This window comes from Polyergus mexicanus, unplaced genomic scaffold (assembly GCF_030449975.1).
Source record: "Polyergus mexicanus isolate NDT 795.1 unplaced genomic scaffold, iyPolMexi1.0 SCAF_8, whole genome shotgun sequence".
NCBI classification, from domain to species: Eukaryota; Metazoa; Arthropoda; class Insecta; order Hymenoptera; family Formicidae; genus Polyergus; species Polyergus mexicanus.
The window spans coordinates 5,161,348-5,233,436 of record NW_027223328.1 but is presented as its reverse complement, the minus strand read 5'-3'; the positions used below and the strand labels follow the sequence as shown (position 1 = coordinate 5,233,436).

The following is a 72,089-nucleotide window of genomic DNA, read 5'->3' as shown; positions in this document are numbered from 1 at the left end:
AAAACACTTTCGATTCATTTGAAATTGGTTATTAACTTGTATATTTCAAAACATATGCCGCGAACTACAATCATTTTGATCTCATTTGAAAGATAAATCAATACCGAACAAAATGACATATACGTAGGTCCACAAATGCTTTCTTAAAAAATTAGGGCACAATAACCTTCGAAATCACTATTAATTTTTTCATTTTTACAAATATCGGGGAAAGTATGCGTGTTTTAACATAAAATACCGAAACAACGATTGTAGAGAATTAAATTCTCTTTCAAATGAGATCAAAGTTATAACAGTTCCTTCCACAGGTTTTGGAACAACCGCCAAAAGCCGAAAATACACTTTCGATTCATTTGAAATTAGTTATTAACTTGTATATTTCAAAACATATGGCGCGAACTACAATCATCTTGATCTCATTTGAAAGATAAGTCAATACCGAACAAAATGTCTTATGTACATAGTTCCACAAATGCTTCCTTAACAGGTTAGCACCCAAAAACCTATGAAATCACGATTATTTATTACATTTTTACAAATATCAGGGAAAGTATGCATGTTTTCACATAAAATACCGAAACAACGATTGTCGAGAATTAAATTCTCTTTTAAATAACAGTTTCTTCTACAGGTTTTGGAAAAACCGCCAAAAGCCGAAAAAACACTTTCGATTCATTTGAAATTAGTTATAAACTTGTATATCACAAAACATATGGCGCGAACTACAATCATTTTGATCTCATATGAAAGATAATTTGATGCCGAACAAAATGACATATACATGGGTCCACAAATGCTTCCTTAAAAAATTAGGGCACAATAACCTTTGAAATCACTATTAATTTTTACATTTTTACAAATATCAGGGAAAGTATGCTTGTTTTAACATAAAATACCGAAACAACGATTGTAGAGAATTAAATTCTCTTTTAAATGAGATCAAAGATATAATAGTTTCTTCCACAGGTTTTGGAATAACCGCCAAAAGCCGAAAAAACACTTCCGATGCATTTGAAATTGGTTAATAATTGGTGTATTTCAAAACCTACGGGGCAAACTACAATCATTTTGATCTCATTTGAAAGATAATTTGATAACGAGCAATTCGTTCTATGTACATGGGTCCAGAAACGCTTCCTTAAAAAGTTAGCGTCTCAAAACCTCTGAAATCACGATTATTTATTACATTTTTACAAATATCAGGGAAAGTATGCATGTTTTAACATATAATACCGAAACAACGATTGTAGAGAATTAAATTCTCCTTTAAATAACAGTTCCTTCGACAGGTTTTGGAATAATCGCCAAAAGCCGAAAATACACATTCGATGCATTTGAAATTGGTTACTAAGTTGTATTTTTCAAAACCAACGGGGCGAACTACAATCATTTTGATCTCATTTAAAGGATAATTTGATGCCGAACAATATGACATATACATGGGTCCACAAATGCTTCCTTAATAAATTAGGGCACAATAACCTTTGAAATCACTATTAATTTTTACATTTTTACAAATATCAGGGAAAGTATGCATGTTTTCACATAAAATACCGAAACAACGATTGTAGAGAATTAAATTCTCTTTCAAATGAGATCAAAGTTATAACAGTTCCTTCCACAGGTTTTGGAACAACCGCCAAAAGCCGAAAATACACTTTCGATTCATTTGAAATTAGTTATTAACTTGTATATTTCAAAACATATGGCGCGAACTACAATCATCTTGATCTCATTTGAAAGATAAGTCAATACCGAACAAAATGTCTTATGTACATAGTTCCACAAATGCTTCCTTAACAGGTTAGCGCCCAAAAACCTATGAAATCACGATTATTTATTACATTTTTACAAATATCAGGGAAAGTATGCATGTTTTCACATAAAATACCGAAACAACGATTGTAGAGAATTAAATTCTCTTTTAAATAACAGTTTCTTCTACAGGTTTTGGAAAAACCGCCAAAAGCCGAAAAAACACTTTCGATTCATTTGAAATTAGTTATAAACTTGTATATCACAAAACATATGGCGCGAACTACAATCATTTTGATCTCATATGAAAGATAATTTGATGCCGAACAAAATGACATATACATGGGTCCACAAATGCTTCCTTAAAAAATTAGGGCACAATAACCTTTGAAATCACTATTAATTTTTACATTTTTACAAATATCAGGGAAAGTATGCTTGTTTTAACATAAAATACCGAAACAACGATTGTAGAGAATTAAATTCTCTTTTAAATGAGATCAAAGATATAATAGTTTCTTCCACAGGTTTTGGAATAACCGCCAAAAGCCGAAAAAACACTTCCGATGCATTTGAAATTGGTTAATAATTGGTGTATTTCAAAACCTACGGGGCAAACTACAATCATTTTGATCTCATTTGAAAGATAATTTGATAACGAGCAATTCGTTCTATGTACATGGGTCCAGAAACGCTTCCTTAAAAAGTTAGCGTCTCAAAACCTCTGAAATCACGATTATTTATTACATTTTTACAAATATCAGGGAAAGTATGCATGTTTTAACATATAATACCGAAACAACGATTGTAGAGAATTAAATTCTCCTTTAAATAACAGTTCCTTCGACAGGTTTTGGAATAATCGCCAAAAGCCGAAAATACACATTCGATGCATTTGAAATTGGTTACTAAGTTGTATTTTTCAAAACCAACGGGGCGAACTACAATCATTTTGATCTCATTTAAAGGATAATTTGATGCCGAACAATATGACATATACATGGGTCCACAAATGCTTCCTTAATAAATTAGGGCACAATAACCTTTGAAATCACTATTAATTTTTACATTTTTACAAATATCAGGGAAAGTATGCATGTTTTCACATAAAATACCGAAACAACGATTGTAGAGAATTAAATTCTCTTTCAAATGAGATCAAAGTTATAACAGTTCCTTCCACAGGTTTTGGAACAACCGCCAAAAGCCGAAAATACACTTTCGATTCATTTGAAATTAGTTATTAACTTGTATATTTCAAAACATATGGCGCGAACTACAATCATTTTGATCTCATTTGAAAGATAAGTCAATACCGAACAAAATGTCTTATGTACATAGTTCCACAAATGCTTCCTTAACAAGTTAGCGCCCAAAAACCTCTGAAATCACGATTATTTATTACATTTTTACAAATATCAGGGAAAGTATGCATGTTTTAACATAAAATACCCAAACAACGATTGTAGAGAATTAAATTCTCTTTTAAATGAGATCAAAGATATAATAGTTCTTTCGACAGGTTTTGAAAAAACCGCCGAAAGCCGAAAAAACACTTTCGATGCATTTGAAATTGGTTAATAATTGGTGTATTTCAAAACCTACGGGGCAAACTACAATCATTTTGATCTCATTTGAAAGATAATTTGATAACGAACAATTCGTTCTATGTACATGGGTCCAGAAACGCTTCCTTAAAAAGTTAGCGTCTCAAAACCTCTGAAATCACGATTATTTATTACATTTTTACAAATATCAGTGAAGGTATGCGTCTTTCAACCAAAAGTACTGAAATAAAAGTTGTAGAGAATTAAATTCTCTTTCAAATGAGATCAGAGTTATAACAGTTCCTTCTACAGGTTTTGGAATAATCGCCAAAAGCCGAAAAACACTTTCGATTCATTTGAAATTGGTTATTAACTTGTATATTTCAAAACATATGCCGCGAACTACAATTATTTTGATCTCATTTGAAAGATAAATCAATACCGAACAAAATGACATATACGTGGGTCCACAAATGCTTTCTTAAAAAATTAGGGCACAATAACCTTCGAAATCACTATTAATTTTTTCATTTTTACAAATATCGGGGAAAGTATGCGTGTTTTAACATAAAATACCGAAACAACGATTGTAGAGAATTAAATTCTCTTTCAAATGAGATCAAAGTTATAACAGTTCCTTCCACAGGTTTTGGAACAACCGCCAAAAGCCGAAAATACACTTTCGATTCATTTGAAATTAGTTATTAACTTGTATATTTCAAAACATATGGCGCGAACTACAATCATTTTGATCTCATTTGAAAGATAAGTCAATACCGAACAAAATGTCTTATGTACATAGTTCCACAAATGCTTCCTTAACAAGTTAGCGCCCAAAAACCTCTGAAATCACGATTATTTATTACATTTTTACAAATATCAGGGAAAGTATGCATGTTTTAACATAAAATACCCAAACAACGATTGTAGAGAATTAAATTCTCTTTTAAATGAGATCAAAGATATAATAGTTCTTTCGACAGGTTTTGAAAAAACCGCCGAAAGCCGAAAAAACACTTTCGATGCATTTGAAATTGGTTAATAATTGGTGTATTTCAAAACCTACGGGGCAAACTACAATCATTTTGATCTCATTTGAAAGATAATTTGATAACGAACAATTCGTTCTATGTACATGGGTCCAGAAACGCTTCCTTAAAAAGTTAGCGTCTCAAAACCTCTGAAATCACGATTATTTATTACATTTTTACAAATATCAGTGAAGGTATGCGTCTTTCAACCAAAAGTACTGAAATAAAAGTTGTAGAGAATTAAATTCTCTTTCAAATGAGATCAGAGTTATAACAGTTCCTTCTACAGGTTTTGGAATAATCGCCAAAAGCCGAAAAACACTTTCGATTCATTTGAAATTGGTTATTAACTTGTATATTTCAAAACATATGCCGCGAACTACAATTATTTTGATCTCATTTGAAAGATAAATCAATACCGAACAAAATGACATATACGTGGGTCCACAAATGCTTTCTTAAAAAATTAGGGCACAATAACCTTCGAAATCACTATTAATTTTTTCATTTTTACAAATATCGGGGAAAGTATGCGTGTTTTAACATAAAATACCGAAACAACGATTGTAGAGAATTAAATTCTCTTTCAAATGAGATCAAAGTTATAACAGTTCCTTCCACAGGTTTTGGAACAACCGTCAAAAGCCGAAAATACACTTTCGATTCATTTGAAATTAGTTATTAACTTGTATATTTCAAAACATATGGCGCGAACTACAATCATTTTGATCTCATTTGAAAGATAAGTCAATACCGAACAAAATGTCTTATGTACATAGTTCCACAAATGCTTCCTTAACAAGTTAGCGCCCAAAAACCTCTGAAATCACGATTATTTATTACATTTTTACAAATATCAGGGAAAGTATGCATGTTTTAACATAAAATACCCAAACAACGATTGTAGAGAATTAAATTCTCTTTTAAATGAGATCAAAGATATAATAGTTCTTTCGACAGGTTTTGAAAAAACCGCCGAAAGCCGAAAAAACACTTTCGATGCATTTGAAATTGGTTAATAATTGGTGTATTTCAAAACCTACGGGGCAAACTACAATCATTTTGATCTCATTTGAAAGATAAGTCAATACCGAACAAAATGTCTTATGTACATAGTTCCACAAATGCTTCCTTAACAAGTTAGCGCCCAAAAACCTCTGAAATCACGATTATTTATTACATTTTTACAAATATCAGGGAAAGTATGCATGTTTTAACATAAAATACCCAAACAACGATTGTAGAGAATTAAATTCTCTTTTAAATGAGATCAAAGATATAATAGTTCTTTCGACAGGTTTTGAAAAAACCGCCGAAAGCCGAAAAAACACTTTCGATGCATTTGAAATTGGTTAATAATTGGTGTATTTCAAAACCTACGGGGCAAACTACAATCATTTTGATCTCATTTGAAAGATAATTTGATAACGAACAATTCGTTCTATGTACATGGGTCCAGAAACGCTTACTTAAAAAGTTAGCGTCTCAAAACCTCTGAAATCACGATTATTTATTACATTTTTACAAATATCATTGAAGGTATGCGTCTTTCAACCAAAAGTACTGAAATAAAAGTTGTAGAGAATTAAATTCTCTTTCAAATGAGATCAGAGTTATAACAGTTCCTTCTACAGGTTTTGGAATAATCGCCAAAAGCCGAAAAACACTTTCGATTCATTTGAAATTGGTTATTAACTTGTATATTTCAAAACATATGCCGCGAACTACAATTATTTTGATCTCATTTGAAAGATAAATCAATACCGAACAAAATGACATATACGTGGGTCCACAAATGCTTTCTTAAAAAATTAGGGCACAATAACCTTCGAAATCACTATTAATTTTTTCATTTTTACAAATATCGGGGAAAGTATGCGTGTTTTAACATAAAATACCGAAACAACGATTGTAGAGAATTAAATTCTCTTTCAAATGAGATCAAAGTTATAACAGTTCCTTCCACAGGTTTTGGAACAACCGCCAAAAGCCGAAAATACACATTCGATTCATTTGAAATTAGTTATTAACTTGTATATTTCAAAACATATGGCGCGAACTACAATCATTTTGATCTCATTTGAAAGATAAGTCAATACCGAACAAAATGTCTTATGTACATAGTTCCACAAATGCTTCCTTAACAAATTAGCGCCCAAAAACCTCTGAAATCACGATTATTTATTACATTTTTACAAATATCAGGGAACGTATGCATGTTTCAACATAAAATACCGAAACAACGATTGTAGAGAATTAAATTCTCTTTTAAATAACAGTTCCTTCGACAGGTTTTGGAAAAACCGCCAAAAGCCGAAAAAACACTTTCGATGCAATTAAAATTGGTTAATAATTGGTGTATTTCAAAACCTACGGGACAAACTACAATCATTTTGATCTCATTTGAAAGATAATTTGATAACGAACAATTCGTTCTATGTACATGGGTCCAGAAACGCTTCCTTAAAAAGTTAGCGTCTCAAAACCTCTGAAATCACGATTATTTATTACATTTTTACAAATATCAGTGAAGGTATGCGTCTTTCAACCAAAAGTACTGAAATAAAAGTTGTAGAGAATTAAATTCTCTTTCAAATGAGATCAGAGTTATAACAGTTCCTTCTACTGGTTTTGGAATAATCGCCAAAAGCCGAAAAACACTTTCGATTCATTTGAAATTGGTTATTAACTTGTATATTTCAAAACATATGGCGCGAACTACAATCATTTTTAACTCATTTGAAAGATAAGTCAATACCGAACAAAATGTCTTATGTACATAGTTCCACAAATGTTTCCCTAACAAGTTAGCGCCCAAAAACCTCTGAAATCACGATTATTTATTATATTTTTACAAATATCAGGAAAAGTATGCGTCTTTCGATAAAAAGTACTAAACAAAAGTAGTAGAGATTTAAATTCTCTTTCAAATGAGATCAAAGTTATAACAGTTCCATCTACAGGTTTTGGAATAATCGCCAAAAGCCGAAAAAACACTTTCGATTCATTTGAAATTGGTTATTAACTTGTATATTTCAAAACATATGCCGCGAACTACAATCATTTTGATCTCATTTGAAAGATAAATCAATACCGAACAAAATGACATATACGTGGGTCCACAAATGCTTTCTTAAAAAATTAGGGCACAATAACCTTCGAAATCACTATTAATTTTTTCATTTTTACAAATATCGGGGAAAATATGCGTGTTTTAACATAAAATACCGAAACAACGATTGTAGAGAATTAAATTCTCTTTCAAATGAGATCAAAGTTATAACAGTTCCTTCCACAGGTTTTGGAACAACCGCCAAAAGCCGAAAATACACTTTCGATTCATTTGAAATTAGTTATTAACTTGTATATTTCAAAACATATGGCGCGAACTACAATCATCTTGATCTCATTTGAAAGATAAGTCAATACCGAACAAAATGTCTTATGTACATAGTTCCACAAATGCTTCCTTAACAAGTTAGCGCTCAAAAACCTCTGAAATCACGATTATTTATTACATTTTTACAAATATCAGGGAAAGTATGCATGTTTTAACATAAAATACCCAAACAACGATTGTAGAGAATTAAATTCTCTTTTAAATGAGATCAAAGATATAATAGTTCTTTCGACAGGTTTTGAAAAAACCGCCGAAAGCCGAAAAAACACTTTCGATGCATTTGAAATTGGTTAATAATTGGTGTATTTCAAAACCTACGGGGCAAACTACAATCATTTTGATCTCATTTGAAAGATAAGTCAATACCGAACAAAATGTCTTATGTACATAGTTCCACAAATGCTTCCTTAACAAGTTAGCGCCCAAAAACCTCTGAAATCACGATTATTTATTACATTTTTACAAATATCAGGGAAAGTATGCATGTTTTAACATAAAATACCCAAACAACGATTGTAGAGAATTAAATTCTCTTTTAAATGAGATCAAAGATATAATAGTTCTTTCGACAGGTTTTGAAAAAACCGCCGAAAGCCGAAAAAACACTTTCGATGCATTTGAAATTGGTTAATAATTGGTGTATTTCAAAACCTACGGGGCAAACTACAATCATTTTGATCTCATTTGAAAGATAATTTGATAACGAACAATTCGTTCTATGTACATGGGTCCAGAAACGCTTACTTAAAAAGTTAGCGTCTCAAAACGTCTGAAATCACGATTATTTATTACATTTTTACAAATATCATTGAAGGTATGCGTCTTTCAACCAAAAGTACTGAAATAAAAGTTGTAGAGAATTAAATTCTCTTTCAAATGAGATCAGAGTTATAACAGTTCCTTCTACAGGTTTTGGAATAATCGCCAAAAGCCGAAAAACACTTTCGATTCATTTGAAATTGGTTATTAACTTGTATATTTCAAAACATATGCCGCGAACTACAATTATTTTGATCTCATTTGAAAGATAAATCAATACCGAACAAAATGACATATACGTGGGTCCACAAATGCTTTCTTAAAAAATTAGGGCACAATAACCTTCGAAATCACTATTAATTTTTTCATTTTTACAAATATCGGGGAAAGTATGCGTGTTTTAACATAAAATACCGAAACAACGATTGTAGAGAATTAAATTCTCTTTCAAATGAGATCAAAGTTATAACAGTTCCTTCCACAGGTTTTGGAACAACCGCCAAAAGCCGAAAATACACTTTCGATTCATTTGAAATTAGTTATTAACTTGTATATTTCAAAACATATGGCGCGAACTACAATCATTTTGATCTCATTTGAAAGATAAGTCAATACCGAACAAAATGTCTTATGTACATAGTTCCACAAATGCTTCCTTAACAAATTAGCGCCCAAAAACCTCTGAAATCACGATTATTTATTACATTTTTACAAATATCAGGGAACGTATGCATGTTTCAACATAAAATACCGAAACAACGATTGTAGAGAATTAAATTCTCTTTTAAATAACAGTTCCTTCGACAGGTTTTGGAAAAACCGCCAAAAGCCGAAAAAACACTTTCGATGCAATTAAAATTGGTTAATAATTGGTGTATTTCAAAACCTACGGGACAAACTACAATCATTTTGATCTCATTTGAAAGATAATTTGATAACGAACAATTCGTTCTATGTACATGGGTCCAGAAACGCTTCCTTAAAAAGTTAGCGTCTCAAAACCTCTGAAATCACGATTATTTATTACATTTTTACAAATATCAGTGAAGGTATGCGTCTTTCAACCAAAAGTACTGAAATAAAAGTTGTAGAGAATTAAATTCTCTTTCAAATGAGATCAGAGTTATAACAGTTCCTTCTACTGGTTTTGGAATAATCGCCAAAAGCCGAAAAACACTTTCGATTCATTTGAAATTGGTTATTAACTTGTATATTTCAAAACATATGGCGCGAACTACAATCATTTTTAACTCATTTGAAAGATAAGTCAATACCGAACAAAATGTCTTATGTACATAGTTCCACAAATGTTTCCCTAACAAGTTAGCGCCCAAAAACCTCTGAAATCACGATTATTTATTATATTTTTACAAATATCAGGAAAAGTATGCGTCTTTCGATAAAAAGTACTAAACAAAAGTAGTAGAGATTTAAATTCTCTTTCAAATGAGATCAAAGTTATAACAGTTCCATCTACAGGTTTTGGAATAATCGCCAAAAGCCGAAAAAACACTTTCGATTCATTTGAAATTGGTTATTAACTTGTATATTTCAAAACATATGCCGCGAACTACAATCATTTTGATCTCATTTGAAAGATAAATCAATACCGAACAAAATGACATATACGTGGGTCCACAAATGCTTTCTTAAAAAATTAGGGCACAATAACCTTCGAAATCACTATTAATTTTTTCATTTTTACAAATATCGGGGAAAATATGCGTGTTTTAACATAAAATACCGAAACAACGATTGTAGAGAATTAAATTCTCTTTCAAATGAGATCAAAGTTATAACAGTTCCTTCCACAGGTTTTGGAACAACCGCCAAAAGCCGAAAATACACTTTCGATTCATTTGAAATTAGTTATTAACTTGTATATTTCAAAACATATGGCGCGAACTACAATCATCTTGATCTCATTTGAAAGATAAGTCAATACCGAACAAAATGTCTTATGTACATAGTTCCACAAATGCTTCCTTAACAAGTTAGCGCTCAAAAACCTCTGAAATCACGATTATTTATTACATTTTTACAAATATCAGGGAAAGTATGCATGTTTTAACATAAAATACCCAAACAACGATTGTAGAGAATTAAATTCTCTTTTAAATGAGATCAAAGATATAATAGTTCTTTCGACAGGTTTTGAAAAAACCGCCGAAAGCCGAAAAAACACTTTCGATGCATTTGAAATTGGTTAATAATTGGTGTATTTCAAAACCTACGGGGCAAACTACAATCATTTTGATCTCATTTGAAAGATAATTTGATAACGAACAATTCGTTCTATGTACATGGGTCCAGAAACGCTTCCTTAAAAAGTTAGCGTCTCAAAACCTCTGAAATCACGATTATTTATTACATTTTTACAAATATCAGTGAAGGTATGCGTCTTTCAACCAAAAGTACTGAAATAAAAGTTGTAGAGAATTAAATTCTCTTTCAAATGAGATCAGAGTTATAACAGTTCCTTCTACAGGTTTTGGAATAATCGCCAAAAGCCGAAAAACACTTTCGATTCATTTGAAATTGGTTATTAACTTGTATATTTCAAAACATATGCCGCGAACTACAATCATTTTGATCTCATTTGAAAGATAAATCAATACCGAACAAAATGACATATACGTGGGTCCACAAATGCTTTCTTAAAAAATTAGGGCACAATAACCTTCGAAATCACTATTAATTTTTTCATTTTTACAAATATCGGGGAAAATATGCGTGTTTTAACATAAAATACCGAAACAACGATTGTAGAGAATTAAATTCTCTTTCAAATGAGATCAAAGTTATAACAGTTCCTTCCACAGGTTTTGGAACAACCGCCAAAAGCCGAAAATACACTTTCGATTCATTTGAAATTAGTTATTAACTTGTATATTTCAAAACATATGGCGCGAACTACAATCATCTTGATCTCATTTGAAAGATAAGTCAATACCGAACAAAATGTCTTATGTACATAGTTCCACAAATGCTTCCTTAACAAGTTAGCGCTCAAAAACCTTTGAAATCACGATTATTTATTACATTTTTACAAATATCAGGGAAAGTATGCATGTTTTAACATAAAATACCCAAACAACGATTGTAGAGAATTAAATTCTCTTTTAAATGAGATCAAAGATATAATAGTTCTTTCGACAGGTTTTGAAAAAACCGCCGAAAGCCGAAAAAACACTTTCGATGCATTTGAAATTGGTTAATAATTGGTGTATTTCAAAACCTACGGGGCAAACTACAATCATTTTGATCTCATTTGAAAGATAATTTGATAACGAACAATTCGTTCTATGTACATGGGTCCAGAAACGCTTCCTTAAAAAGTTAGCGTCTCAAAACCTCTGAAATCACGATTATTTATTACATTTTTACAAATATCAGTGAAGGTATGCGTCTTTCAACCAAAAGTACTGAAATAAAAGTTGTAGAGAATTAAATTCTCTTTCAAATGAGATCAGAGTTATAACAGTTCCTTCTACAGGTTTTGGAATAATCGCCAAAAGCCGAAAAACACTTTCGATTCATTTGAAATTGGTTATTAACTTGTATATTTCAAAACATATGCCGCGAACTACAATCATTTTGATCTCATTTGAAAGATAAATCAATACCGAACAAAATGACATATACGTGGGTCCACAAATGCTTTCTTAAAAAATTAGGGCACAATAACCTTCGAAATCACTATTAATTTTTTCATTTTTACAAATATCGGGGAAAATATGCGTGTTTTAACATAAAATACCGAAACAACGATTGTAGAGAATTAAATTCTCTTTCAAATGAGATCAAAGTTATAACAGTTCCTTCCACAGGTTTTGGAACAACCGCCAAAAGCCGAAAATACACTTTCGATTCATTTGAAATTAGTTATTAACTTGTATATTTCAAAACATATGGCGCGAACTACAATCATCTTGATCTCATTTGAAAGATAAGTCAATACCGAACAAAATGTCTTATGTACATAGTTCCACAAATGCTTCCTTAACAAGTTAGCGCTCAAAAACCTCTGAAATCACGATTATTTATTACATTTTTACAAATATCAGGGAAAGTATGCATGTTTTAACATAAAATACCCAAACAACGATTGTAGAGAATTAAATTCTCTTTTAAATGAGATCAAAGATATAATAGTTCTTTCGACAGGTTTTGAAAAAACCGCCGAAAGCCGAAAAAACACTTTCGATGCATTTGAAATTGGTTAATAATTGGTGTATTTCAAAACCTACGGGGCAAACTGCAATCATTTTGATCTCATTTGAAAGATAATTTGATAACGAACAATTCGTTCTATGTACATGGGTCCAGAAACGCTTCCTTAAAAAGTTAGCGTCTCAAAACCTCTGAAATCACGATTATTTATTACATTTTTACAAATATCAGTGAAGGTATGCGTCTTTCAACCAAAAGTACTGAAATAAAAGTTGTAGAGAATTAAATTCTCTTTCAAATGAGATCAGAGTTATAACAGTTCCTTCTACAGGTTTTGGAATAATCGCCAAAAGCCGAAAAACACTTTCGATTCATTTGAAATTGGTTATTAACTTGTATATTTCAAAACATATGCCGCGAACTACAATCATTTTGATCTCATTTGAAAGATAAATCAATACCGAACAAAATGACATATACGTGGGTCCACAAATGCTTTCTTAAAAAATTAGGGCACAATAACCTTCGAAATCACTATTAATTTTTTCATTTTTACAAATATCGGGGAAAGTATGCGTGTTTTAACATAAAATACCGAAACAACGATTGTAGAGAATTAAATTCTCTTTCAAATGAGATCAAAGTTATAACAGTTCCTTCCACAGGTTTTGGAACAACCGCCAAAAGCCGAAAATACACTTTCGATTCATTTGAAATTAGTTATTAACTTGTATATTTCAAAACATATGGCGCGAACTACAATCATTTTGATCTCATTTGAAAGATAAGTCAATACCGAACAAAATGTCTTATGTACATAGTTCCACAAATGCTTCCTTAACAAGTTAGCGCCCAAAAACCTCTGAAATCACGATTATTTATTACATTTTTACAAATATCAGGGAAAGTATGCATGTTTTAACATAAAATACCCAAACAACGATTGTAGAGAATTAAATTCTCTTTTAAATGAGATCAAAGATATAATAGTTCTTTCGACAGGTTTTGAAAAAACCGCCGAAAGCCGAAAAAACACTTTCGATGCATTTGAAATTGGTTAATAATTGGTGTATTTCAAAACCTACGGGGCAAACTACAATCATTTTGATCTCATTTGAAAGATAATTTGATAACGAACAATTCGTTCTATGTACATGGGTCCAGAAACGCTTACTTAAAAAGTTAGCGTCTCAAAACCTCTGAAATCACGATTATTTATTACATTTTTACAAATATCATTGAAGGTATGCGTCTTTCAACCAAAAGTACTGAAATAAAAATTGTAGAGAATTAAATTCTCTTTCAAATGAGATCAGAGTTATAACAGTTCCTTCTACAGATTTTGGAATAATCGCCAAAAGCCGAAAAACACTTTCGATTCATTTGAAATTGGTTATTAACTTGTATATTTCAAAACATATGCCGCGAACTACAATTATTTTGATCTCATTTGAAAGATAAATCAATACCGAACAAAATGACATATACGTGGGTCCACAAATGCTTTCTTAAAAAATTAGGGCACAATAACCTTCGAAATCACTATTAATTTTTTCATTTTTACAAATATCGGGGAAAGTATGCGTGTTTTAACATAAAATACCGAAACAACGATTGTAGAGAATTAAATTCTCTTTCAAATGAGATCAAAGTTATAACAGTTCCTTCCACAGGTTTTGGAACAACCGCCAAAAGCCGAAAATACACTTTCGATTCATTTGAAATTAGTTATTAACTTGTATATTTCAAAACATATGGCGCGAACTACAATCATTTTGATCTCATTTGAAAGATAAGTCAATACCGAACAAAATGTCTTATGTACATAGTTCCACAAATACTTCCTTAACAGGTTAGCGCCCAAAAACCTATGAAATCACGATTATTTATTACATTTTTACAAATATCAGGGAAAGTATGCATGTTTTCACATAAAATACCGAAACAACGATTGTAGAGAATTAAATTCTCTTTTAAATAACAGTTTCTTCTACAGGTTTTGGAAAAACCGCCAAAAGCCGAAAAAACACTTTCGATTCATTTGAAATTAGTTATAAACTTGTATATCACAAAACATATGGCGCGAACTACAATCATTTTGATCTCATATGAAAGATAATTTGATGCCGAACAAAATGACATATACATGGGTCCACAAATGCTTCCTTAAAAAATTAGGGCACAATAACCTTTAAAATCACTATTAATTTTTACATTTTTACAAATATCAGGGAAAGTATGCTTGTTTTAACATAAAATACCGAAACAACGATTGTAGAGAATTAAATTCTCTTTTAAATGAGATCAAAGATATAATAGTTTCTTCCACAGGTTTTGGAATAACCGCCAAAAGCCGAAAAAACACTTTCGATTCATTTGAAATTGGTTATTAACTTGTATATTTCAAAACATATGGCACGAACTACAATCATTTTGATCTCATTTGAAAGATAAGCCAATACCGAACAAAATGTCTTATGTACATAGTTCCACAAATGCTTCCTTAACAGGTTAGCGCCCAAAAACCTCTGAAATCACGATTATTTATTACATTTTTACAAATATCAGGGAAAGTATGCATGTTTTAACATAAAATACCCAAACAACGATTGTAGAGAATTAAATTCTCTTTTAAATGAGATCAAAGATATAATAGTTCTTTCGACAGGTTTTGAAAAAACCGCCGAAAGCCGAAAAAACACTTTCGATACATTTGAAATTGGTTAATAATTGGTGTATTTCAAAACCTACGGGGCAAACTACAATCATTTTGATCTCATTTGAAAGATAATTTGATAACGAACAATTCGTTCTATGTACATGGGTCCAGAAACGCTTCCTTAAAAAGTTAGCGTCTCAAAACCTCTGAAATCACGATTATTTATTACATTTTTACAAATATCAGTGAAGGTATGCGTCTTTCAACCAAAAGTACTGAAATAAAAGTTGTAGAGAATTAAATTCTCTTTCAAATGAGATCAGAGTTATAACAGTTCCTTCTACAGGTTTTGGAATAATCGCCAAAAGCCGAAAAACACTTTCGATTCATTTGAAATTGGTTATTAACTTGTATATTTCAAAACATATGCCGCGAACTACAATTATTTTGATCTCATTTGAAAGATAAATCAATACCGAACAAAATGACATATACGTGGGTCCACAAATGCTTTCTTAAAAAATTAGGGCACAATAACCTTCGAAATCACTATTAATTTTTTCATTTTTACAAATATCGGGGAAAGTATGCGTGTTTTAACATAAAATACCGAAACAACGATTGTAGAGAATTAAATTCTCTTTCAAATGAGATCAAAGTTATAACAGTTCCTCCCACAGGTTTTGGAACAACCGCCAAAAGCCGAAAATACACTTTCGATTCATTTGAAATTAGTTATTAACTTGTATATTTCAAAACATATGGCGCGAACTACAATCATTTTGATCTCATTTGAAAGATAAGTCAATACCGAACAAAATGTCTTATGTACATAGTTCCACAAATGCTTCCTTAACAAGTTAGCGCCCAAAAACCTCTGAAATCACGATTATTTATTACATTTTTACAAATATCAGGGAAAGTATGCATGTTTTAACATAAAATACCCAAACAACGATTGTAGAGAATTAAATTCTCTTTTAAATGAGATCAAAGATATAATAGTTCTTTCGACAGGTTTTGAAAAAACCGCCGAAAGCCGAAAAAACACTTTCGATGCATTTGAAATTGGTTAATAATTGGTGTATTTCAAAACCTACGGGGCAAACTACAATCATTTTGATCTCATTTGAAAGATAATTTGATAACGAACAATTCGTTCTATGTACATGGGTCCAGAAACGCTTCCTTAAAAAGTTAGCGTCTCAAAACCTCTGAAATCACGATTATTTATTACATTTTTACAAATATCAGTGAAGGTATGCGTCTTTCAACCAAAAGTACTGAAATAAAAGTTGTAGAGAATTAAATTCTCTTTCAAATGAGATCAGAGTTATAACAGTTCCTTCTACAGGTTTTGGAATAATCGCCAAAAGCCGAAAACCACTTTCGATTCATTTGAAATTGGTTATTAACTTGTATATTTCAAAACATATGCCGCGAACTACAATTATTTTGATCTCATTTGAAAGATAAATCAATACCGAACAAAATGACATATACGTGGGTCCACAAATGCTTTCTTAAAAAATTAGGGCACAATAACCTTCGAAATCACTATTAATTTTTTCATTTTTACAAATATCGGGGAAAGTATGCGTGTTTTAACATAAAATACCGAAACAACGATTGTAGAGAATTAAATTCTCTTTCAAATGAGATCAAAGTTATAACAGTTCCTTCCACAGGTTTTGGAATAATGGCCAAAAACCAAAAAAACACTTTCGATGCATTTGAAATAGGTTATTAATTTGTATATTTCAAAACCAACGAGGCGAATTACAATCATTTTGTTCTCATTTAATGGATAATTTGATGCCGAACAAAATGACATGTACATGGGTCCACAAATGCTTCCTTAAAAAATTAGGGCACAATAACCTTTGAAATCATTATTAATTTTTACATTTTTACAAATATCAGAGAAAGTATGCGTCTTTTAAATAAAAGTGCCGAAGCAAAAGTTGTAGAAAATTAAATTATCTTTCAAATGAGGTCAATGTTCATGTAGTTCCTTCTACATGTTCTGGTGTTATCGTCAAAAGCCGAAAAAAACCTTTTGTTACATTTGAAATTGGTATTAACTGGTTTATTTCAAATCCTATGGGGCGAACTACAATCATTCTGATCTCATTTGAAAATTAATTTACTACCTAACAAAAAGTTTTCTATAATCATAAGTCGAAAAATGCTTCCTTAAAAAGATAGCGCCCGAGAACGTCTGAAATCACATATTATTTACATTTTTACAAATATCAGGGAAAATATGCGTCTTTCAACAGAAAGTATCGAAAGAAAAGTTGAAGAGAATTAAATTATCTTTCAAATGAGGTCAAAGTTCATCCCATTGTTTTTGTTCATTCGCGTATTGTTTTAAATATTTGCCTAATGCGTGATGTGATCTTTCTAATGAGCCGTTTAATTGAGAACGGAAGGCTGTTGTGCAAAATTTGCAAATTTTAAATAATTTCGCAATTTTCTTTATTAGATCGCTAAGGAAATTTCTGCCTTGATCCGTTAATATTGCTTTTGGTGCTCCAAGTACGCAAATAAATCGATCTACGTAAGCTTCTGCGATAGTTTCGGAAGTTTGATTCGGTAATGGTATTCCCATGCAAAATTTAGTTAATTGATCTTGTAATGTTTGAATATATTTGTTTCCTCTTTCGGTTTTAAGTGAAGGGCCTACGATATACATAGCTCCTTTAGCAAAAAAATATCCTGATGTATTTGTAGTTATCATGGATTATTTGGTTTTTACTCGAACAAGTTTTTTAATTGACATTGCAAATGTTACTGTATATACCGTTGAACATCTGCTTTTAAGTTTTCCCTGTAATAATTATACTTTATACGGTTATAAGTTTTTGTGACTCCTCGGTGTCCTCCCGTAAGCAATGCATTTCACTGATTATAACTGAACGTAAGTCTTGCGGTAGATATTTAATTAATCCGTGATAAATAATAACTTTAGTAGGAGCGTCGGTAAATATTGATTGTAAAAATGATTTGATGTTAGTCCATGAAACATTATTAATAAACTCGGTTTTTGCGATAGTAGTATAGGGGCAACTATAGCGAGACACAACAAACCCCCACTCCTCGGCCACTGGCGCCGACCCCCTGCTGTGTGGCTGTCTGGGGCCCTCCCCCCTAAGGGTGTCTGTGGAAAAAAAAGAGTGGAGGAGACTCGTGGACGTCTACGAGGCAATTTTCCTTTTAAATTTTTTTATTTTTTTATATTTTTATATTTTTTTTTATTTTTTTATCGGTCGCGTGAACATGCTCGGGCTCGAACCTGGGTCCTAGTATGCTGGGCTAGCTGAAATCTTATTAGAATAAGGATTAGATGTAGTATTTGTAGAGAGTAGCCCTCCGGCATAGGGGGCCCTACGCTCTGATTGGCTTCCTTATAGTTGCCGGCAGTTTGATTGGATGAAGAGCATGTTTCTGAGTGAGAGGGATAAACGCGGCAAAATAACACGTGTGTAAGAATCGGCAAGATGGCGGCCACCGAGAATGGAGACGTCACGAGAATAGAAGAGGTCATAAAAAGCAAGTCTGTGCAGGTAGCGATTACGATGGTTTTAGAGCTTTATGACGTCACTTAGACGAGGAGAGAAAGGATAGGAAAATAGTAAATGTTTTTATATAAGCGATTTAAAATAAAAATTTTTTATTAAATATTATACTTATGTTTAAATGTAAATAATAATTTCGCAATGTACAAAATTTCTTATGTGACGGAAAATATGCAAATTCGCTGCTATATACATCGATAAAAACGAGAGCCGAGAAAAATTAACGTTCTATTATATATCCGTATGGTAACGAACAATGACTATCAATAAACCTACGTTTTAGTAATACAGGCTCACATACTTTAGTTTCGTCCCGTGTTACGATCTCATGAAACGCGGTGCGACAAATTGCTCTAAAACGTAGATTTATCGAAGTTCCAGGCAATTCTTTTTCGTTCTCTTCATTTTCTCGTACTCTCTCTTTATTTAGCAATAAATTCCTAATACTATTAAAATTGACTAACCGCGAATTTTCGTAATTTAGGGTTATGCCTTTAACTTTACATGACTCGTGCGTTCGACCGTCTGGTGTGCGTACAACATATGCATAAAATTTCGGACCACCGGACACGAACGCCTCGATATAGCTGCCGCTCCCGTAGCTCTCGAGTTCATCGGTCATATCGCCTAGAAAATTTCCCGTACGCGGTTTATACTCGTTCGGGTCACCGCTGCTCACATAAATACATGAATCCGTATCATAATACAAAACGCGACGATCTAATCGCTCTAAATAAGAATATAACGTTAAACGAGCTTGTGCCGTCATATACGCTGCTATCACGACATTAGTCAGCGGGGAGGAAACAACAGCTTCTTGTCGCAATCGCCATGAAGCATATATTACCTCATCGTTTACGGGTAATATGTCGGTTATTTCATGCTCGGCACTTGTCAGCAAGGCTATAAAACGTTGCGGCGTTCTCACGACCTCGGTATTAGGTAAATTGGAGCGCTGACCAAATTTGCCCCAAAAAGAATTTAAGCACAGTTTCGCGACAGAACGTGAACCGGGATTCCGCGCGACGTTACGTTTATCAAGAACGATACCTTCGGTTTTGTCATACTCCCGCAGATATCTTTCTTTAGCATCGTCGTCGTTTTCCCCGCATTCGCTCGGCCACCCGCTGGCTTCTTGTTTAAGTTGCAAAAATGTATTTATATCGGCGAACAATCCACCTTGACGGGCCGTATGATCGAATTGACTAACTTTATATTGCCAAATCTCACTTACAGCCGTCACGTGATAGCCCTTTTCGACGGCCTTGCGTAATTCGCAGGTCACCCACGTACCCTCGAATTCGCGTTCCTTAGCATTGTTGTGCGTACAGGCCGATTGTGACAATGTTTCACAGCAACTGCGACATAATGTAAAAAGCAATTTTCCCTGCGCGCGATATGGGAGTATAGGATGAAATAAATCACGCGGTGGAAGTACTTTGCACCGTATGAGACCTTCGATCGTATTAAAATTATAATTCGGTGCCCTCCCGATTAATGCGGAACATTCCTCACCGACATAAATATCAGGATGACCGATCGGGAAAGCACCTGTTTTCAAAACATATGGGTATAAGAAGCATACGTCCACGTATCGTATTTTTTCCATACCTGTAACCTCATAGCGCGTCACAATATTCCCCGTGCGTCCACCGAAAAATGCATCGCGCGGATCGAGCGGAGGCGTTTCCACCATCGGATGGTTCTCGAGATATTCACGCATTTCGCGACTATCTCGCATATCGCGATCGAAAGAGCACTCCCACTTTTCTATCACAAAGTATTTCCGTTGTCGAAGTCTCCACGAGATTGCGAGAGTTCGCTCGTAATGTGAGTCAATCGTATCCTTGCAATCCGATGTAGAAAGTGGTCTATCGCGATTCATAGGAAAGCAAGACGGGCATCCGTGCCAAAAACATCCGTGAAATTGTAGTACATGACGTTGAGGCGTCTCTGTATCAGGCGTTTCGTAATATCCATCGACGAGCGTGCCGTCGGTTGTACGATATTCGCGCGAGCGCCCTGCGTGGTTTATAGAATGTGCGAGCTCGCGTTCCTTCCATATCAACCACTGCAGAGCTTTACGGAAATGATTGGTTGCTTTTCTGTATCCGCCAGTTGGAATGACGCCTATCGTATTTTGTTGCAAAAAGTTTTTCCGAAAAACAGTCATGCACGTCGAAGCAATTGTCGTGCATTCCTCGAACGGACATACATTTCCACGATCAATAAAAATTTTTCTGAACGCCATACATGCTTGTCGAAGAATATCAACGTCGGTACGACAATAGCGAATGATCTCACGTTGGAAATCGAACACGTTGTTTTTTTGTCGCATATCAGCATGCCATACAAGAAAGCGTTGGCGCTCTTCCGATTTCATTGTCTCAGGAGAATAATAATGCGCGTCAGGCAAGGGGCCGACATATGACTGATTTTCGACAGTGTTAAACAAATGCGGGAAAATGCCTTTATCCGACGTATCCTGTAATCTGAAAGCCTTCGGTAACTCGGATAAGCGCATCGGCATATAATTAACACTGTCGATGAATTTCGTATGTCCTACCATTAACACCACGATTTTTGTACCGTTTAATATTAATTTAGGTTCTAAGTTATTACGATTTTCAACAATATACTTTAAAATAAATTGCGCGTCGAACGCTTTCGCATTATGTGCTATGCAAATGATCTGCTTGAAGTATTTTGTCGTACGCGTTGCAAAATCGACGAATTGTTTCACAGGATCATGACGAAATACGAACTCTCGCACCCCGCACCATCGGCACCTCGCGGACAAATTATTTTCTTTCGCGCACGCTTCGCAAATTTGTTGCGCCACGCAAAGAGTGGGAACGTGTTTCTTTACGTTCGACGTATCTTCGAGTGACTCGTCTTGTCGCGTTTCAAAATCGTAAAATACGAATGCTACACGCTCTTTTTTGCTCGTATATGCACAATCGTTTGCCACTTGACCGTCAAATTCTGTGCTCTCTTCTGTGCTTCGCATAACTGTCATCGCTGGAGCCATTGCCGATGATGAAGACGACGGTGCGGTAGAGGAACCATTATCACGTAGAAGAGGTTGCATGTAGCACAAATGATTCTCAGGCTTTGGTGAACGGCATAATTTGCAGTACGAAACACCGCATTCGTGTCTCGCCCCAAATTTAACGATGCGACCGCATCCGTCGCAAAATCGCACGACATTGCAGATACTTTCAGATGATTTACCGTCGTACGATTTTACGCTGCGATGACGCTCGAAACACTTCTTACCGAAAAATGCCCGATTACACGCGTTGCATTTTATACTTTCGGACTGCTTACACGGCGGCACAGTGAAACATCGCGGGCATTTATTTGGACAGCGATGGCCCGTTTTATCGTTCCGATAACCTATATTACACGGCTCGCAATAATTCCTACAACCCGCGGCGGCATTTAAATTTACAATAGGGTTATAATGACGTAAACGCTCATAATACATTATATTTAAGCGTAACGAGGGTTCACGGTCGAGAGTAGCAAGTAGCGCGATTCCGTCGTACATCGGTTTCTTACTGCGCCCGAAAGTACTGAAATTATAAACTACAATTGTGATATTATCAACTGCGAGATATCGTTGAAAGCGTTCGATTTCCGGAATTCCACATCTCTCTTCAGTTATCGTAACACCAGCGTTCTTAGTTAATTGTAATGCGAACTCACGTTGAAGCGGGGAATGCATGTGCCTTATATTAGTCCATTTTTCATGTAACTCACCCGTACGTAAGTTACCGCGTTCGCAGTAAATTCGCGCTACTACGAGAGCGCGCGGAAAACATAAATTGTCGGAAATATTTATTGTTACTATTTAGCGCTTCACAATGTCTTCGTTTGTTAATTTAACATGTCCGCGACCCGAAGGAACCGTGACATTAAAAACACGAATGTTAAAGTGTTCCGCGATATCGAGCCCCCCAGCACTCTGCGCTACTGAACTCACGAGTTTCCAGATATCCTCATACGATATGTCTCTAGCCGGACGAAAGGATAATCCAGCAGGGCCCTGAGATAAATTCGCCGAATGGAAAGACATTCCCACATAATCTCCCGGTTCGCATAAATTTAACGCATACGCGTGAATTTCACGAAACGCATTTTCTAATGCGTGATAAATATTCGAACCTTCGCGTATCGATCGTATCGCGAAACTCACTTCTCTCCCGATTATGCCGAACCTCCTAAATTGCTGCATATTTTCCGTCAATAAATCTACGTAATTAAAATTAATATTGCCGACCCCATAACGTTGTTGCTCCTCTTCCACCCCCGGCTCCTCTTCACCATCTTCTGTCTCCGACGAGGGATTACAGTTCTTCGCCGACGACTTCCTCTTCATTCTCATCCTCATCAGTTACTTTCTCGTTATTACAGAGTTGCGTTACTCGTTTTTCAGGAGTCACTTCTTCATTTTGGCCACCACCGCCTCTCTGCACTGTCGAAACAAAAGAAAAATTTAATTATAAATAAAATAAAAATTACATCTACGCTATTTTTATTCTTTTCAAAATTTTGTATCTCACCTGGTGATGCCATGATATCAGCTTCGCTGTCGTTTTCATCGGAACGTGCTTTTCCTAAAATTTAATATTTTATCAATATTGAATATAAAATTTGTATAAAGATTAATATTTTTATTTTATTTTTATGCGAAACTTACTCGAAGGCTCTGTTTCGAGCTCTTCTTCAGCCGGACGTTTTCAAAGCTGAGAGGGAGTCTGTCGCTCATCAGTCGCAGTCGTGTTTCGATCTACAAATTATGATTTTGAAAATTTTGATTAAACACTGTCTATCGTATTCGATTACATTACATTTCTACAATATAAATATAAACATTTTGCTTACCGTTTAAGCGGTTTCCTCGATGGTTTGATAGCAGGAAGGCTATAAGACCGTCTGCATCCTCCTCCTCGTGGTCAAATGCCTCGCGCATTTCTATTATCTCACCCACGATATATAACAACTCGGCATAATTGCCAAAATAACCTAGCCTATATAGCACAGCGAGTATAGTATTCGAACTAGCACACGCAAATGCCCGAAAAACTAAGTAATTTATTTCCGATGATTCATCCGATAACGCTGATAAATAGCGTTCACTATTTGACGTAGGCGACAAATTTGAGCCTATAATTATGCACTTTCCTAATATCTTTTTAAGTCCAGCCATTTTTGTCACTTACTCACGAAATACACGATATCGCTATTTTCCGCGGAACGACTCGCGTTACTTCGGATGATGTCGAACTCGAAATTACCTTTTTTACTTCGACGCGGAGAATTTATTTAAATGCATATCCCCACTTTTTTCCAAAAAGGAACGTCGTTGAAAGATTTAAAATTTTTCCTTTCTAGGTAGTTAGATTAGTTTAAAGAAAACAAAAGAACGCCGACCACAAAAAGATCCCCGGTTTTTTATTTCTTTTAAGAAAAAAGTAGACAAAAAAATATTTTATTTTTTATTACGTTATTACATTATTTACTTAGTTTTATTGCTTAGGTGTTTTTATTATAGAGGTGTCAAAGTAAAGACTTTGAATTAGAAATTCGTCCTTTATAACATTTTTCTCTTTACAATATAAGCTATAAAAATTTATTATACGGCTGCTAAGCTTTTATTTACGCTTTGTAACATATTGTAATTGTATTTAGAGAAAAAGTTTAGAGAAAAATTTTTCCTTGTAACGAATCTAATTTCTAGATGCTTCTAGGTGTTTTCACGTAATTTTTAGCGTGATGAACAAGTTTGAACGTGAAAAATCATGATTTTTCCTGTTATTTGACTGTCTGCGCAAACTTTTCCCCCACTTTTCTTTATATTTCGATATATAAACAGCACGAGAAGATGCGAATTCTTATTCATTTGAGTTTGCTCGTACGAAAATCTTCCTTTCGGCTTCGATACAAGAATTTGTTGTTGTTGTGTCTAGTATTCACCCAGTTTTACTCGAAAGTGATAACAATGGCTGCCACGAAAGAAGTTTCCAGTGATCAGAAGAATCTAACCGATTTTATTAAATCTACACACGTTTGCGATATTAGCAAATCGGACAACAAGATCGATATTGATAGAAGAAACGAACAGCGTTATTAATTACTATCGACAACGTATGGTCTTAATTCATAGTGTACTAAGAAGCTACATGTGGGATTGCAAGCAACAAACGAAGGTTATTTCGCACCAATTGTTAAATTAATGGGCAATTATGCGGATGGAATTTGTCTCGATACCGACACCTGGCAGCAATTTCAACTCAACATGGAACAGATGGGCCTGTACTTGAGTGAGAATCAAAAAACCAAACCAAGTCCGATTATCATCAATAATATTTCCATCGGCTTCACCACCGCTTACGGGACAAGGGCTGTGATAGTGGCTTACAAGGAAAATGAGGAACAATCCGCGCGTAATGGAGAGACGGAGGAGCAAGCGCAGCCGCCCTTGAAGAAACGAAAAACACACAGTGTCGCTATCGTGATGCAGAAAGCAACTTTTCTCGGCATGGAAAATATTACAAGATGTGTGGATGCTCGATTGTTACAGCTAGTTTCCATCACCGACGCCGTCAACACCTGCGCTAATTACTTAATGAACGAGATAGAATTAAAACTCCCATCGGCTTACATAAATCGTGAAATTATAAAACTCATAGTTAGTGCTAGTTTTCAAGAAATTGAACGCAATGTACAAACACAAATAAGAGATTTAACCTTTTTAGATGTATATTTCAATATTGTATTTGAAGAATTACTTTCGCTCGGCTTTAATGAAATTGTACGTATAATTTTAAATCGTAATTGTTAATTTTATAAAAATAAAAAATAAAAAATAAGAAATAAAAAATAAAAAATAAAAAATAAAAATAAAAAATTATTATCAATAAATATGAAATTTTTCCCACCTTAAAAATCACAGACTATATTTTTCCTTTACCCCTCTCTAATATTTCCTTTACTTCTTTACTTTGCGAACATTCTATCAAAAATAATATCAAATGTTAGTTGAACGCTAAACGAGCAACTTATTTCTAACATAAGCGTCCACAGAGCACCGCTTATAAGCTCGCAAGCAACGGTGCTCAAAAAACGCTGACGCGAGCGCGTCCCCGCGAATACGCTTATTAGCATCGTTCCCGCGGCTACTTATCAGCTAATCGCCCGCGGTGCTTTCCGCTTGTACGCTCTCGGGAAAACGCTAGCGCGAGCATGTGGTGGGCCTTCCGGAGCGCGGATAAGCTTATTACTCTCAATATATATCTACATATTAAACATATTCGATACACGTATTTTTGTTATTGTTATTAAATATTCCTGATTACTTTTTTATTTATGAGAGCGCGCGTAAACGCCAAATCGTTCATTTCGCAAAATGGATGTACGGTGGAAACATCCTTGGACGTCGATCGTCTGCGGGCCTACGGGATGTGGAAAAACAATTTTCGTGAAAACGTTTCTTCGTCATTTATCCATGTCGGATGTTCGATTCGAGAGAATTTTATTTTATTACGCTGAGTGGCAAGATGTGTATCAACGTTTACAATGCGACGCGAAAAAGAAGAAGAAGAAGAGAAAAGAACACAAAAAACCGGTTACGATAATAATGCTATGATAAAATCGAAGAAAAATATCATCGAATTTCGCGAGGGGTTACTGCGTCCGGAAGATTATTCCAACGATGCGCTTTCGCCAAAATTAATAATAATCGACGATCTTATGAGGGAATCTTCGTCGTGCGACGCTATCGTAGATCTGTTTACCAAAGGAAGTCATCATAAAAATCTCAGTGTTATACTCATCTCGCAAAACCTCTTTCATCAAGGTCGCGGACAGCGTGACATATCTCTCAACGCGAATTACATAGTAGTTTTCAAAAATCCACGCGCTCAAATACGTCATCTAGCGCGCCAGGTATATCCCGATGATCCAAAATTTATGGAAGAAGCCTACTATGATGCTACATCGAGACCTCACGGGTATTTATTGCTCGACTTGAAACAATCGACTACAGACGAATATCGTTTTCGTACGTGTATCTTTCCCAACGATACGCTGCATTACGCTTACATTCCGCGCAGATCGAACAATAGAAGTGGGGGCGTATAAAGGGTAAAATTCCTGTTCGCAACTTGTCAGTCGTGTAATTACAGCGTAATGGTGAAAAAAGAAGATCCCGATAAAAAGCTGACGTCATCGAATAGTGCAATAAAGCATGCTAGACGGTCTATCGGAGAGAGAAACATATGTCTTTTAAAAACTTTGTGTCATTTGAAAAAAAAATCAAAGAACAGCATTCTTACGCGCCGCCGACAATAAACTCATAAAGTGCATTCAAGAGTGCATTTTCAATACGTTAAAAGGTAACGTACCGCTTCGTTGTAGCGATAAAAAGCGATTAGCCAAACATAAAACGGCCCTACGGCGTGTTGCGGCAAAACAAGGTAATTGGAAGACTAAAAGAAAATTGTTAGTACAACGAGGTGGATTTTTACCCTATCTTATCGGACCTATACTAGGGGCTATATTATCTCGGATTATCAGTGAATGAAAAAGAAAAATACAATCCTATACAGCCCATACATTCTAGGAAAGATAATAAAAAAGGAAAGTGTTATCAGCTGTATTTTGAACAATGGAGAGAGCTAAGAAAATGGTTTTGATATCTACCGAAAATCTTGAGAGAATGCAGCGAATGCAACAGCAACCGGAAATGACATCTATTGCGATGACTGATAACTCGTCGAAGAAAAATACTGGAATATCAAATGCGGAAAATGTAAATAATAATAATAATTCAGTACGAACACCGGGAACAGCTTTATCGCGACTCGATGCGGAGATGTGGCGTATTCTCAACCTCACGACTCCTGTCGACGAGGACAAAAGATGGAAATTGTATAAGGAAGTACTCCAACGCTATCTTCACTTTGCTCGGGAAGCTAAAAAACGCTTACGCGAGGATGAGCAGGATAACGACGAGGACATTAATGACGAGCAGAACGAAGACACGAATTTGGATGTCGACGATAACGAATTTATGGAAACGTCAGCTTTAATTAGCAACGACCGCGGTGACGGGAGCGCTAGTAATAGTAGTAGTAGTTTCGGGAAAAGACGCGCGCAATCGGCTGAAATGATCAAAAAAATACTCAGTAGTGTACCGAAATCTTATCGTGACAAAGCGCGTGCAATATTAAAATACTTGATTGATATTCCGACATCTAAGATTAGCTGGGATAGACGAGGACTCGTAACTATAGACGGCGCCGTCATAACCGGTTCGAATATTGCGGAACTTATAAACGACGCGATACGCGAGAGAAAAACATTTAAAGCAACCGGAAGAATTCAGTTTGCTCGATTACTGCACGACATAGGCACTCCTTCCAATCTCATAGGAAATAATGATTTATTATATACGTTCGCCCGATCTCATCGTATTAAAAACGCGGTTCCGCGCGGAAGTTCCACTCCGAAAACTTCGGCCGAGCGTTCAAAGTCGTATAGCCGTAAGGTAGACGAAACGAGCGAAACCGAAGGAGATACGCTATTTGTATCCGCCGACGAGGACGAAGGCGACAAAACATTAACGAGCTACGCAGATTCTCCGACAAAGAAAAGAAAAGGATTGCTCGACTGGAGCAAACTCGAATGGAACTCGAAAAATTGTATTACAGTCCCTCGCACTATGCCGGCTATTCGGCGACGGCCAATTTATCGCGAGCCGCTAAACCGAATTTCACACGTAACGAGGTCATCGATTGGCTTAAATCGCAAGACGCATACACGTTACATCGTCCGGTACGTCGAAAATTTCCACGCTTACATTATAACGTGACAAATATCGATGACTTATGGGAGGCTGATTTGATCGATATTCGTAATCTCAAGAATTATAATGACGGTTATTCATATCTATTAACGGTTATCGATGTGCTTAGTAAATTCGCTTGGGTAGAGCCTTTACGCGACAAAACAGCTGCCTGCGTGGTAAAAGCCTTTCAACGCATATTCTCGAGAAACAAAGAACGCCTACCCGTATACCTGGCAAAGGTAAAGAATTTATTGCTCAGCAAGTACAAAATTTCTTAAACGAAAAAGATATTCGATTTCGTGTAGCACGTAATCCTGATATTAAAGCAGCTATAGTGGAACGCTTTAATAGAACGCTCAAGGAACGGATGTGGCGATATTTTACGCACAAAAATACGCGACGCTCTTCGAGTTTAAAATCTTTGAATCAAAAATGAGGGAGGAAGGATTTTATATGATTCTCCCTAGTAATAGCAGTATGCGTTTTTTTCCGGAGAATAAAACCACATGTTTCACTACTGAATTGCCTCAACGTATAGACTTGCAAGGACGTTGGGAAGTAGCGCTCACGGAGATTCAATTTCCAACTAGCTTTCTTCATATACGCCCTGGAGAAGGAATCATAAGATTTATAAATATTCAAGAATGCACGATAGGTTCCCAAAAAAAGAAAATCAACGCTAGGAAATCTGAAATACCTTCGGGCATTTACTTGAATATACCCGATCTTATAGAAGCTGTGAATTATTCAGCAAAATCCGTGGGTTCGCATATCCTTTGGCAATTTAGCGCTATTATCGGACGCAAAATTATTATGAAACTTTCCTGCGATATTGCGAAATGCGATATGATTCATTATGTAAACTTTTCCGAAAAATTTTGTCGAATACTCGGCTTCGATACGCACAATAAGTTCAATGTTAATGCTGTGGATTGTTTATCGTTATGGCTTTTTAGTGAAACCGACTTCAATATACAGAATGACGACGAGAAGCATGGTAAAATTGAAAATAATACCGGTACACCAGGCGTTTTACCTTCCTGGATTTATGATGTTGAAATTTATACATCACCATTTTACGTATTTCCGGGCGAACGCGTAATAATAGCCGCCGAACCAGCTAGTTTGTTGCGCGGTATCCCTGACAAGCTCTTTGTCTATTGCGATATTTGCGAACCCTATATTACTGGTGATGTACAATCTCCTCTTTTGCGAATAGTCGCACTCGATGTTGGAAATGATTACGCATTCGCGTCTACTCAAATAAAGCATTTCTCGCACACTCAATACATTGCCCTGCGTCAAACGTCTTTTCGCACAATCGAGATAGATATAAGAGATCAACTAGGACAGAATATACCATTCGAATTTGGAACGCTGACAGTGACATTGCACTTTAGACGTATCGAGTAGATAACATAATAATAATAATAATAATAATAATAATAATAATAATAATAATAATAATAATAATAATAATAATAATAATAATAATTAGAGAGCGCGATAAAAAATTAATCATTAATGGATTATTATTCGACGTATTGCGACGAGTTACAAAACGGCGGCAGTCGCGGTGGTGGAATTCCGCAAGTTTTCGTGAGATCTCTCTATCAACGAGGTCACGGTATTGGCAGTTTTCTCGGAGGACTGTTCAGACATGTATTATCTTATTTAACCAGAGGGGTACGGGCTGTGGGGAAAGAAGCTTTACGGGCCGGTGTTAATATAATCGAAGATGTTGAAAACAATATGCCGTTTAAAGTAGCGGCTAAGCACCAATTCGAAGAATTGCGCGACAATCTTAAGAGAAAAGCTAAAGAAAAAATAAGTCGGATGCAAAAATACATGTAGCTCAGTTTCCTTTCGGCGGGCTCAACACGTGCATCGTTAAATCTGCGACATTACGTAGACGCCGTCAGAATCGTAAGAAAAATTCGTCAAAGTGCAAGACGCGAGGGAAAAAAAGAACAAATACAAAAACAGCGAACAATAAGAGAAAAAAAAATCGCACAACGGTGAAAAGACTTAAGACATCCGCGAAACGGCGTAAAACCGGTAAAAAGCGCACCGTATCCGACATATTTTCTTAAACGGTATATATTCTAAACACGTCTACCAGCTAGAATTACAGCGGCGATAGAAAAATTGTGGCAAATAAGCATGTCCTTTCTTCACACACATTCGAGTGAGTGTTTAAAAAGCGAACTCGATCTCTTTTCTTTACCTCCCACGCAAACAAGTATCGAGAGTTCGCAATGGATTCATTACAAACCCGTGACTTTTCTCTCGGACGATTCCCCGATAGAATTCGTCATCCCGGGTCACGGAGAAGAATATTTAGATCTCACGCACACCATGTTAAGTCTTCGCGTACGCGTAGAAATGTCGGGACATACTGCAGGCACATCCGCCACGCCCACTATAGGCCCCGTAAATCATTTACTTCATTCCATGTTCAATCAGATCGACGTGTATTTCAACCAAAAGCTCGTGTCGCCTCCAAACAACGCTTACGCGTACCGCGCGTACATCGAGGCGTTATTAAATTATTCTTCACTTGCAAAAACTTCCCATCTAACCTCCTGTCTATGGGACGCGGATACACCCGGTCAAATGGACGAACCGGTGGAATCAAAATCGCCAAATTCCGCTCTCGTGAGGCGCGCTCGTTACATTCACGGCGAACGGACGCTAGATCTTATAGATTATAGGACATCTCCATTGCGACGTTTTCAATCAAGACAAATTTTTAATTAACGGCGTAGAAGTACGCTTGAGACTCGTTCGTTCGAAAGATTCGTTCTGTTTTATGGACAGTAACGGTTCAACGTCGAAAATTCATATACAGGATGCGAGTTTACTCGTGAGAAGGGCGAAAATAAGCGCAGGATTGTTACTAGCGCACGCTAGAATGTTGAGTACAGCCAAATATCCGCTCATGAGAATCGAAGTTAAAACATTTACGATTCATAGTGGTGTTGTGGGTGAATCGTTAGATAACGTAATACTCGGTTAACTTCCGAAAAGGATAATAGTCGGATTTGTTAATAATAAAGCGTTTAATGGGGATAGAAAATTAAATCCGTTTAATTTCAAAAATTATGGAATAAATTTCTTCTCGCTATACGTCGACGGTATGCAAATTCCTAGTAGACCGTTACAACCGGGTTTCTCGCCGGAGGAACCGCTTTACGTCGAAGCTTATCAAACTCTCTTCGCGGGAACGGGCATCCATTTTTTGAACGAGGGAAATTCTATAAGTAGAGACGATTATTCCAAAGGATATATGTTATTCGCTTTTGATCTCACACCCGATCTGTCTGCTAATTACGCAGGGCATTGGAATCTCGTGAGGCATGGCAGTTTATGATTAGAAGTGCGCTTCGAGAAGGCTCTCACTGAGACTGTTAATTGTATTATTTACGCCGAATTCAATAATGTAATTGAAATCGATTCGTCTCGTCAAGTCATCGTCGATTTTGCCGGTTAGATATTTATCGCGCTCAAGTGTTTGACCGTTACAACGTAATACTCGGAAAATTTCCCCTCCTTTTTCTCCCCTCCACATTTGATCAAAATGCCAGCAGCATAAAATATCAAAAATTGTGTAATGTAACAAAAAAAGGATCCAGTTTCATTCGAGACACGAGCGTCGACGCTTCGCGAGCAGTTTAATCCTCGCTATCGTGAGCGCTCCAGTCTTCGCAAAATGGATATCGTCATCGACATACAGGGTTTCCGCGATGCCAATGAGAAATTTATCCCTAAGGAAGTTGCTGTTATCGCGCTTGACACTCCATTCATCGGACATTGGATTATAATGCCTCCGCAATCATTTTGCGATTTACCAGGAAAAGTAAGACATGAAAACAATTGGCTCACGAGAAATTATCATGGTATCGAATGGTTCGACGGCGAAGCTAATCCGAAATATTTTACAACGCAACTACGTGAAATAACAAGACAAGCACGTTACATTTACGTCAGAGGTATCGAAAAAGTAAACTACTTGGAAAATCTACTCTCCAGAAATGTATATAATTTGGAAGGTATTTCCCCCGCATTCAAAAATCTGTCAGAGGGGGAAGTGCGTGGACGATATTGTGGTTATCACAGATTTCGAAAATTCGGTATATTTCATTGCGTATTACGCAACGCATAGAAATTAAAATATTGGTTGATCGAGCAAAATAATATCGCCAACGACAACGACGACGACAACGACGACGACGACGAGGACAACGAAAGCGAGGAAATCAGTAGAGCGGATGAGATTTCCCGTGAAAGAAATGAAATAAAGAAAAAAAATCTGCAAAAATTTGAGCGATCAATAGAAAAAGAAGAAGAAGAAGAAGAAGAGAAATTTGAAAAATCTGAATTATCGGCGTTGATGGCTAGTGACGAGTTTAAAGCAACTACTAATTCCGTACAAGCTGACAATAAAATCTCAACGTTACAGACCAACACGGCCAAAAACACAATACCGAAAGAGGTAAAAACCGAAGTTATTGAATATATAATACCGCTCGTTCGTTCGCCTCCTTGTCAAAATAATGAACTCTCGCGAAATTCTACAAGCATTACGTCACATCAATGCCAGGCATGCGGGAGTTTATCCAGCCGACAGAGTCCCGAGGGTGTGGACGAGGTCGACAGCCATCGTCGCTAATACGGATGACCACAATCGACCTGGAGAACATTGGGTCGCCTTCTTCCTCGACGAGCATGGTACTGGCACATACTTCGACAGCTACGGAATACCACCCTTGTACCCCGGATTTCTCCTCCGACTTCGTCGAAACTCCGTCATTCATCGTTGGAATATTCAACAATTACAAGGAATTTTTTCTCAAACATGTGGACAATATAGTTGCGTATTTTTATATTATATGTGCAACGGTTATGATCTTAATCGGTTTCTTAGTCTTTTTACCGAAGATTGTGAACATAACGATCGCTTAATCGTACACTTATTTCGTAAAATTTTTCTTCGCGAAAAAAGAAACAAGTGAAACATTGTACGCTATGCGTTGCCGTGTTTAATCATGTAATTCGAATTGTAATACGTTATAGACGATGTACTCCTCTGTAATATCTTAATTATATATAATAATAAGAATATTGATTTATGTAAAATTAATATCAATAAACGTAGGATGTTTTTTTACTTAAATTTTTTTCATCTCCCCTCTTTCCTTTTACAGTATAATGCTCCAAACGCTTGAACTTTTTAGCGCCTGTTTTTTATTATTCTTTCATTAGTTGAGATAACGTAATTTCTTTCGGTGCAGCAAATGCGAAACCCTATAGAAACTAAGGGAATTAGTCAGCCATGAAATGAAAATAACTAAAAATGGGCAGTGCTAGAATAAGGAAACTTTTTCCCCCACTTTATTGTCCTTTTGGAAAACACTAGGGGGATTATGTATAAATTCTGATTTCCCATGAAAAATCCAACATTAGTTTTTCACCTCTTGAAATTTTTTGTGCGTTAAGTTAAGTGAAGTCCTAGTGTGCGAAAATGTGTGTCGCTGATATTTTAAGAAAAATCGCATTATTGTGTGCTGTTGCTCTACCGCGATTTGATATCAAAAAATATCTCGACCGCATATCGGAGGAAGACAGCGAATACAATTATCGCTTATTTAAAAAGGCCGCCAACAGCTGTTCGAGTGATGCATTGGCGATAGTGTTTTGTTTGGGACATTTTGGCTGTGATGTTCGCCTATTAAATATAGCAGGTGGAATTATAACATACCGACTAGCTACGGGAAAAAAGGAGGATAAAGATATCGGCGGCTATATAACCCATCCTCTAATGCATTACCATCGACAACGTGCGTTAGGTAAATATATTTCACTTATAATAATAACAATTACAAAAAATGTAGTAAATTTTTAATTTTTATTTTAATAAAATTTTTATTTTTGTTAAAAATAGATATGCTCGCCATTTCGAATATAGGAGCCGAATCAATGCGAAGAAAACGTCCTGCAGAAGAGCTTGTAGCAGGACCTTCGCGAAGACACCTTGGGCACTCCGTCGAAGTCATTAAGTTATCGGGTAAACATTACTTTTTTGGCGACACGCGAAAATTTTATACATACATACATATATATATACATATATATATATATATATATATATATATATATATATATATATATATATATTGCTATATATATAATTTTATTTTTTCTTTATAGACTCGGGCGATGAAGACGACTCATTTGAACCCAGCTACTCTCCTGTATATTCTCCTGAGCGTCCTTCTCCCGATCTACCGTTTTCCCACCCCCGTTCGCTTTCTCCACAGTCTTCCGAGGATGATAATTTCGAGAAGGCTATCCAGGATTTCAGCGATGAACTCCCAGACCTGGAAGCCGACTCTTCCTACCAAAATTAATCACATACTATTTTCTCATTAATTTTTTAATTTTCTCTCTTTTATCGTTGTATTATGTAATATAATTTCGTGAACTTTCCGTAGCGGTAAAATAATCTTTCTGTAAATAAATATTAAGCACTATGTAAATATTTTTCCCTGTATATTATACCATATTCCCTTGCTACATAAATAAAGATATTTTTTATGTTAAAGAACCAGGCGAAAATATTTTTCTTCCCTTCGTTTCTTCCCTGCGTCTCCGTGACGTCATAGACTCTGTCCTAAGACACCGTATCAAACAGTCTCAGCTACCCGGTCACGAAATTAAAGTATGTGAGCCTGTATTACTAAAACGTAGGTTTATTGATAGTCATTGTTCGTTACCATACGGATATATAATAGAACGTTAATTTTTCTCGGCTCTCGTTTTTATCGATGTATATAGCAGCGAATTTGCATATTTTCCGTCACATAAGAAATTTTGTACATTGCGAAATTATTATTTACATTTAAACATAAGTATAATATTTAATAAAAATTTTTTATTTTAAATCGCTTATATAAAAACATTTACTATTTTCCTATCCTTTCTCTCCTCGTCTAAGTGACGTCATAAAGCTCTAAAACCATCGTAATCGCTACCTGCACAGACTTGCTTTTTACGACCCCTTCTATTCTCGTGACGTCTCCATTCTCGGTGGCCGCCATCTTGCCGATTCTTACACACGTGTTATTTTGCCGCGTTTTTCCCTCTCACTCAGAAACATGCTCCTCATCCAATCAAACTGCCGGCAACTATAGGGAAGCCAATCAGAGTGTAGGGCCTCCTATGCCGGAGGACTACTCTCTACAAATACTACATCTAATCCTTATTTTAATAAGATTTCAGCTATATAGAGATTTCCAGCTAGGATCCTGTCTGGAAATGTGAAGGACCCAGGTTCGAGCCCGAGCATGTTCACGCGACCGAAAAAATAAAAAATAAAAAAATTTTAAGGGAAAATTGCCTCGTAGACGTCCACGAGTCCCCTCCACTCTTTTTTTTCCACAGACACCCTTAGGGGGGAGGGCCCCAGACAGGCACACAGCAGGGGGTCGGCGCCAGTGGCCGAGGAATGGGGGTTTGTTGTGTCTCGCTATAGTTGCCCCTATACTACTTGCGATACTAAATGTTTCTAATTTTAAATCTTTGGTTATATTTCGTAAGTCTGTTAAGATTTTAAAACTTGATTAAGAGTAGTCGTAGGGTCTCCTCGTTGTTCTTTGCTGATCGGTAAAGCCATATAATAATGGTTTTTGTTTTATGGCCTTGACTTTTCCTAGAACAAGAGATCCTAGGTTTGGAAGCTCCTTTCGTTCGAAAAGTTTTTGTGAGCCTGAATCTAAAGGTCTTCCCTGGGTCGACGAAATATACTATGTTATCTTTTCGTAAAAATAATAATTTTCGAGAGTCTATGACGTTACCGCGAATTATTCTATTTTCAATAAATGCGGGTTTCGTTTTTTTCGATTTTAAATTTTTATTAATAATGTTTTGTTCATTTTCTTCGTCGTCTTCTTTTTCACTGTCAGAATTTTAATCAGGCGGATCATTTTTTTCTTCAATCTCTTCAATTTCTTCAATTTCTCCTCCGTTGCTATGCAATTCGTCGGTTATTTTATTTTACTCGATATTTTGTTTTGGTGTTTGGCTTCTTGTTTATATTTTATTTTGTTTAGGAGGATCACGTATTAAAGTTTTTTCGGTAATTGATAAATTATCTGGTTTATTTAATTCCGTAGGTGTAAATGAGAGAGTATCGTTATTGTTATTCAATAAATCGCTTTCAGGTATTCTTTCTTCGTTTTCTTCGGTATCTGAAAGATATAAATGGAAATCGTCATCTTCTTCTTCTTCTTCTTCGCTATTGGATTTTTCTAATAATTCGGTAATTAATTGTGTATTTTTAGAGTTATCTGGGTTTAAAAGTTTCTTGTTTTTTATGATTTTATAATTTAATTCTTCAATATTTACCATACAGGATTTCTTGATAATGCGTCTGCGTTTACGTTTGTTTTTCCTGTTTTATATACAACATCGTAATCCACATATTCTGACAATTTTAATCTCCAATGGAGTATTCACATATTTGCGTCTTGTGCGTTTTTAAACTACATCAAAGGTATATAGTCGGTTACTAAAGTGAATTTTCTTCCGTATGAATATGATCGAAAATGTTTAACGCAATATACAGTAACCAGTGCTTCTTTTTCATATGTATCGTATTTTAATTCGTTATCTGTTAAGGTTCGAGAGGCATATGTTATCGGTTGGTCTTTATTTATCTCTCCTTGTGATTATATTCCTCCAACTGCTATTCCAGATGCATCGGTCGTTAAAATAAATGATTTCGAAAAATCTGGGTATTGTAATACTGATTCTTCGCACAATTTTTGTTTTAAAATTTCAAAAGATTTTTCCTGCACGGAGGTCACTCGAAGCGGGTTCTTTTTTTATTAAATTCGTTAATGGCTTTGCAAATTTGGAAAAATTTGGTATAAAGCGTCTGTAATATCCTGCAAGTCCTAAAAATTGTTTAATGTTTTTATGTGTTCTAGGTCTTGGAAATCGTTGTATTGTTTCTAATTTTTTTGGATCTGGTTTTACTCCGTCTGTGTCCCAAATAAGTTACTTTCATTTTTAAAAATTCGCATTTGTCTGGCTGTAAGTTTAAATTATCTTCGTGAAAAAGCATTCCATCAAAGCATTGTATTTCCTTTCGTATTTTTCTAAAGACGTTGCATAGATAACGATATCGTCCATATAAACGAATAATTCTTTGCCTTGTAACCCAGTTAATACTAAGGCGCTCCATTAGGCGCTGGAAAGTAGCCGGAGCGTTTTTTAGACCGAACGGCATTCGATCAAATTCGTAATATCCAAAAGAAGTAGTGAAAGCTGTTTTATGACTATCTTCATGGTTCATTTTTATTTGATGAAATCCAGATGCTAAATCGCATACTGAAAAGTATCGAGCTCCTCCTAATTGGTCTAATATATCGACGATATTCGGTAAAGGATATGCATCTTCGATAGTTTTATCATTTAAAGCGCGAAAATCTAATATGATTCTCCATCGTTTGTTTCCTTTGGAGTCTTCTTTCTTAGGCACGATCCATATAGGCGTGTTATATGGCGATTGTGAGTGTTTTACGATTCCTCCTTCTAACAGTTCTTCTACCTGCTTGTTTATTTCTTCTTTATGAATTTGTGGAAATCGATATTGACGAGTGTTTATTGGTTGGTCATCTGTAATAGATATTCGATGTTGTAATAGTAATAATGAGTTGCGGTTAATTTTTTTCCAGGAATATGAAATCTATCTTGACTGTTCGTTATTAATTTTATAATGCTTTTTCTTTCTGCTTCATTTAAATGTTCTAATCGCAATGATTCTATGATTTTGACGAGTCGATTCTTTCCCTCTTCTTCTTAGACAACTATGCAAATTATAATTTTCAACTTCTTGTTTTGTATTACATCTTGTGTTGCGTTTTCGCATGAATTTCTCTAAAATTTCTTGAGATTTATTTAACAAGAATGTAAGGACTTTTGAAGACGGTTTATTTTTATTTTTAATATTTCGTTGATTCGATTGTTTAATATTTAAATTATATTTTTGAGACCCTTCAATGAGATCTTGTATAGTAACATGAGAGGTTTTTAATTTGTTATCATTTTCTTCTTTAAATAATCCAAGCTTAGGAAATTTGATATCCAGAGAGGATAAAGAACTTCTCTCCTTTTTGGAATAAGGTTGTGTCGAAATACGTAGTGAGGTTTGGTAATTTTCCTTCTCGCAATCGACGGAACTAGGATTTTCTGACAAGGTTTGGAAATTTTCCTCCGAAATTCTAGAATTATTCCCTTCTTGAGAGAAACGAGGATAATTTCTCTCTTCGAGGGTTTTTAAATTAATTAAATTTTTAGGAGAAATTTCCCCCTCCAGGAATGGTTGGATTTATTGAATTTTCAGGAGAGGTTTGGTAATTTCCCTCTCCAAGAATTTTTGAATTGTTTAATTTTTTATTTTTGCTTTCAATTTTATTTTTTATTTTGTTTTCATTTTTCATTTTATTCTTATTCTTATTTTCTTCTTGATTTAAGATTCTTCCGTCTTCATAGTTGATTTTCTTGATAATAATATTTTTTTCATCTTTATTTTCACTTTCATTTTCAATATTCATATAATTTTCATAATCGTATTCATTATGTATAAATGTTCCGTAAGTGGTTTCTTCTTTCTCCTTATTCATTGATTTTTCTGGACTGTTTAGAGCCTCGATTTTTGAATCATGGCCATCTACTAATTTGCACAATGGTTTTAGGCGCAAAGTCGGAACATATACTTCCGCCTCTTTATCTAAAGTACTTATAATATTTAAATATACTTTTCCAATTTAAATAATTTCCATATGCTATTTTTAATCTTGGTATATATCCTATTTGTATTTCTGGATTTTCTATTCTCACGTAAAATAATGATTCGGATCGCGGAGCTACTATAATGGCTTCAGGTGATAAGAAAGATATATTGATTCCGGAGTGTCTTTGTGGGTAATCTACAATATTTTCGATGAGGTTTATTTAAAAAAATCGTTTTCTAAGATGCCGGATTGTGATATCGGAAAATCGTTAGATACAATATGAAATATTACCGGTATTTCAAAAAGAGTTAACATAATCTCACCTAAAGTGTAGACAGGATAATTATTTATACTGTTTAATTTGAGAATATTAGTGTAATTAATGTTTATTTCTTCGGGATAAAGATTTTCTTTGATTATATTTCGCCCAGATTCCGTATCTAACATGAAAGTTATACTAGTAAATATGTTATCAATACCGACTTGAATGGTAGGCACACGACTCTATTTGTCGAGATTTACAGTCACGAGCCTTATGTTTGTTTTGGGCTTATCTATTTGGTTGCTTGAGATTTGGACGGATGCGACTCCCGTTCGGATCCCTGTTGTGCACGGGATCGTCCCGAATGCGCACATTATCGATCGGACACGACAATATTTCCCGATCGAATACAGACCCGATCGGACACATGTCCGATCAGACACAGTCCCGATCGTACACGGGCTCGATCGGACACAGACCCAATCGGACACAATTCCGATCGGACACATATGGTTGCAATCGGACACAGGCCCGATCGTCAATTCTTGAGAAGATCACTTTGCTCCTTACAATAACGACAGAATAAAAAAATTTTTGATCCAGAAAACCATCCCCAAAATTACCTCTCGCAAACATTCTGAAATTGCAAATTACTCAGATATTTTGGTTGATTATGTTTTTTTGATTTAGTTGCTTGCGATTTGCAATAAATCCGATTTTGTCGCTCCACTCTTAATCTTTGAAAACCACCCTTGACTACCTACATTAGCACAACACTGTAAATTAATCAGATATTCCGGTTGATTACGTTTCCTTAACTTTGTTGCGATTTTTGCTCGCGATTTGCAATGAATCCGATTTTGTTGTGCCAACCTTAATCTTTGAAAACCACCCCTGGCTATATCCTACATTAGCACAACACTTTAAAACTGTAAATTAATCGGATAATTCAATTAATTACATCTCTTTGGTTTTAAAATTTGTATTTTTATCACATATTTTAGTTTATAACAATTTTTTAATTTTGTTGTATAATTAATATTATTGTTCTTTGTAATTTAAGTATAGAATGCGTTTTATATTTAAAAAAATATTTATGTACTTTTTAAAAATTTATCATTTGTAATATACTTTCTTAATTAATTTTTTTTACATATAATAAGAGATAGGACAAAAATAATATAAATTATTTAAATGTTTCGATTTTTTACAGATACGTTCAATTGTTTAGGAACAATAAGTGAAACTTTTTGTTTTGTAATGTATAATTTATTTGATTTTTAATCACATACATGAGAAAAAAAAATGGGTGGATATACCTGTTTTGTTCTTTTAATATTTTTTGCTGCTGATACGAGATCATTGTATTCGGTCTAGTTTTCAGATTCCTGAGTAATTGTCGTCCAATGCTATGTACAATACTATTTCCGTATAGGATTCTCGTGGCATTGAAGGTTTTTTGTAATCTACAATTTCTAGTAATTGTAAATCATTTTCTTTATTTAGTGGATTTTCGATTACTTTTGGTATATCTTGTAATTTTATAGATTGGCTTTTACTTTAAAAATTACAAATGTCAAATAATACTATAAGACCTGAAAAAGATTTGAAATGAAAATATATGTGTGTGTGTGTGTGTGTGTGTGCATGCGTGCGCGCGCGCGCGCGTGTGTGTGTGCTGTTGAACGATTTGTGATATATAGATTATAAATATAGATTTGTGGTATAAATGGTATAATTATGAAAATATTGTAGGAAATATTGTAAAGAGAGAGAAAATTACTATAAGCGTTAAATTGAAATGTGTTATTATAGAATCTTTTAAATCGAGAATTGTTTTTTTTATATCACTTCTATTCTTTATTTACTTGAGATTTAATCTTCAATATGTATTTTAGTGACAAGTAATAATTATCACAAATTTATTGGAATAGTGTTTGATCCAAAAAATAAATTAAATAAAATTAAAATCTTGGTAAAGAGTATCCAAACTTTTTAAAAACATAACATAGTTTTATTTACCTATTTTACAGAGTGTCATTGTTTCAAAACCTGGGCAATTCGTTTGATAACACTTTTTCCGGTTAATATAATGTTATCACTTATAATATTGTAGAAATTATTTTCCAATATTATGTTTGAATCGATTTTTGCAATAGGGAATTTCTTTTTTCGTGTTGGACATCCCATATTGCAAACTGATTTTTCTTCAAAACTTGGTGTATATTTAGAAAGCATATTGGCCAAATATCCAACATTGGTTTGGCAATCCATTTGCAAACAAGTTTCAGATTTTGGATCTTTGATAATAAAAATAGGCTTTAATATTTGTGCATGGAGCTTGTATATGTGTGCTTTAATGCCTTTATCTAAAACGTCAATGGCTATTTAAAATATTGGATTGCTCTCTGTTGCACGTATCTACATAATAAAATAGAGATCAAATTAATATCAATATATATATATATATATATATTTTATTTAAAATTGATTAGTTGTATCTCAATAATATTATAATTGAAAATAAATCTTAAGTACTACAATATAAGATTGCCAACGTTCAGAATAGACATTGTTATAAAAAATTAAAATGTAAACAATTCAAATTTTTCAGTCATAAACTTTAATATCTTTATTCTAATTTTATAATTATTGTGTAATAATTATTTAAATTTAATCTCAGGAAAAAACAATTACTTAAAATAATGTACCTTGTTTGCAAAATGTTTGTAATCTGACAAAACTACAAGCACAATTTGTAGAAGGCTGTCAAATACGCAAGTATTCGTTAAAGAATAATTTATACCATCTATGCTAACTGCTTGTAACTCTATGGTGCTACCATTTTTAATAATAGGTAGCTTGGTGCTTTTGCTCCATGCTAGAGAGTCTTTTATACCGTGCTGGTTGTCTCCTAAATATTTTGTTGTACGTTGTTTTTTGTTATTATTATTCAATCCTCGCTAAATTTCTATTTCTTTTATGGCAAGAATTTCTTCCGAACTTTTTAATGTAGAGCATGATAAGCAAATACGCTTTTATCCATATCCCTCTTCATCACAGGCTATTGAGCATTCTTATAATGCATGAACAGGTATTTGAGAAATTTCACAAACGTGTGCACTAGTTGGTTTGTCCTTATTCATACAAACTGGACATTCTGAAGCTTGTTGTGCAGATTCGACACTTTGAATTTCTTCTTTTTTGTTCATGCACTTACCATATACTAATTTCATCCTTTGAGAACGTATCATTCTCTTCTATGTCCACAATCTTCAATTTGCCGTGCAAAAAATCTAAATAAACTTTTATAAATTCGTCCACTCTCTTATCGGCAAATTATAATTTTTTAATCTATTATTTTTTAATTTATTAAATTCTCTTTCGATTGCTGCGCTGGACGCTGGTACTCCATAACCAAAGTCATCGCGACAAACGCATGACCATAAGAGAAACATATTTACATCTTTTAATAGACGTTCCGCTAAAAGTGGAAAATAATAAGCGTTGTCACAATCAACAATTTCGTTTACGTTTTTTTCCACTTCTTTATTAATTTCAGCACCTCATTGTGACCATTCATTATCTAGGTCTACAATTACGTTCTCATCAGCATTTGGACATTTTTCTTCCAAATCTTCATTATTTTTATAATCTCATATATCTGTAACATATTAACAAACTAATAAACACATGTAATTTTAAAGTTTATGTTAAAATATGCTTTTTTTATAATTTTATATATTTTTTTTAATTTTTATGAAAAATTTAGAGAAATTAAGTGTAAATTGCAATTAAATATAAAATATTTGCATATTATATATTCAGTGTGTTAATGCATTTTACATATTGAGAGATAATATAATATGCATATATTTATTCTAAATTGAAATCTTATAAAAAAATTCTTTTTCTTTACTTTTATCATTTTGGTAAATATTATAAATAATTTTTTTTACGTACTAACACAGTTACAAACTCACACATCTACACAAACAATTTTCGCTAATATAAATGTTATCCGAAAAGCACACAACCAACAATATTCACTTCTGGTTACTAGAATGATGCAGAATGGGTGCTCCTTTTCCGCGTGAAATTGTTGTGGATTTTTCTAAAGTATTATTAAATGCTGCTATACAATGTTTTACATCTTACATAACAATAAAAGATTATGCAAATGCTTACAAAAATAAAGTCATACCAGAGTGCTACATACGCATAGATGTTGCGCACTTTATTAAAATGTACGCAATTTTTTTTAAGAACGTCACAAAAAATAAAAAAAATTTTATATGGCTGCTATCGGTCAACCAATTAGGTGTCGAAACATAAACAAAGCTGCTATCATATTTAAAGCCATATTAACAACACGGTCTGAAACGGAAGGTAAATTGGCAAGGCAAAGAAACTCGCTGCGAGAAAGAAAAGAATAGATTAAAATCTGTTATAACTGGTTAGTTCTTTTTATTATTCTCATTATAATATTAATTATAATTTTTATTAAATTAGTATATAAGGTTGCTCGAAATTCGGGATACTCTGTATATTCAAATATAAAGTAGTATAAACAAACTCTTGCAACATTTCTAAGATGATTTGATTTTTCAACGTAAATCGGAATTATTTGTGTGAAGATGTATGAATTTGTAACGTACGTGCACGGAAAAAAAAATTTTTTTTTATGATATGTACTGAAATGATTAAAGTAAAGAATAAGAATATTTTCAAAAGATTTCAATTTAGAATAGATATACGTATATTATATTATCTGTCAGTATGCAAAGTGCATTAACACACTGAATATATAATATGTAAATATTTTATATTTAATTGCAATTTATACTTAATTTCTCTAAATTTTTCATAGAAATATAAAAAAAAGCATATTTTAACTTAAACTTTAAAATTGCATGTGTTTATTAGTTTGCTAATATGTTACAGATATATCAGATTATGAAAATAATGAAGATTTGGAAGAAAAATATCCAAATGCTAATGAGAACATAATTGAAGAGCTAGATAATGAATGGTCATAGTGAGGTGCTGAAATTAATAAAGAAGTGGAAAAAAACGTAAACGAAATTGGTGATCGTGACAACGCTCATTATTTTCCACTTTTAGCGGAACGTCTATTAAAAGATGTAAATATGTTTCTTTTATGGTCATTATTTGTCACGATGACTTTGATTATGGATGAGTGCCAGCGTCCAGTGCAGCACACACAATCGAAGGATAATTTAATAAATTGAAAAAGAATAGATTAAAAAATTATTATTTGCCGATAAGAGAGTGGACGAATTTATAAAAGTTTATTTAGATTTTTTGCACGGCAAATTGAAGATTTTGTGGACATAGAAGAGAATGATACGTTCTCAAAGGATGAAATTAGTATATGGTAAGTGCATGAACAAAAAAGAAGAAATTCAAAGTGTCGAAACTGCACAACAAGCTTTAAAATCTCCAGCTTATATCAATAATGACAAACCAATTAGTGCACATTTGTCAAATAGCTGTTCATGCATTACAAGAATGCTCAATAGGTTGTGATCAAGAGAGATATGGACAAAAGCGTTTTTACTTATCATGCTCTATATTGAAAAGCTCGGAAGAAATTCTTGCAACAAGAAAATAGTGAACATTTTCAGATTCATAAATATCAGAAAATTTTTGAACAGATTTACGTAAAAGTTTATCTGCTAGAGACAAATTATGTTACTATATAATATTAAAGAAGGATTATTAAATATTGTAATAGCCGTGTCGATATGCAGTAGCTTTCCACTGTTTCCAATATTTTAAGGGTCTAGACCTTTTTGCAAATCCATTTGGCAACATTTTCATAAAATCTTCAGGTTTAATAAAAATCTGTTATTTGTATATCTGAAAGTCGTACATTGACTGAACCATTTTGCATCCACAGCCTAATGAGCTTTTTTACTACGCCAAGATAAACAAGATGCATGCTATCCAATGCAATATTCGACATTAAAATTTAAACACTAAGCTAAAATTTGTTATCTCTTTCAAAATGGTTTCTCCATGTTGATAATCCTCATAATCAAAATTTCTAAACTTATCATCTTGTTTCAGTGAAGCATATTTTGATATGGGGAAACACGTACGGTTTTTTACAGGGTGGCCCCGAACGTTCCAACCAGACTTTGAGATCTTATAGAAAATTTAATTCTGAACAAAAAGTTTCGTATAAACATGGGTCGAAAAATGCTTTCTTAAGAAATTATCGCTCAAAAACCTCTGAAATCGTGATTATTTTACACATTTTTCCAAATATCATGGAAAATGTGTGTCTTTTAACAAAAAGTATCGAAACAAAAGTTGTAGAAAATTGAATTATCTTTCAAATTAAATCGATCATTACTCGATGCCAAAAATGTATTGCAGCTAGGGGGAGGGGAACATTTTGAGAACAGTTAGTTTTTTCACGTCTTTATTCATTTTCTACTATTACGTGCTATTTCAGTTTAAAAAAATTTATTTTATTTTCATAAAAGAAAAAAATTTTTATTCTTTATTTTTATCGTTTTTCAAGAAATTTATTAAGTTTCATTTTTTTTTCATCTTTTACTCTTTCTTTGCATCAGAGGTTTTTGAGCGATAACTTTTTAAGGAAGCATTTTTCGACTTATGTTTATAGGAAATTTTTTGTTCAGAATTAAATTTAAGATCTCAAAGTCTGGCTGGAACGTTCGGGGCCACCCTGTATAATCCCCTTCAATAGTGCGTTTAGTGCAACTGTTGTAACCACCATGATACTTAACATTTAAAATGAAAGCTTTCGCCGGCGAATTGCATATAAATGCACTAATTGTTATTCTGATTATTTGGCTATCAAATTGGTAACCGTTTGTTACAACAGTTATCGCTTTGTCAATAAAAGTTCTTAAGAAGTCATTAACATTTTCAGGCTTGCTTGTGCCATAATAAACTCCTATCACTTTAACTTGACATAATTCTGTATCAATACATAATATCGGCCAAAAGCCCCTTTCGGTAGAATTTCCTATAGGTGCACTATCAATATTTATATATAGTTTTACATCGATAATTTCTTAACTAGTTTTCCGTCGTTTCTTAATTATTTCTTCGACAGCTTTTGTCAATCCTATGTGACAGTATTGTCCACGTCCCATATTTTCTATATGCGTTGTTCTTAGTGTTCTTAAAAGCGTGCGAAGATCTTTAGGAAAATCTATTTCTGTATGTTCATTTAAAATAGCTAACAATCCTTTTAAGCAATTATGGAATACTCTAAACTCTTTAGCCTAATTTTTTATTTTTTATTTAAATTGTTTGGCAAGCAATTTTTCTGGATTTTCCATATCTTTGTTATGTAAATTAATATTACCGTCAATACTAGATGCATCTATTTCAGTATGTACATCACTATCACTGTATTGATACTCTGTATCAAAATCCATTGCATGTTCATGAAAGTATTTGTTATGTACTTCTTGGACATTTGATAGTTCTTCTTAATTCTCATTATTGTCATTTGTTAAAAGAAAATTATTAACCGTTTCTTTAGAGGTTTCATCTTCTAATTTAGTCATAGCTTTTTGTTTTGATTGAAACTTAATATTTTCTAGTTCTCGAATAGTTTGTTTTTTTTTGCGCAACGAAATATGCATAAAATATTTATATGATATTTTAAAAAATAAATAGTAAAAAATATTTATGAATATTTATCATAAATATTGTGTGCTGTCTGGGATGGTTCATTATTATAAAAATATTGTCAAACTATATAAACTCATTGTATATTGTTGAAGATTGAACCGTTAAATTTAGTCGATAAATTTAAACGGTAAATTCAACCGACAAATCTGAACGGTAAGAGCCAAAATCAAAATACGAGCGAGGATAAACATCGTCGCGATCAGACGATCGGCGCGTGATCGCGTGAGCCTTACAATGAAAAACTATGACAAACACCTAGATTCTCGAAATTCTTCGATGCCGAAAATAACCTATTATGGAATTTGGTCAATCGCAAGTCTTACCGAGCGTTAGTCAGTCTGCCTACGACAACGATTCGAGCTGGTCTATCATAATTTCTCGTGTTTTTTCTTGTGTCTTATTCTCGTGTCGAGTCGCGCCACTCATAATCAAATTCGCTTTCTCTTCAATTTAAAATCGAAGTGTCTCACTCACGATCGCATCATATTATCGCGGCGATCAATTCTTGATAGTTAAATCGTTTAATCGCTTTGTTTTTTAGTGAAGTCTTCTGCCTCGCGCTAAAAATCATCCGGCGTTCGCGCACAAGATTTTCGTTCTCGCGTGGGCTTCTCGCAAGAAACCCTTCAAGATTTCCGAAACGCGGAGAAAGGCAGGTCATCGGAGGACATTCAGAAAATTTCCGATCTAAGTGCGGGATACGTGTCATCGCTCGCTCCCGGTGTTCTCTAATAAACATTCTTTAAAATTACGCTCACGTGAGTAATCTCTCATCTCCTATTCCTCCAGCGAATCTACGGATTTGCGTTACATATTGTTTCTCGCTCAATTCTGAGCGCATCTGAATAATTCGGGGAATATCACGACTTTTTCCATTTTTAAGAACTTGGAGAAGTAATAATCAATAAAGGTATCGCAAGAGATAAATATATATGTTTATATTAGTTTCAACTATTTTATTTGACAATTAATTATTATTTTTCGATATATTTTTGATTATGTATATATAATAATTAATAATTTGTTTTTTAGGTTTAATAATTTCAACTCCCAGGACTAAGTAGAGGCTCATAGCGATGAGGAAGCGGCCGACGGAGATGCCTACCAAGAAGCTTCTTAGGTAGAGGCTTGTACCAAACATCTTCCTCGTCGTCTTTCTCTTCAGAGGTAAGTGAACTAAAATTCTCCTCTATATCTAAAGATAGAGACTAATATAAAATATCTAATATCGATATTTCAAAATTTGCGAAAGTTACATGTACAAACATTGCTTAAAAAATTCAAAATTTTATAAATAATGGATCCCTTCACCGATTCTCACTAAAAATTCTATACTAACCAACTTTTAATAATCTATCCATGTAAAAAAATTTAACTAGAATCTCAAAGTTTAACTAGATATCTCAAAAGTTGCGGAAGTTGGCGGTTGCACAACAAATCGCGTACATACATACATACATACAGACATTTTTTAAGAATATGATTTTTCAATGTTTTAGAACATTCGGAATGCATTCGCATAAAAAACTACGTATGTGAAGTTGGCACCCCACTTTTATTAAATAAATAATTTTCAATACAAAAAATGATAGTATTTCGTTTGTAGTTGTTTGCAGTAAAAATATTTTTGTTTGTAGTTCGAGCCATAAATAAATGAAAAATTTAAAAAAAATGGCTATCACCCGACTTTAAGATATCTCAAATCCACTTTCGCCATGTGTTTTAGACTCGTTTGTAGTTGTTTGTAGTGATTTTGCTTTCGTTTGTAGTTGAATAGTTTAAAAGTTACGACGTATTTGCAATAAATAAATAACGTAATTTTGTCAATTTTAAAGATATTTCAAATCCGCTTTCGCCATGTGTTTTAGAATCGTTTGTAGTTGTTTGTAGTGATTTTGCTTTCGTTTGTAGTTGAATAGTTTAAAAGTTACAACGTATTTGCGATAAAAAAATAACATAACATTTAAACTATTCAACTACAAACGAAAGCAAAATCACTACAAACAATTATAGATGATTCTAAAACATGGCAAAAGCGGATTTGAGATATCTTTAAAATTGACAAAATAACATTATTTATTTATTGCAATTACGTCGTAACTTTTAAACTACAAACAAAAGCAAAATTATTACAAACAACTAAAAACAATTCTAAAACGGATGGCGAAAACGGATTCATTTGTAGTTGAATATTTTAAAAGTTACGTTATTTGTTTATCGCAAATACGTTGTAACTTTTAAACTATTCAATTACAAATAAAAGCAAAATCACTACAAACAACTACAAACGATTCTAAAACACATGGCGAAAGCGGATTCCAAATATCTTTAAAATTGACAAAATTACCCAGATAGCAAAATATATGCATTCTGAGTTCATATTGTACTCATATTTCTTACAAACATGATGACAAAAATAGAAACAGATGCGGGCTCATATGCTGCTCAGAACGCAAACATGTTATGATATCTATAAAATTTAACATAAGAATGACACAATGAATACATAAATGATGTTCAAGCTGATACTGCATATTGTACGTTATATGAAGTTTAGAAAATGACAACAATATATGTTTGTATTTATTGCGGTCTATGAGTTTATTTTTATTAATATATTTTTATTAATGTATTTAATTAATTTTTATTAATATATTTTTATTAATGATAATATTTTTGGGACATTTAGGTTAGAATTAGATCAAGATTAGATTAGGATTAGAAAATAAATAAAATTCAATAAATATAATTGACAAAAAGTTACATTTATTATAATGTTGTTACATTTATAATAATTTATTCTAATATATTTATTACAAATGTACATTCGACATGCATACATTATATATGATATACGCACATATACTGGATAATATATATTTATATTGAACACAGCATATAATAGACTGCGCGCTTCCGTACGCAAGTCAGCGTGACAGCATCAGCAAGAGAGGAGGGAGAGGTGATGTTCAAGAGAGATGTTCTCTTCGTCACACTGAAGATTGTGTAACAGAGCATACCATATAACCTATTTGCTTCCTCTCTTACTGATGCTGACTCATTGACTCGTATGGAAGCGCGCAGTCTTTATATATTGTATATATGTATATCTGATGAATATGATCTGATCTATATATCTGATATATATATATATATATATATATATACTATTGATATACATTTGAAGACTAATTTTCTCTTTACGAAGGTCGCATAAACAAAAATTAATATTTATGGTTAAAAATGTAATAACGCATAAACAAAAATTAATATTTATGATTAAAAATGTAATAACGCATGTAAATATTTAATACTAAATGTAAAGTTCTTATTATATATTGGACGTTACACATAAATGTAAACATGAGTGTGTGTGTATATGACATATATACATATATATATATATATATATCACTTTCATCGGACGCATCAGGATCTTCCGTTTCAAAAATGCCATCAGTATCAAAATGATCATTGGAAACAGCGTCTTCAGAACACATTTCTTCCGTTTCTGCTGTTCTTTTATCTTTGGTACTTCTCAAATACTGTCGTTGTTTTGCCGCACGAAAAACTTCCATTATTTCTAATTAAAATTCCGCCCTAGTTTCGGGCCCTTTAAAATGTGGATATCTTTTAGCTGCATCTAAAACATATAATAATATTTTCACATTATTGATATTTAAAGAATCAAAATATTCATATTTTAACATATGTAGCGTATATTATGCTTTCATAAAACGGAAAATACGTATAAAAAAACACTTTTGCAATCTGTGTATTGTAAAATGCTAACGATTCTTTTGTTCGACCCCAATAAGTAAATTTACATGTTAGTTCATCTGTCATTGTTTCTTTTTGGAAATGACTGAGAGCTTCTCTCAACTTTATGCCGCCAACAAATTGAAGATATGTTAGCTGTAACAAATTTTCATAATTAGTTTATAATTATCTGTTTTTTGCAAAAAAATCAATAATATATATAGATCAAGCATTTGTATACCTTAGTACAGCAGCATATAATGCTGGAAGTTGACAGTTTACTGTGACAGATAATTCCTTTAGAAGTCTTTATAGAATTGCTTTACAACTCTATCTCATTTTATCTTATAAGATGTCAATTCAGAGATATCTGTATTTTAGCATTTAATTGTGTAGCCTTACCTATAATAGGACTATTGAAACAGCGAATATAGTGACATCTTCCTATTATAAGATAGAATGAGATGGCAAGACTTAAAAAACAACTATCTTTCTGGGATGCGCATTTTTCGACATGAGCAATTGGACAAAAACCACTGACATCGACTGATGCTTAGGTAAGCAGCATGATTGGCCAATCAAAGATTATTGTCCAATCGAACGTGTCTAAACGGACATCACCCTCTTTCTTCATAACTGTTAATTCCGACTTTACTTGTTGGATGGAATGCTTGATCCATTATTATGTCCATCATGAAGTCTATTATAAGATATGTCGTTGGAAAAATGCATATCAAATACCAATTCTTGCAGACGATCTGTATCGGTTTCTAGTTCCTTAAATTCTTTTACCGTTTTCAAGGGAAAACCATCTGGTCTTTTATATAAATTGTTTCGCATCGTCAATGTATGATGTTCTTTTATATCTTATAAACTTTTATATCAGATAATATTATAGAATTTTGCTCAACTACTTGACTATAACATAGAAAATATATAATTGTACATATATAATAAAATAAAAATAACGTATTATAATACCTGAATGTTATAAATTTCTTATAGACATTTTTTATTAGTATAAGTTTATTATTGTATATTTTATATTCATAATATTACATTACAAATATAATGTTATATTCATAATATATTATATTTATAATATTTATAATATTCATTATTATATATATGTATATATATATTTTTTTAAATTCAACGGTGTGCCAAATTAATAATTACTAAAATTCAGTTAAAATAGTACAACTTGTACATGTATCAAAATATTTGTGCCTCTGTCTGTATTTGACAATGCTACCGCATATGTCACTTGATTTTAATCAATATTTATAAATTAAAAGGAAACTAAAAGATTAGTATTATTTACATACCTCAGAAGTTTAATAATTTCGCATTGGATCGTGTCATTAGATGATTTTGCTCTGCGACAATCTACAAACAAATCAAGTTATTAATCATTTTATTTTTGCTTTTTCGCTATTGCACATTTTTGAAGAAATAACTTATTAAATAAATTTAAAAAAATGTAATGTATAATTTTAAATTAATTTTATATAAACTACGTTTATAGTAATAGTTTCATATAGATATATATTATATATACGTTTTTTAATAAACTTTTCCAAAATAGTTAATCATGATTAATTTTGTAAACCTTATTTATACGTTAAAAAATTTTCATTAAAACTATAATCCAAAGAAAACTTTAATAAAAATTGCAATTCAAATAAAAGTCTAATATTACCAGATTCCTGTAAGTTGTTGTGAAAGACAATTGGTATTTGTTCAACATCTAATGAAATAGATGTGTATTCATTGTGCTTATTGTTTTTAGTATTTCCATTATCGTTAACACCAGAATCAGATATGGATTGACAATTCTCCTTTTCAGGGATGTTTGAGATATTATTAGTTGATTTCGTTCTATTTGATGATGTTACAAACGAATTTTCTAACATAGTTGGTAAAGTTTTAATCCTTGTTCCATCATTATTATGATATATATTTTTCTGCAATCCATTGATACTTCCAGATGGCTCAACCGTTTCATTATTTTTACTTAATAATTTAGAATTCTCATTATTGTAAGACATACTCAAGTCTTGCCCAGTAAATATTCTTGATAATGAATGACTTTTATCATATTTGACTGGAAGCTTTAAATTGTGATCATTGGATGACATGTTTAAATCTTCAGTGAGATTTCTTGACAATGCATGACTGGTATCATATGTAACTGATTGTTTGTGATTATTGGGTGATAGATTAGTATCCATGCTGATGCTACGAGATAAAACGTGATTTGCATCGTGTGATATTTCCGATGTAACACGTTGTATTTTTGATTTATGCATGTTGTTTGGAAAAGTAATATCTCTTAAGATATTAGGGGTGTGCTGCACTTGACTGAAGATCGTACAGTTCTTCACACATATCTGTACATTTGCGTTTTATAATTCTTTTTTTCGTTTTCCGTTTTTCATCAGATGAAGTTGTAAGCAATTTCTTAGGTTTTATTATATGTCTTCCTTTTGAAGTCATTTTCGATTTTTTTATCTTATATTTATGCTTATTTATACAATTAATTGTATTTTTAACGTTAGACATATTATACTAAATAGAATAAAAAATTAATACAATTATTTTCAATATTATAAAGAATATTAAGTTAGATAAATATTAGTTAAGAATATTAATGTTATATAAATTATAATAATCAAAAAAAATATTATGTATATATATTATATAACATTTATTAACATTATAAATGTTATATGTTATGTACACATCACTATTTAATTATATATACTATTATATTATATAATATACACTATTTAATTATTCAAATTTAAACAAAATAGTAAATCATAGCATATCATTTTAATATGTCTGAAAACATTGTAGTTATTACCCATACATTTTGAATAATAGTATCTTCTTCACCAATAATTCCAGACCATTTTGGAATTCTAAAACATTTAGTATATACATCCGATAAAGTAATAATAAATCATTCAGATAAATTAAAACACTCAAACACTCCCATTGATTTTGATTCAATTACATAATCATAAAAATTGTTAACTTCCTTAAATCTTTTAAGAATAAAATAATATTTTGTTGAGATTTGAACAATGTTTTCTATAATGCATATAATTCCACTTTTTAAGAAACAACAATTGTCACGTTCATTACATCCATATGTAATATGACCTACTTTTAATAATTTGAATTGAGTACATGTCGAAGGGATATTACGTAAAAGAGGACCACTTTTATGAATATAATATGCACGTACTATACCGTCAGAATTATTCGATTTTAAGGATACAATACATAAGTTTAACTCGTGTAATCTTCGTACAAACTGTTGCAATGAAAGATGAAGTTTACGTATAAAATTCCGAAATTCTGGCATATAATTCTCAAAATCGAATGCGGAAAATGAATCTAACTTCCCTAAAAGTTTTACATCGTTCGCAAGATGAAATAAACCGTACAAATTATATGACATAAATTCTATTCCGTACAAATTTTCGCTAAGAATTACAAATTTTCGTAATGCTTTTTCTGCAAATAAGATATCTTCATCAGATGAAATATCGGACATAAGAATGCGGATACCACAGGATAACAATAAAAAATGTATATAAACATTCTGTGTCACTACGTTACATAATACAGAAGAGCCTGTGTATATTAAAAATGTACGAAATTCAGTAGCCTTATAGGTTTTATATTCTACAATATCTCTACACCGACGAGAAAATTCACGTGGACAATAAACGCTAGAAGAAATCAATCTTGTTGAAATTATGTTTATTTGTCTACCAGACAATTTTGACACGGCATACTTCCCTTCAAGCTATGCAATAATCAATTTTTTAGTCACCCCAAGCAAAACCAAATGCATGTTTTCAAAAGGAACATTTGAAACTAATCCCATTGGAAGTACAGATAATGGACTTTCACCATTATGATGTTCTATATCTATACACATTTTATATTCAAAATCAGTTCGTAATGGTGAATCAAACTCATTAAATACCATTCTATTAGATGCTCTAAACCCTTCAACTTTGCATTTAGAACATGGATTTGAAGACATGTGACCTCTATGATTTAAAATTAATGCTCTTGCTGGTGCATCTGCAATAAAGCATCTAATGCGTAAAGGAATTTTTCTATCATGAATAGATACTCCACCATTTTGTATCACTTGTAGAACATCATTAACAAATCGTTCCATAAATTTATGAGGATCACATAAAGGAATTTTTCTATCATGAATAGATACTCCACCATTTTGTATCACTTGTAGAACATTATTAACAAATCGTTCCATAAATTTATGAGGATCACATGGTTTCAATTTTCCTATATAAACTCCAGCTATAATAGGTTTACTATTTATATTTTTTATTCTATATTGTATTGGCCAAAATTGTCTAGATTCATTCAATATTGCACCATCTGTGCTTATATCTATAATTATTTCAGTAGGTAATTGATTTACAGGTATGCATATCAATCTATTTTGAAGAGTTGTTTCGAAACCGATATGAACGTATTGACCTGAACCTAATGGTATAATATTATAATTTGAATTTTTTGGTGTTTGCAGAAAAGTTTTAGTTAAACGTGGTAAATACGATATGATGTGATCTCAAAATACGTAAAATAGCATCACCTTGTACATGTGTAATATTATGTATGACAAAAACATTACGTAAAGCAGAAGTAAATAAATATTGATGATTGATCTATTATGAGTTAATAGCTGATTCTACATCTGAGTCAACAGCTAATTCTGATTCTTTCTCTATATTTGCATGCGATACTTTTGAATAATTAAGATAATTTTTTTCATCTGCAAAATTATTGGGCTCAGACATTAATTCTGATTTTTCAGAATCGCATTTTACTGCCAAATTATAAGATTTTTCACTACATTTTTTGTAATTCTCTTTCGATCTTAGAAATAATATTTGCCTTTTCTTTTGCGATATGCTTTTATGCGTAAAACTTTTACTATACTTTAATTTATTTGAATTTGCCATATTATATAAATAAAAACATCTTACTGTATGAAATCCTGACTGTTAAGTATGATTCGGTTCAGTACAAAATCATTCGTTTCTTGCGGCAACGCTGTAACAACAAAAATCTGCAATGAGTATAAACAAATTTAATTATTTAATTATTAGAGTAGGGGTTATAAGAAGATTATTAGTGAGATTAATTTGTTTAATTCAGATTGATATAAAACGACTTATTGCTTATTCGTCAGTTGTTCATATAAATATATTAATATGTTCAATATTAACGTTAATAAAGATAGAATTTATAAGATCATATATTTTAATAATTTCTTATGGATTATGTTCATCAGGATTATTTTTTATAGTAAATTTATATTATGAACGTTCACATAGGCGATTAATATTTTTTAATAAAGGGATATTAAATGTAATACCTTCATTAAGAATTTGATGATTTTTTTTATGTTCAGCTAATTTTTCTTTTCGATTTTCTTTAAATTTTATTAGAGAGATTTATATAATTAGAATTTTAATTTGAGATTTATATATGATAGTTTACTTAATAATTATTTGTTTTTTTAGAGAAGTGCTTATTCTTTATATTTATATTCATATATTCTTCATGGTAATGTTTATATAGAGGAGAAATTTATAAATATTTATTTAAAAGATTATATAATTTTATTAATTCATATTAAACCATTAGTTTTATTAATTTTAAATTTATGTTTATTATATTAATTTTTAAGAAGTTTAAGTAGTTTATTTATAAAACATTAATTTGTGAAATTGAAGAAATTTTTTTATCTTAAATAAATAATTTATTCATTTATTCATTTGTTATATTTATGATATTTATTTTATTTATTTTTTTAAGACTTTATTATTATTATATAGATTTAGGAATTATAATGAAGTGATTATTATTTAATTTTAATTCAATTAATATAGAATTTTATTTATTATTTGATTATCATGTTTATTTATTAGGATAGTTATATTAATCTCTTCAATAATTATGTTATATAGTATAATTTATATAGGGAGAGAAATTTATATTGATCGATTTATTAAATTAGTAATTTTGTTTATTTTATCAATAATTATAATAATTATTAGTTCAAATTTAATTAGGATTTTATTTGGGTGAGATGGGCTAGGTCTTATTTCATGTAGTTTAGTAATTTTTTATTAAAATTATATATGTCTTATAATTCTGGGTTAGTAACTGTTTTATGTAATCGAATTGGAGATATTGGTTTATTAATATCTATTAGATTAATATATATTTATGGGAGATGAATATTTATTTTATATAAAGGTCTAATTAATTAATGCTATTTTTAACCTCGATTACTAAAAGAGCACAGATTCCTTTTTCTGTCTGATTACCTATGGCGATAGCAGCTCCCACACCAGTATCTGCCTTGGCTCATTCTTCAACATTAGTAACAGTAGGTGTTTATTTAATAATTCGAGTTAATAAAATTTTGATTAATAAAATAATAGATAAAATTTTGTTGTGTGTATCAATTTTTACTATATTTATATCTGGATTAATGGCAAATTCTGAGAATGATTTTTAAAAAATTATTGCATTGCCTACTTTAAGTCAATTGGGTTTAATAATAATAATTTTAAGATTGGGATTAAATTATTTATCATTCTATCATTTGTTAACTCATGCAATCTTTAAATCATTGTTATTTATATGTGCTGGAATTATAATTCATTTAATAAATGATAATCAGGATATTCGATTTTGTGGGAATATAAATAAATATATTTCTTTTACTATAGTAAGTTTTTATATTTCAAGATTAGTTTTGATAAGATTTCCATTTATAGCAGGATTTTACTCTAAAGATTTAATTATAGAATCAATTTATTTAATAAATATTAATATATTTTTATTATTTATAATAGTTTTATCAATTTCTTTGACTGTTTCATATTCTTTTCGATTATTTTATTATATTTATTTTGATGAAAATAATAGAAGGTATAGGTTTTATTAATATAAAGAAAAAAAGTTAATAAAATTTTCTATAATTATTTTAATAAGATTAAGTTTAATTAGAAGTTCAATATTAACATGATTATTTTTTTTGATAATTATTTTATGTTGTTAAAAATTAATATTAAATTATTAACAATTTTTATATTATTATTAGAGATTATTTTAGGAAATTTTATATATCTAAAAAATTTTAAAAGTTTATATTTTTATAGGTTTTTTTTAGATCTATATGATTTTTAAATTATATATAATATTTATATAAATTTATAAATCATTTTTTAATTTAGGTAATAATATATATGAAATAGATAAAAAGTGGATTACATTTACAAGAAAAAATTTAGTTTTAAGAGTAATTAAGGGAATTAGATTAAATGTAAATTATTATAAAATTTTTATGTTTATTTTTATTGTAATTTATGTATTAATAATAATTAAAGAAAATAGTCACGCGCGTTTGTATGTGATCTTACCGGTTAGATCGATATGTTTTTGATATATTATTGTATTACACATTAGTGTAATATAGATATAGAATGAACGAGAGGGGAACATATATGAAATGGTATGTTACGAGCCTTTTGGAATCACATTAAATCTAAATATTTATATTCACATTCCTAGATTGGTATACAAATATATATTTGTATTTTTTATATACTTTTAAACCAATTCATAAATGTGACTGTCAATATTTAGATTCAATGTGATCTCAAAGACCTAGCTAGCAAAAATTATTTCACATCCGTAGCAAAAGCGTTTTGTATTGATATATCGTAGATTATGAGACATAGACAGCAAGAGATACATTGAATTATAAGAACCATGCAACTACAAGAGATATGTCGAACAAAAAGAAATTTAAGCATTTGGTTGATTGTTTTACTTACTCTTTATTTTATGTGCTTTTAGACTTTATTTTATGTCCTCTATGGTACTTCGTCAATGTGCGCTGCACTTCTGCGTTTTAACAATTTTTTTGCAATTGTATGAAATTCTAATAATACAATTTGACTCACAATCAGTCAATTATATATAAGTACAAGTTATCCCTTTCCTGCAGCAAAACGTTGTAACATAACGAAAATCTGCAATAAATATAAACAAATTTAAAAATAATTGAGCACCACGATTTAAAATATAATCACACACACACACACACACACACACACACATGCGCGCGCGTTTGTATGTGATGTTACCGGTTAGATCGATGCCTTTATTTGATACATTATTGTATTACACATTAGTGTAATACAGATATAGAATGGTCGAGAGGGGAACATATATGAAATGGTATGTTACGGGGCCTTTGGAATCACTTTAAATCTAAATATTTATGTTCACATTCCTAGATTGGTATACAAATATATATTTGTATTTTTTATATACTTTTAAACCAATTCATAAATGTGACTGTAAATATTTAGATTCAATGTGATCTCAAAGGCCTAGCTAGCAAAAATCATTTCATATCCGTAGCAAAAACGTTTTGTATTGCAATGATGATGTATCGTAAATTATGAGACATAGACAGCAAGAGATACATTGAATTATAAGAAACATGCAACTATTGTATAAGAGATATGTCGAACAAAGAGAAATTTTAGCATTTGGCTGATTGTTTTACTTACTCTTTATTTTATGTGCTTTTAGATTTTATTTTATGTCCTATATGGTACTTTGTCAATATGCGCTGCACTTCTGCGTTTTAACAATTTTTTTGCAATTGTATGAAATTTTATTAATACAATTTGATTCACAATCAGTCAATTATACATAAGTACATGTTATCCCTTTCCTGCAGCAAAACATTATAACATAACGAAAATCTGTAATAAATATAAACAAATTTATGTAGCTACAATAATATATTAATAAGAATTTTAGGAAAGAATAACGGCATTCGTATCAAATATAAGAATCAAGTATAAGTTCACGATAAAATACCAGAAGTTTAAAATATCCGATTAACACTTCTGAGGTTAATTTGTGTTGGATTTATAAATAATGTTTTATCGAAAATTACCAAATATGTATACAAAATATTATAAAAAATATCTTTTATGCGAGAATATCAATAGTATTTGTTTGCAGTTTATTCGATAAATCGGTTAATCGAGGATACAATATGCATATAGAGCTAACGATCTAGACAAACTGAGAGGAAAAGAAGGTCTGGGAGAATCATCTGGCGCCGGCGGAGCAACGCAGAGGTGAGAATTTATTATTTATTAATTAATTGTTCTGAATCTCAAAATTTATAAAATTATTTAAATATATTTCTGTTTATTATCGTACGCTTGGTATGTAAAATCAAAGAGTACAATAATAATAGATCTACGAAGTAGATATAGATCTCAATGCAGTCAACTCATCGGATGGTGAGTGAATTATATTTTATTACGAGGTAACGGTTTTGTAATGGGTTGATTGTAGATTTTGAATTTTAAATAGACTGTAGACTGTAGACTGTAGACTGTAGACTGTAGTTACTTCCGTTACCTCAAAATAGATGAATGGATTACTAGATTATTAGATTAGATTAATATTTCACTTTAAAATAAATAGAAAATATTTTATAATACTTTTATAATACATAGATTTAAACTAATTTATTTGATATACATACTAATGATCATTAATTGCGTGTATGATTATAAATTTTTTAAATGATTATATAATCATTAATAATTTACTCTTACATATATACATTAAATTTTAATTTTTTATAATCCGATTCATATGGATTGATAATTTGACTTTACATTAGTTAGAGCAATATATTGTAAAATAACATAAGTGTATATGATAAAAGATATTTTGCGAGAATTTTATCGCGAATGAAAGAAAAACAAAATTAATAAACAAAGTATCGCGGAAATTAGTTGTGACTTAGATCATTGACGGAGTTCGTTACCACCCACGGACGGGAACGGATATGGCACGCTGTTTTGCTATTTAATACCATCATAAAAATTCTACCAAATTAAATTGATACTCAAAGATAAGAAATTAGTATTATATCTAGACATACTTATTTATCGAATTATTATTAAGCTATAATTGAAAATGCAGAATTTGAATTATGTCTAGACAAAATATTAATCTTGGATTTATTTTGTTATGGAAAATTTCTTGGAAATTAAAATTATGTGCATAATTTTAATTCCCAAATTTTTATTATGTACATACCCAGATAGCACAAAACATCCTCAGGATCATCCTGAATATATCCAGGACGGTTCAGGACATTTGTAGGATGTTTTAAGATATTATCATAAATATATTTATAAAAATTTAATATTCATACATAATTATTTTTAGTTGTGTCGGCTATTTAATATAATTTAGAAATCTTAGGCATTATAATAAGTATTAATGTCCTATAAATGTCCACTGGATAACCCCTGGATGTCTGTAGGATATATCTGCCCTGTCTATTGTATTGGATGTCTTTTGAATTTCCAGAGGACATATATATGTGCAATTAATTGTTAACGTTAATTTCGTTTAATATTAATAATTGAATTTGATGCGCACATTTTCATATATCCAAAATTATTATTTATTTAATATTTCATGAGAAATGTTACTGTTCGCAACATTCCAAAAACTTTACAAACAATAGTATTCAACCGCTAGTTCGTTTGTTTACCGCTATGCGACACGCGAACTCGTATTTGAGATTTGGTCATGAGAATTATATAAAGCTTGCAAAGAGCAACTGACAGGAAATTACAAATGTAATTGTTTTGTATCAGTTCAATTTCTGATGCAATCCCAACATAGGAAATTCAGATATTGGATTGTTTAGAAAATATTACACAACTCAAACCCGGGAGCCAAACCTATGGTAAGATATTCATGTACAGCACGTAAGCCTCAAATATTAGAGAACGGTGAACTATTTTTAATAGATTTTTAATATTGGCAGTAAATAACAAAACATAATTTTAGTTTATATTTAAATTTTAAAATTTGCTCCTTGAAACATACGAAAAATATCCCTAACATATCCTATAAAAATCCTTAGGATGTTCCACAGGATCTCCAGAGGTTAATATACGGCTATCATTTACTCTTCCTCAGGACATCCAGAGGAGATCTGAGGATTACAATGGGATATCCTACATATATGTCCTGGATGCCCTTTGGATGTCCTAAGGACATCCTTGTGCTGTCTGGGATAATTTTAATTCGTGAATTTTTATTATGTCGTAGATATAATTTTAATTCACTGAATTATTATGATGGCTTACAATTTATATTCTTGCAATTATGTTACAATATAACAAAAATACATTAATATTATCTTATGGCATAATAAAAATAAATTAAAATTATGTTTTGACATAAAAGTAATTCCACGTAGGCTGTATCTTTCTCTGTGTGTTTTGAATTAATTTTATGTCAAGACGGTTTTAATTCATTTTTATTATGTTATGATATAATGATTTATTCTTAGTATTTTTATTTTATTGCTAGTATTACCAGTACTGCCGCAGTATTAAAAAGTATTTCTATTGTATTATTTTTTTTTTTATATTGCTAGTATTTCGGTATATTTTTTTAAAACATGTTTTCAAAAATTATATTTATTTTCTTTATTTATACACTATACATAGTTTGGTAAAAAAGTATATCAATGAGATCAGGTAAAGTAACAAAATAAATCTTTTATTCTTTTTATTTTACATAACAGATAATGTAATAAATAATATAATACGTGAAAATAAAAATTTGGTACATTACTATCTATTATATTAAAACTAAAATTTAAAATTTTCATAAAAATATAATGAATAAAATAAAATAATAACTAATCATTCTTTAATTTTTTGAACTTTTTGGGGATTTCTGTATGTACATCTTTGTTAATTATAAAAGGATTTATACCATTTAAAGATATTGGTCTGTACATTATAAATTTCTTATCGACTTCTTGAATATCATCTTTCTTTGGCCGTTTAAGTTCATCTAAATTGGCACATAAAAATTTAATTTTACATGTATTTTGTTCTACGCGTAATACCCTTCCTATGTACCATCCTGTATCATGATAAACACAGTAATATTTTTCACATTCTATTTTCAATTCTTCATTTGATTTTTTATTTGTACTTGCAATTTTCATACCATGAACTTGATATAATCTGTCACTAAACAACCTATTTTTATTTTGATACAGCCAACAAAGTAAAGATTTCCTTATAACATTTTTTAAATTAATATTTTCATCTAAAAATAAACTTTTATTATTTTCTGTGCAGTTAGCCGTATAATCTCTTAAATTTAATTTTGTTTGATTTTTAAATATTAAAATATCATTTTGCAGATTTTCTAAATCTTCTTCAAAATCTTCATTAGCAGCTTCTTCATTATTTTGTTGTTTTATAATGTCATTGTCATTTTCCTCTTTTTTTTCACTTTCCTCTTCAGTTAAATATCGAATATTAATGATTTCAAAACTTTCCTTTATTTTTTCTTCAGTCATATCCATTTTTAATTTTATTGCGATATTTAATGCATTTTTAGCGGTGTCCAAAATATTGTTGTGCCTCCGGAGAGACACGGTAGTTGGGATCGTTTGCCGGAAGGAATTTGGGAATTCGGGCTCTGCCTGAAAACTTTATTTAAATAATTCGGACACTTTCCACATTAAATAAATAGATTAATATCAGATTTATTTGTGGTTTGGTTTATTTACAATGTTCCCGCACTTTCGCTCGCGTCGCGTATCACGATAACGGTTATCTTAACGTGCGCGTGTCTAGAGTCGAGTTTCGGTCTCGAGACTCGCCTCTCGCTTCTTCGTGTATATTTCTGCCGACTGCGTGGCTATTCAATATTATAATAACTATTGATACTCGTTTTGACACTCGCGGTTGTTAGAGATATTGCTCGCGTAAAGGAATAAAGATTGCCCGCGTAATATTAATGGTAAAGACTGCCCGCGTAATATTAATGGTAAAGACTGCCCGCCGTTCGTTAGCGGTGGGCCTTTTTATTAACTCCTCTTGGCTTCCCGGGAGGGGGTCGTTTACCGACAAGGCTGTGTGTCATGTCGCTTGATTTTGGCAATCTCCGGATGCAAGCTAAGAAGTTCTAAGTAGGACTTCTTTGCTTGCACTTTCGCAATTTCTTTATTCCTTTTTATTTCGCTTTTAAGTAGGACTTCTACGTTGCATTTTCGCAATGTCCTTCTTCCGCTTGCCCTGATTTCCGCGTTTTTGCAATGAAATGATTGCACGGTCGCTCGGGCTTAGCGCGTGGCTCGCGTTGTCAGCGCTTTGTTCGGTCAACGCTCGTAACGTGATCTGTATTCGCGTTACACGTTGAGCAATCATATAAAATAATATGTATTTAGAATAATATATTTAATAATTCGTGTATAGCCTGTTCGGGCTATAACAATATGTAAAATTTTTTCTATAGATGGAGTTTCATAAGATTTTAAAATTGAAGTATCAGAAGAAATTCCTAATTGATTATTTTCTTCTCGTAGAAATTGAAATGTACCTTCTTAAAATAAGAAGATCCATTACTAAAGTAAATTAAACTTTGATAAACATTTATGCGATTTAATTAAAATTGATAGTATAAATTAAACTTACTTAAGTCACTACTTATTTCGTTTAAAATTTGCAGTCAATTTAAACGTCTCAAAATGCTCAATAAATTAAAATTAACTACTATTGAGAAAGTAGATGTTATGGACCTTATTCGTCTGAAAATTTTTTCACATGGCTAACTGCTACGTAATCAAGGTATAAACTGATTAGTTCCTCGAACTATCTTCTCCATGATTTTAAAAAAGATGTTGCATGCCACATAGAATATATGCGTTCTTCTATTTTTAACTTTTTATTTAAAAAAAAATTGAGTATATGTTGAATTAAAATAAGAAACTGTTTAGTACCCTCGCTATCTGGAATATTAGTTAATAATTCCGTAACCCGAGGTGCACATAATTTTTCCACTCAAAATTCATTTGATCTTTTGCTGAAAAAAGAGTTTCAGAATTTTATATACAGGGTGTTTCAGAACAATCTTCCGTCCGTAAAATGACGTATTCCTGATACAATTCTAAGACGATTTTTCCTTTACCAAAATTTGAATCGAAGTTTATTATAGATTCATTAATATTATTATAGATAAATTATATTATATATGTTATATATATATATATATATATATATATATATATATATATTATAGATATAATAATATTAATATAGATATATAAAATAAAAAATATTTTTAAGATGGTAAAATATGAAATAAGACAAGTCAATATTATTGAAGTATTGAAAAAGATTTATTACAATATTTTTATAATTTATAACAAGTTTTATTACAATATTTTTATATTTTAGAACAAATTTTATTACAATAGTTTTATAATATTTCTTAAACATCGAACATTGAAATAAAATATCGATCTTTGCCTGAAATATGGAAATTGCATGTTTTCACATTACATTCTCGAAACATCAACTATGTAAATTTCATATGAACTATTTTCGTGTGATAGTTCGATTTCGTAAGCTTTAAAATAAGTATCTAAACCTAAAGTAGTACACTTTTTATATATAACATAAAAAAATTTTCTGTTCTTTACAATAATACGTTTTATTATGCCAAATGACAAATTATTATCATCGGCATTAGAAATTATCACATATTTAGATTTAAATATAACGCTGTTATATCGAACCCATGCAACTTCCATTAAAATGTTATCTATTTGGGATATATTTATAAAAATTGATTTCGGACTAGTTGTTGTGAGTGTCTTTCTACGAATGAGTGCTATTAAGTGCGCATCCGAATCACTTGATAATAATCTTATTTCTGGACCTATTTTAATTGTGTCGTCAAGTCCTTTTTTACTAAGAAAGCTATAACAAGAACGCAATTGTACCTTGAGCGCTAATGTCAATGTTATATTTTTTTTTGACGTTGCGATAAACGCATAAGTCTTCGAAATTTTATGAAACCTCTCATATCGAATGGAAGATAAATTTTTAAAAGGTCCCATTTTTCGAATAATTTCTGGATAATGTACCATAAAGTGAAATTTAGGTTTTAGGTAATCATTGAATAATTGTATATACATTTCATGATGGGAAATTATTAATGATCTAAAGAAGTTTACTTGAGCATCTGATATAATTCTACCTGTTACAATATTAATAATTTTACAAAGCATGAGATAGAAATCTCAAACTTCATCGTCATAAGGAACTAGATCTCCTATAATAAAAGTTAAGTAACAAATCATTGCAAACATTTCTGCTGCTATCATTATTACACATCTTTTTTTCACGTAATCAATTTTTATCAATGGCATTTTGTTTCCTCTATCAAAATTTGATTGATGATTAAAGTATTTAATTCTTTCATTTAGATATTCTATTGTGAAAAACTTCTCTGCTAGAAAATACTAAATTATTTTAGCAAGATCATATCTGCAAACATCTTCGAAAAGATCATGCATTATATCGCAAGTTATATTTATCGAATAATCAAAATACGAAATTTCGTTGAATATACATTCCTCTTTTATGCCGTATGCCAATTCTGCAACATCTTCGCAATAATTTTGAGGGGTACGTAATAAACTTTTGTCTTTGGAAATTGTAGAACGCGTATTTGTTTTTACAGCACGATAAATTCTACAAAAATAGTCACTGGAAAAACTCTCATTGAAACCTAGAAGGCCGTTAAGTCCTAAATTATCACCTAAAAGTGTTATTATGACGAAATAAACAATATGTTCAGAACCGTTTGCATCACGAATAACAATTCCTTTATTCCTTAAATATTTCAATTCCTCTATTATATGCCGAAAGCATTTTTCGTTCCCAAAATATATTTGATCTGATGAATTTATCAGTTGTATTAAAAAAATATTCTCTAATAACGAAGCATATTGCGAAGGCAAAATTGCGATAAAGTGCTCCTACTTTATAAATCCTTGCTGCAGATCCTAAAGGATTATTCGTTTCAAAATCATCGTAATATAAAAACAACGGTATAACTGTTTTATTTGGATAATGCTCTGTAATAGATTTCCATATAGTACCATCGCAAATACTTATATACGTCTTACCAATGTATGTTGCAGCCACATTTGTTTTAAGAATAGAAAATAATTTTTCGTAGAAACCTGGTAATTCTAAAAGAGATTTTAATGTTTCACGGAGAGGTATGATTTTACCTTCACATTTCTGAACAGTGAGAACTGTGTTTTGCTCTTTTCTTTTATTACTATACAATTCTCCAATAAAGAATGATTGTGGAGAGATAAAATATTTAGATTTTCGGAGATATTGGAATCTTTTATACTCGCTGTTAATATTTTCCAATATGGATATCTTAAAACAATTATCAAAATTATGTAAATCAGAGGGTAACTGCGATTTTAATTTTTGAAGAAAATGTTTAGAAACATCCTGAAATGTATCTTGAAATTCTTCTATAATTTTTTGAACTATCGATCAGGAAGTGGGTTTCTAATATAATTGAGCGACAAATTTTAGCACACAATTTTCAATATCGTTAGATGCAATATTTTATTCAATTTCAAAATTATTTGTATTATTACATGAATTACTTTCTGGTATATTTTCCCTTTTAAATACTATAGACATCTGTAATGACGAATCATCTTGCGATTTCCTATCATTTGTGTCTTGTAATTGATGTATTTGGAATGAACATGAGCCTAAATGCTTTTGTAATGAAAAGAAAAGAAGGAAATATTCGATAACATTTAGAATGAGTGCATTTATATGTCATCTCAAATAGATGATATGATTTCAAATGTTTTATATATGCTCGAGTATCTCCGGAAATCTTTTTAAAACAAATTCGACCATTTATTTTGCTAGAGCAATTTTTAATGCGATGTTAGTATTAGGAAAACTAATTGTTTTTTATATTGCAAGAACCAAATAATAAGCTAATAATAAGCTAAATAAAACTAAATAGTAATGAGAAAAAAAGTTTCAAATATATATGAAAAAATATATAATATATATACAATAATATATACAATAATATATATACAAATTTTCAGATATATATACAATGAAGAACACTAATTTCTTTTTATTTTATTTAATGCACTACACAGAAAAGGAATATTCTCATCCCAAATCGTATGAATCTCATAAATTCCCCATTGGGTTAAGTACTATATGTTTTCACATTCTTTGGGATAACATGCATTAAATGTTGCACAAATCTTGAAAAGTACATCCAATGCTTTTAATACCGTCGGCATAGAATACAATTTTGTATCGAGTCGGATGTATACATTTTTGATTGCAGTTATTTCTGGTCCAACGACGATTATAAAAGGTTGCATCGTAAGGTTCATTTGAGGCATTTTATTTTGTTTGTCCTGACATATTTTTTCAATATCTCCAGATACCTAAAGTAAATTACAAATCGTGAAAAACCGTTTTTTTTTATTTTGGATCTTCAGAAACGAATAGAATAGAAATAAACTTACTTTGCAGTGTACTAGAATTCCTTCCTGACTTTCCGAGATTGTAGGTTCCCACATTTTTTCTTGATTCCAATTTTAAAAGTAATTTTATTTAACTTAGGGACTACAAAACTTGCTAAAAGCCATATTTCAAGAGCCGTTTTCTAATCTACAAAGAAATTAATAGATATAATGTTTTAATAGAATATTGTTCATATTATTTGCATATTATAAATTAAGATAAAGTTTGTAATACAGGAATATTAGCCCAATTTCAGAGACTGTGCATTCATTAAAGTTTCATAAATGCTATCGCCTGTAGATAGACTTTTTTCAAAATAATTGAAAAATTTGTTGAAATTTATGTTCTAAGATTTCATTAATTGTTCTTTACAGTCAGGAAATTTTCTATCAAAATCTCTTTTAATCTATAAGAACAAGTAGAAATATTTATATCTATGTGAACTTGGCACCCCATTTTTAATAAATTAAGTTTTCAATACAGAAAATTATAGTATTTTGTTTATAATTGTTTGTAATAACAGTAATTTCGTTTATGTTCAAAATAACACATTGAAATCTTTTTATTTTATAATTTTTCTTATTTTTTTATAATTTTTCTTATAATTTTTTTAATAATTTTTTAAATAACTTTTTTATTTATTTATTTATTTATTTTTTTTAATTTTTCTTTATAAAGTGATACACACACACACACACACACACACACACATACATATATGTGGTATATATTATGATTTATATTAGATATTAGTATATGTCTACATAAAAACTATTAGATCCAAGCCAAATTTTTGCGACAACTTTTACTTCCGTCTCGCGGCCGAACGATAGACGCGTTCGCCGTGTCGATTTCTCCGTCGCGCGCATGTACGTTGCATCGGTGAATCAGAGCTAATTCGCCAAAGGGGAGATGCGGAATAGTCGTTGACAAAAACGGGAAAACGGAGACAGATATTAACGCGCCAGGTGGAAACGGGATATTAGAAGGTCAGCGCGTACCGTGACGAGATGTACGCCGAAATCGACCCGATAAATCGACCATAACTCTCTCTCGGCGTTAACTACGCCTCGCAACGCGGAGTTGACAAATAATTAGTTACTGAATATAATTCGAGTGAGAACCTATTCGATTCTCGATATCCAATCTCCGAAGGCGACCGTATCGCCCGCTATTATGACTTAAAAACTAACATGCAACTTAGAATTAACAAGCAATTAACGCAACGCGGACATGCTTTGAATATGAACAAACGTAACACGCAATACCGAACACTTCGCATATACACACGCTATCCATGCAAGAATCGCGAGGAGACTTTCACAAAACGTGCTCACAATTTCAAAACGCGATTCTGCACAACCGACATAACACCTCAAATTTACGCGACTCACACTCTCGCGCAACTCGTACAATAATCGCGAAGGAAATTCGCACCAGACGTGCACGCAAAGTTTAGACGCGAAGATTCGTAAACGACATACAAAAGGACGTTCCTTACGCAACCGACACACACACTTGGACGACCGACATACAACACGAATGAGACTTAAAGGTTAAACGTGCGAGAACCAAACACAATATACGGAATCCGAATCTCCAGAGAGACGACACACGTTTTATTAAAACGCGAGGTAATGTCTCGATCTGCGGAAACCGATACTCTCGAGGCTCCGGGACTCAAATCGCTTGACGACGTGGCCATGACGCGAAAAATCTACATCAAAGAATCGGGGTTAGCCTTTACACCAAAGTACGAATTCACGGCAATGACGACAGAACGATATAATCCCGAGCATGATCGCGCGTGGCTATTTCGCGGAGGATAACCACCAAATTCTTGGTTGTTTTTCCGAGGCTGTCACAGGGTAGATTGTCGGATCCTTTCGTCCGGACCCTTCCGTCGATCGCCGGAATCCTCTCAGCTCGTTCACGCAGCAACGCTCTCGAATTTGCTCTCGCCAAAACTCTCCTCTCACTTACGCTTCTAATTCACACGCAAGCTCGTGCTAGTCTCTATAATACATAAGAAGAATCCAATGTTAATATAGGCCACTTGACAAATATATTGTTAATATTTCTATATATTTTACTAGCGCAATCCTCAACGCGTAATATATATGACGCATCCCATTTTTGATTAACTTCTTGCTGTGGTTTCTGATTATGGATCAGCTAAATTCTATTTTGTTCTGCAATTTGTTGGCCGTCAGCTGAAAAGCAACAGAAAAGTAAGCATTTGTGTTGTGGTATTTGGTTGTATTTATTAGTAATTCCAGTTAATGTCCGAGAATACAATTTATTTAAACAGACACGAAAAAGCACAGTCACGTCAAATTGTTTATTACTCTTCCAGATTCTCCTTTTCTTTTTCCGTTGTTCAGCATCGGGACATGCGCAATCGCGGACATGTCATTGACATGTCATCGATACATCGATATCCCAACATTCCTCTTTCGCTTAAAAATGCTTTTGCCGATATTGACGAGTTCCTTTAACAAGTCTTTCCTAGTTTTGTAGTCGGGCTGTAACTGACGTGATAGAACGGCGAATAATCGGCCCAGGAACCTGTGTCACTTCATTACTAGGAGGTTTAGAAGGTTCAACTTCATTACTAAGAGGTTTAGGAGGTTCAACTTCATTACTAGGAGGTTCAGCTTCCTCTGGTTCCACTTGCGAGGTGTTAGGCGTAGAGTTCGGTTGAGCCGGTATTAACTACCAATCTAAGGGCAGGAAATGCTCATTTAGAGTGTCAGATTTCCTAATATTGATCTCATATTTGTTTTTGGATCATTAATTTTTTAACAGTAATTTTTTACGTTTGAAACGTTTGGAAATATTTTCATTATATAAAGCGTTTATTATTTTCTAGGGGAAAATTTTTTATAAGAAACTTTACTATTTTTTGAACTTTTGTTACACATGAATTTTAATTAAAAAACTTTTTATTGCCTTATAATATTTATCATGATGCATATGTACAGGTTATCCAGTAAAGATTGTGCCAACGTTTATGAGCGGCTAGAGCACAATAAATTGAACAGGAAAGTCCTGTAACATTTTTTTCTATAACGCTTAAGAAATGAGTTATTATTGAGTAAAGTTTGGCAATCGGTCTTATTATTCTGTACATAGAAGTATTACGGTAAAATTATCGAAAACTGAATATTTTACAAAATATTTTATTTTTTATATCAAAATATGTCAGATTAAAATATAAAATAACTCAAAAAGTACTTAATGAAAAAATACTTTATTATAGTG

At 32.1% G+C, this 72,089-nt stretch overlaps 2 protein-coding genes and 4 pseudogenes across 2 annotated transcripts; 3 read left to right on the top strand and 3 right to left on the bottom strand.

Annotated features, from left to right (window-relative positions):
* Window positions 1-19,125: 19,125 nt before the first annotated feature.
* LOC138935812 (uncharacterized) lies at window positions 19,126-22,635 on the bottom strand. Its single transcript, XM_070300642.1, has one exon. The coding sequence runs from the start codon at window positions 22,633-22,635 to the stop codon at window positions 19,126-19,128; it is 3,510 nt and encodes a 1,169-aa protein (XP_070156743.1).
* A 6,558-nt stretch (window positions 22,636-29,193) lies between these two features.
* LOC138935811 (uncharacterized) lies at window positions 29,194-30,174 on the top strand. The gene has a single exon (XM_070300641.1). The coding sequence runs from the start codon at window positions 29,194-29,196 to the stop codon at window positions 30,172-30,174; it is 981 nt and encodes a 326-aa protein (XP_070156742.1).
* A 2,299-nt stretch (window positions 30,175-32,473) lies between these two features.
* Window positions 32,474-33,433, top strand: LOC138935810 (uncharacterized; annotated as a pseudogene).
* Window positions 33,434-46,895: 13,462 nt separating this feature from the next.
* LOC138935809 (uncharacterized) lies at window positions 46,896-53,847 on the bottom strand (annotated as a pseudogene).
* Window positions 53,848-57,300: 3,453 nt separating this feature from the next.
* On the top strand, window positions 57,301-58,414 carry LOC138935808 (NADH-ubiquinone oxidoreductase chain 5-like; annotated as a pseudogene).
* Window positions 58,415-68,410: 9,996 nt separating this feature from the next.
* Window positions 68,411-69,096, bottom strand: LOC138935806 (uncharacterized; annotated as a pseudogene).
* Between the last annotated feature and the right edge of the window lie 2,993 nt (window positions 69,097-72,089).

Bases quoted from the DNA above. Each gene is read 5' to 3' on its own strand.
- LOC138935812 (XM_070300642.1), bottom strand. From the start codon at position 22,635: ATGCATTCCCCGCTTCAACGTGAGTTCGCATTACAATTAACTAAGAAC.
- LOC138935811 (XM_070300641.1), top strand. From the start codon at position 29,194: ATGAGGGAGGAAGGATTTTATATGATTCTCCCTAGTAATAGCAGTATG.